General features: G+C 40.4%; 2 long non-coding RNA genes across 2 annotated transcripts; one reads left to right on the top strand and one right to left on the bottom strand.

The window, feature by feature from the left end:
• Nucleotides 1–37507: 37507 nt before the first annotated feature.
• On the bottom strand, nucleotides 37508–45983 carry LOC142177571 (uncharacterized). The gene is made up of 3 exons (XR_012706113.1): nucleotides 38991–45983; nucleotides 38820–38887; nucleotides 37508–37744 (listed from the first exon to the last, which is right to left on the bottom strand). It is a non-coding gene; the product is annotated as an uncharacterized LOC142177571 (long non-coding RNA).
• A 5528-nt stretch (nucleotides 45984–51511) lies between these two features.
• Nucleotides 51512–53252, top strand: LOC107801973 (uncharacterized). The gene is made up of 3 exons (XR_001651737.2): nucleotides 51512–51650; nucleotides 51977–52065; nucleotides 52978–53252. It is a non-coding gene; the product is annotated as an uncharacterized LOC107801973 (long non-coding RNA).
• Nucleotides 53253–72089: the final 18837 nt, after the last annotated feature.

Genomic DNA, 72089 nt, shown 5'->3' with positions numbered 1-72089 from the left:
CCGATTTGATGGTTTGAGCCGGGTGAGGCTAGGATCTTAGGTACAAACTAGGTCCAGGACACATTAGATAAGGTGAAATTGATTCAGGAGCGGCTTCTCACGGTGCAGTCTAGGCAGAAGAGCTACGCAGATAGGAAGGTCCGTGATGTGTCTTTTATTGTTGGGGAGAAGGTTTTGCTGAAGGTATCACCCATGAAGGGTGTTATGAGGTTTGGGAAGAGGGGCAAGTTGAGCCCCCGGTTCATTGGTCCTTTAGAGGTGCTTCAGAGAATAGGGGAGGTGGCTTATAAGCTTGCCTTGCCACCCATCTTGTCGAGTGTGCATCCAGTGTTTCATGTTTCCATGTTCTGGAAGTATATTGAAGATCCGTCCCATGTTTTGGATTTCAGCACGGTTCAATTGAAGGGTGATATGACTTTGGTAGGTTCGAAGGTTGAGGTCAAAGGATATAGCTTCAGTGAAGGTGTAATGGAGAGGTCAGCCTATGGAGGAGGCCACCTGGGAGACCAAGCGGGAGATGCGGAGCAGATATCCATGCCTATTTGAGACTCCAGGTATGTTTCTAGACCCGTTCGAGGACGAACGAATGTTTAAGAGGGGAAGGATGTAACGACCTGGCCGGTCGTTTCGAGAGTTATAGCCCTGTTTTCCCCATTTCTACTTCTTTTGTGTTATTCAGCTATATTATGTTATATCGGGTTAGTTGGTTTCGGACCGGAGCGGTTTCACAGTGAATTGAGACACTTAGTCTCTTAAGTAGAAACTTAAGTTGGAAAAGTCAACCGGATGTTTACCTATGTGTAAATGATCTTGGATTTGAATTCTGATGGTTCCCTTAGCTCCGTTAGGTGATTTTGGACTTAGGGGTGCGTCCGGAATGTGATTTGGAGGTCCGTGGTAGAATTAGGCTTGAATTGGCGAAATTGAAAATTTGGCAATTTTGGTTGGCAGTGAAAAATTTGATATCGGGGTCAGAATGGAATTCCAGAAGTTAAAGTAGGTTTGTAGTGTCATTTTTGACGTGTGTGCAAAATTTGAGATCATTCGGGCATGGTTTGGTTGGTTTCGGCATGGGTTGCCGAATTTGGAAATTTAGAAGTTCTTAGGCTTGAATCCGAGGGTAATTTGACGATTGGATGTTGTTTTGAGTGATTCGAAGGTTCGACTAAGTTTGTATGTTGATATATGACTTGTTGGTATTTTTGGTTGAGGTCCCGAGGGCCTCGGGGTGATTCCGGGTGGTTAACAGATTTGTCGAAGTTAGAATTTGTAGCTGGTGCTGCAGCTACTGCTATTTTCGCACCTGCGGAAAAAAGCCTCGTAGGTGCGCGTAGGGAGTGCGCAGGTGCGGGCAACGCTGGGCTAGGCAAGATGCGCAGGTGCGAGTTGGAGGTCGCATCTGCGAGCCCGCAGGTGCGAAACCTGGGGCGCAGATGCGGAAAAGGGCAATGCTGGGCAGGCTTCGCAGAAGCAGAGGAAACACGTAGGTGCCACGGTTTTGCTGCAAATGCGGAGCCTGGGCGCATAAGTGAGTTGCGCAGGTATGACTCCTTGGACCGCAGGTGCGGTAGCGTGGGTGTGAGAAAATGGCCGCAGGTGCGAGAAGCCTGTGCAGAGGGTACATATTGCACACTTCGCGAATTTTGGTGCATTCTTCACCATTTCTATTCGGTTTTTAGAGCTTTTGGGAGAGATTTGAAGAGGGTATCAAGAGGATTTCATTGAGGTAAGTTACTTTAGCCCTAATACTTATATATATGGTGATTTTCCATTTTTTAATCATTGTTATTAGTGAAAATGAGGGGTTAGGGCTTGGAATATTTGAAGAGTAATTTAAGGATTTGAAGGATCAAATGATGTCGGATTTTGATGAATTTGGTATGGTTAGACTCGTGAGTGAATGAGCTTTCTAGTTTGGTGAATTTTATTGGATTTCGAGACGTGGGCCCGGGGGCCGGGTTTGAGCCAATTTCGGGTTTTGGTCTAATTTTGTAGCTTTTCTTGTGGAATTCATTCCATTAGCGTATATTGATGGTATTGTACTGATTGTGAATAGATTTGGAGCATTTGGAGGCCGATTCCAGAGGCAAGAGCATTGCGAGGTATAAATTTGACCGGTTTGAGGTAAGTAACGATTGTAAATCTAGTCCTGAGGGTATGAAACCCCGGATTTTGTATCATTATACTATTTTAGTGACGCACATGCTAGGTGACGGGCGTGTGGGCGGGCACTTTTGGGAATTGCAACTTGGTCCGTCCCGTAGCAACTGTAAAGTTAAAACTATATGATACTTATATGTTATAGAAAGAATTTCTGTAAATTGGGCTGAATGCCATGTTTGGGCCTTGCGCCAATGCTGTTTGGACCTTAGGGGTTGTTTCTTACCATCCTCTTATTGTTTTTGATTAAAATCTATACTCAGTCATGTTTATACTTGTTTACCACATAATTCAGTTTTATGACTCTATTTTGATGCCTATAAATGTTTTGGGCCGAATGGCCTGTTTTACTGAAATGCCCGAGTGGCTTGAGAGGTTTATGACTGAGTGAGGCCGAGGGCCTGATTTGTGAGGATGAGTATGGATCGGGGCTGCCCGCCTACATCATACTTTATTATTATAGCACGTGAGTTGTCCATGCAACACGTGAGTTGTTCCTGCAGATTATAGCGCTTGGGCTGAAGGAGCCCCTCCGGAGTCTGTACACCCCCCCAGTGAGCGCAGGTACCTACTGAGTGCGAGTGCCGAGTGCTGAGTGACTGGGAGGCATGAGTGATTGTGAGGCATATCCGAGTGGTAAGAGTGATTGTGAGGTATTTTCGAGTGGCACGAGTGACTGTGAGGTTTGTTCGAGGGGCTGTATATGAGTGATGTTTTGCCCAAGGGGCTGTTTATGATTTCATCATTTTTCTCACCTTTGCATTTTTCCTCTGTCTGAAAACTATTGAAAAATATCTTTAAATGATTTTTACTGGAACTGGGTTAAACGAGATGTTTTGATTCAAATCCTGATTTTAAAAGCATGTGGTGTTTTACTGAGATTTTCTGATATAAATGTTATATGCTTTATTGCTCGTCACTACTACTCAGTCTTTATTTATTGTTGTTACTTGTTGAGTTGGCGTACTCACGTTACTCCCTGCACCTTGTGTGAAGATTCAGGGGTGGACATGGTAGCGGTTATTGAGTGTTCTGGTTGCAGATCTTCTTGGAGATACAAGGTAGCTGTTTGGCGATCGCAGCCCCTGCTCTTCTCCCTCTTATCTTCCTCTAGTTATATTTAGCTATTTTCCAGGCTGAGTTAGCCTTGATATTGTTAGTCGGATTGTAGTAGATGCTCATGACTAGTGACACCCCGATGTCGGGTTTTTCTTTCCGCACTTTTTTTTATTTGAACTCCTTTACGAAGGTTTTTATGTTAAATAACATTGAAATTATCTTTTAAATGAAAACATCGGTTTGCTTTGGAAATGAGTTGGCTTGCCTAGTTCCACGATAGGCGTCATCACGACAGGGGTTAGTTTGGGTCGTGAAAAATACCATGGAAGAACTCAAAAGACATTTCTATGCTAGTAGCTCTCTTACGGAAAATTGAGCAGCACTTCTCCTATATTTACTCATTTCCCCGAATTCAAAAAGCACCAAACAACAACATCAACAATATCAACAACCAATCCTATCCATTCAGCCCCTCAACAATGTAAGAACAATTCCACAATTAAAATAATAGTATAAGGAGCGACAAACTCGATTTATGATTAAACAACTAAAGTTTTGAACCCCTTCTTCCTTACAGAATTTATTAACAACACTAACCACAACACATTCAATTATACCAACTATTTGTCAGCTACAATACAACTTTGAAATGACCCCATAACACTCCCACAAGTTCAGCAACTCAAACTAATGTTTAGATTACTAAAACATATTTCCGATTTTTTTTGGCTTTAATTCGAGCAACCCAACCCACAGTACATAATTAACCCTCTTCTCATGTAAACCATCTATGAATTCAATTTAAAAGTTTTTTTACGACACCCCAAAAAAGATGCAATAACAACTTGCTAATCCTTTCAAAACATACAAGTTCTAGTCCCTAAAACCGAGCTACAACTCGTAGAATATTAAACAAGGGAAGCAAAAGCATAATTCACCTTGAACTGATCACAACCAGTAGAAACCTAGGTCCTCTTCACCTAAAAACAACCTCTAACGTAGCTACAAGAAAGAGGAAGAGAAACTGGCAAGCAGTCCGGGTTTCCTTGCCACTAGAATCACTTGTAAACATGAAAATTGCTTAGGGTTTGATGGAACTTTTAGAAGAGGATTTGCAGGGGGTTTTCTCCTACATTTTGATCTGGATATTAAAAGAGAAGAGTTGCCACCTAACGATTTAAGGTGCGTTAGGGCACGTATTTGCAAATAACTCTATTTTAACTAGTCTGTGTCACCAAAGATCGGGTAAGATCTCAAATTACCTCAAAAGAGGAGGAGTTAGGCACTCTTCGAGGTCCACAACTGTGGTTCCCGGATGAATTTTGTACTATGTCGATTATCGAATTGCAATTAACCTATGTGATCATATCAATTAAAGAAGATCAGAGAGTCTAAATAACTAATTAAATTATAGGATGAAACAAGTGATAAAGGAAATTGCAACATATGAAAGAAGTAGCTTATCCACTAATAAGCGATTGGTACAATCTTTTGAGAATTACAAGATACATCCTAGTTCAATATAAGTTCAAATAAACAAGTATACAAGTAGTAACCATGTATGCGGGGGGGGGGGGGGAGGGATCCTAAATTCTTTAGCCTAAAGGATCACCCCATGCAACATAAATTATACTTCGCAACTCCCTTAAGTATAAGGGTTGCTCATATTATTCAGCAGGCATTGACTATCATCTCGTACTACCCAATTACTATCTTGAAGTTGTTTACCTAAAGCGTTCTAATTAAATTCTAAGTCACGTCCTATACGTGCTTACCCGCCCTATGCCTATGGTCTAGGAGGCTTTTGGACCTACTATGTTGGTGGTTCTAAACTTTTCTTAGGCTTCTCAAAATGATCAAACTAAGCGTGCACAATCAAAACAAATTGGACTTCACATAAGTAACACAAAAGACTCAAGTTCACCTCCTCATGTAGACTCAGGTGTACGCAATTAATTAGGCGGACATTTGTTACTTATATTGTCTATGTTCAAGATTAGGTAAGCGGGCATCTATAAATAGGAAGAGTTAGGATTGAAACATGTTAAATAGTTCAGGCCTATCAGCATGGTATCTATACGAGTGGATATAATTAAGCATTTCAACAGTTAATGTAAGGTCCTATAGGCAGGATTTCTAGATGACCAAATTTAACGATGAAGCTGTTTTAAAACATAATTCAGTTGAATGATCCTGTAGCCATTGTTTCTAGGTAGATAATAACATCCTATAGATATGATTTCTAGGTGGATAATAATTCAGTTGAATGATTACTTGTTTGTTCCTATAAGCATGCTTTCTAAGAGGGCCACGTAACAGAAGAAAGATATCAATAGGGGCAGTTTTGACTACTTTGATTGAAATCCTATAGAGATGATATATATGTAATTAAAGTAATTGACAAAAATATACCAAAGTGAACATCTTCAGTTATCGCGTTGACATCCTATAGACATGACCTCATATAGGCATAATATCTAGGTGCAACAAGTCCAATTCAGATCCTATAGGCATGCTTTCTAACATTGCAAGTTAAGACATTATATTAACCCTAAGTCATGTTTTCTAAGTGAATAGCATGTTGCATAGATAATTTCCAAAGACTGAGGCATAGCAAACAAACAAGAGAGTTAGAATCCTATAGGCATATTTTCTACATGTTCAATCGTTTGTTATTACAAATATCCCAGCCCCCATTCTTAGTAATACCCAATTGTTTGTTATTACAAGTTATTACAGGTTCAAATGAAATGATACAAACTCGAATATGACAAGTTACAGAGTAAAACAACTATATGCCCAATAGAACAATTACATGACCAATACAAAAATAACCAATGATGTTTCTGGGCCTTCAACAGCCTTACTCTTCACACAACCAGCAGACCCAAATCCCATGATCACAAGGACAATAGAGTATGCATGAATCCAATGCTTAGGTCCAGCAACACATATGGCCCAACACCAAGACCAAACGAATGACTTACTTCCCCAATTAGATACCAAACTTAACCATACAAGTGACAAACTATACACTAAATTAATTAAACAGCCTTTGAAGTCCACACACTTGGTTCTTCAGGCTGTAACTAACAACGGTTCTAACCAAAGGCATATGGACAGGATCACATGAAGTTTTCGCAAGCATACAAGTAATACATAAGGTGGGCTCGTGTTATATTTAAGAAATAAGTTCAGAATGACAGGATTGAACATCGTAAGCTAGCAAACCACTCCAAATAGAGTTTCAGAGTAAAACATGATCCGGAATCAGCCTAAAAGATTTCAGATATAAGAGCTTTAACATGAAAGCCTAGCAAAATCATAGAAAGGAACAAGTGGAATAGCAGTCTTCACATGGAAGTTTCTAACATGAGAGCCTAGTGAAAAATATGATCACAAATAGCATAACAAACAGGTTGGTGTACTTGATCTGTAACATTTCACTTACACTCTTTTTGGATCATTGTTATCCATCGTTTTATAATGTATCGTATTATATTGTACTGTATTGTATTGTATTTTTTTAAGGATACAACATTTGAATAGATTTTATTGTTTGCTGTTGTTAAATAATATTTTTGTTATTTGGTTTGATTGTATCGTATTGTACTGTAACTGATAAGTTTACTAAAATACCCTCAGTTATTTTATATATTAAAGCAATATTCCCTAAATTAAATAATACTCACTAAAAATAGCTAACTGGTGAGAAAGATAGGGTTCGAGAAATGTTCTTCCATTTTGTTAACTATGAACAAGATGAAGAGCGAAATGCCTGATACTTCATGTTTAACATCGTGTACTTAACACGGGTTACTTACTAGGAGTACTAAAATAGTTAGAGACATGACCAACAAAATGGAGTCATAATATAAAGATAGTTATTTATTTTTAAAATGGTATCACACGGACAAGAAAATTTATGTGCCAATTACGAAGGCTTGCTCCAGTTTGACATATAGCTGAGCATAAAAAATTTAATAAATAAAAAGTGATCAACAGTTCGGAGACAGGAACAACAAAAACAAATTTTTGCATATGAAAGTAGATACATAATGTGAGCCATAAATAGATAAAATAGTTTGAGAACTAACATGTGGTAGATATTTGCAAATCACTAACGGTATTTTAATGGCTTCTAAGGTTAAGAACGAACCATAACTTGGAGTGATAACGACAGATACGTTTTTGGATGGAGTAAGTATAAAATAGGATAAAAGGCAAATATAATTATGGAGAAATAAGTAAGGGTATGATTGGAAAGAAAATATGAAACAATCCGACCACACCGATTTGGTTGTTTCAAAAAATGAGGCTTTTCAATATTCCGGAACAATGAGTTTAACAATACAATACAATCAATTTTAAATAAACAATCAAAACAAACATTATTTTGGGATAACAATACAATACAATACAATGGATAACAATCATCCAAACAAGCTGTTAGCCGAGCATGAGAAATTTTAACATGCTGAGTATCAGTCATAACACAAAGGTTTAAACAATACCAGAACTCATAGCAAGGAAAAATATATCAAATCTAGATTAACAGGACAGGCAGGCATCATGACTTATACCAGCTGACTACATATAGAAGAAGAGGCTAGATATTGAATTTTCACCTTAGAAGTTTTAGGCAATACTAAATAACACATTACTAAACAAGGCAGGGAACACACATTAGAGTTCACAACTAGCAGGGAATCATGTTTGGCTAACAATATGATCCGGAATTAACTGTAGGAAAGTAGTACGTTGCACATAGATGATTCAATTAGAACACATTCTGGGCGTAAATTAGTTTACGATAACAAACTAGAACAAGGCACGAACATAGACTCATAGCAAGCAGCAAGTATAAAAGCTTAGAGACACTCAAACACACTAGGCTAAACAAGCTTCTCCACATAAGTCAGAAATCATTCATGTTGAACACATGTAAAAGGCATACATCAGAGTTAGAACTTAGGCAAGTTCAGATGCTAGAAAAGTACAGAGCCACAAAATTACTTTAGAGCAAATAGGGCTGCATATAGAGATGACACAATCGCATATTGATTCAAAAAAGCTTAAGTGACATAGATATACAGAGCATGGACACACACAAAAGAGAATTAAATTATGAGGGTCAAAGGTACTTACCAGTTACAAATTAGCATACAAGTAAATGAGAAGAACAATTTCCAGCAGTACATCAATCTTCAATACCAAAAGAGAACAGCAAGACCTCAAACCTAGTGCGTCGGAGTTCACAAGGGCTTCCGATGAGCCCCGAGCAGTGCTCACACTATGAAGGTTGATAAAGCAAATTTCGGTGGCCTTGAATTTCAGCCGGCCAAGAACTAGTAGTTTAAGAACAATAGAGTGACTAAGTGAGGAAGTAAGAGTGATTAGAGGTCGTGATAGGGAAATTGGGGAAGGGGTTTATATAGATTTTGATTAAGCAAACAAAACCAAAGAAAACAATCATTTAAACACAAATAAGTCAAGAAAAGATCTCATGTAATCAGAACTTGTAAAGGAGATGGAAAATCTTAAACCCTAGTTGGGTCCAACCATCTGTAAATCGAACCAAAGGTGCAAACCATTCATTGTTGAGCATATATGGATGGAGTATTGTCCAAATCGCAAAGATTCAGGTCATCACAGTCCGATCTTAGAGGTAGTACTTGCCAAAATTAGGCAAGTACCCAAGTAATACCATAAATGGGCGACCAATAATGAGAGGATACAAATAAGGTAAGTAGATCAGAGATTGATTCCATTTCTACGTTGAAATTAGAGAGAAATTAGGAGGCGGCTACTCGGGTTTATAGAAGAGGGGGAGGAGGGGGGAGTTGAGATAGTTTAGGGGCGGTTGGGTGGAGGAAATGGATAAGCGTTTCAGGGTAAGGGGATAAGGAGATTGTTAGGTTTATTATGGGCCGTTGATCATTTATGATCAACGACCAAGATCAAAGGGGAATGGGGTGGGTTATTTGGACGGGTCCTGACCGGGTTAGAGAGAAATGGTCATTTGTCTTGGGCTCAGGTTCATTGGGCTAGTGGTTTTGACCAGTTTGGTCCGAAAATTGGCCTTTACTTGGGCCAGATTTTAAAATGCAAAAGATTAATTAAAAATAAGTTTTTATAATGACTAATAAATAATAAAAATGTTATTTATGAAATAAAATTCTTAAAAAACAATTATAAAAATATAGAATGCTATTTTGACATAAATAATATAGTAAACGCAATTATTTGTAGAATATAGACTATTATTGCAAATAATGTGAATAATAAGTAAAATGTAAATATAATTATATACAATGAAGTAAATAATTATAGAGTACGCATATGGGTATAAAAAATTAATTTAAAATACTCAAAATAATTTAAAGGAGTAATTAATAAATATTTAACAAATAAAAATGAAAGAAATCAATTTGTAAAGCTTTAAAATTTTTTAAAGCTCTATAAATTGGGTGGTAATTCAAAATATTATTTTGAAAGTATATGGAATACTTTAAAAAATATGAGCACAAAATTGAGTATCAACAAACATGATTAACTTACTTTATATACTTTTAAAGAGGATCTCATTTTCGAGCTTACATCAATTGACTTACGACGTACTTTTACGTACGTAAACATGGGTGATGGTAGGCTATAATCTCATGTTTTAGTCGCTTATCGCACTCTAATTCACTGCACTTTAATTGAGTTGGAGCTTTAATCCCTAATGTTTTGCACTAATTGTGTGTTTTATGCCTTGTATGAGTGATTTCGATCTATGTAGATATTATGGAATGAATTCAAGCTATTCTGGAGCTTTGAAGTCTGAGTAAAAACCCAAGGATTAAGTTGGGATCGTGTTCGGGGATCAACGGATGATAGCGCACTTTAAGAACGAAACGAAGAATCGAACATGCATATTGCGCAGTGTCTAGTAAATACATAACGTTTTGCTCAGAAATCCGTTTGGGCTCCAAAATATATCGTTGGAAAGCTATTTAAAATGGCTTCAACTTTCATGTTTTACATTGTCCCAAATTCCCAACTAGTGCGGCACATCAGTGTAAAAATCTACAAAAAATGTCAAACTTCAAGGACTGTGTTTCTGGGGCCTGTCAGGAAAAAGCACTAATGCTACGCACGGTGCGGCGCATGAAACGAAATAAGTTTGCAATTTTTCCTAGTTCGGCTAGAAAATGGTGATTTCATTTGGGCTCGACCCTACTTGGTATAAATAAATAAAAACATGGTATTTTCTGGACTTTTGACACATCTAAGACCTAAGGAGGCTAGAGAGAAGGTGGAGAAGCCAAAGAAGAAGGAATTCATCATTCAATCCTCATTCAAGATAAGAGTTTGGATCGTTTAATGCGTTTCTTTATATTTGTGATGAAATACTCCATATCTATGGAATAGTTCTCTTTAGGGATTGATGGATTTGGTGTTTTGATTATTGTTTGGGGATATTAACTCTAGTTTTTATGTATTGAATTATTTTGGGTGATTTAATTATTGCATCTATATTCACATGTTGATGTAATCGAGAGAGGCATAACTTGTGATGTTTTCGCATTATCTTGTTGGTTGAATTTATTGATTCTTCTTAGTAATCGAAAGAGGCTAGTTGAATTATTGTTTAGATCTAGTTAGGAGGATAATCGAAAGAGGTTCTCCTAAAAATTAGTCCACTTCAAATTCGTGCATATCTTCACCGAGCATAAATTGGTTCATATTATGAGGCTGAGACTTAATCGAGAGAGGAGTTTCTACTAAATGTTTGAACTAATAATTGAGTGAATTTGAGAGACTCACTTGAACATTAGAAGTGAATTAACAAGAGTTAAATCCCAGACATTTATCTTGCACCTATCCCATCAACCCCTATTTTCTCCCTTTGATATCTTCTTGCTTACTCTTGTTGCGATTGTCATTAGCCAATAGTTTAAGACTTTTAGTAAATTTTAGTTTTAAATCACACAACTCTAAATTGTTGAACATCTTGGATAGCAATTAAAACTAGAAGCTACGAAAATACTGTTTAAATCCAATCTCCATGGATACGATATTTTCTATACTATATTTGACTAGCGAGCATAATTTAGGTGTGTGTTTTGAGCTCGTCAAATTTTGGTGTCGTTGCAAGGGATTGGCAGTCAATATTGTTTGAAATAGTTTGTATTGCTAATTCAGGAATTAGGTTTTAGTTTTTTTTCTTTGCTTTTTCCTTTTCTATTTTATTTTCTTTATTAGTTAACTTCTTTTCAAGATTTGTTTTGTAGTTCCTAATAAGTTGGAGAAGATACTGCATATATTGAACTCTAAATGCTGTGAAGATGGAGTGCAACCAGCCTAAGAAAAAAGTTGAATAGTTAGCAGCTGAATATTATCAGCGGTCTGCTATGTGTTTTAAATGCGGTAGAAATCATCTATGGGTTGACTATCAAGTAGGTATGTATTCCTCCTATGGTTCGTATTTTGGACAGTCTCACTCTGTTTCTAGTCCGTATAAGTATGAGGATTCATATGGGCATAATCTTGACTCTGGTTGGGATGAATACCCTTATTATAATTGGAATGGAAGCGAAGTGAGACAACCACCTCAAGGGGAGAATGGTAGTTTGGAAGAGCTTGTGTATAGGTTTATAAATAAGCCGGTAGAGAGATTTACATAAGATGATGAAGCCATGAACAACCTAACAATGCAAGAAAGTCAAATAATTATACTTTCAGAATGCTCATTGCATTGTGATGGTGAATATATGGAGGAGATACCCTGTGAGAATGAGCCTACCCAAGAGGATGAGCATCCACACAGAGATCTTTTAACTGTTCAAGATGACTCTGATTCAACTGAGATAATTGAAAATAAGGCTGTGGTTGAGTGTGAAGCAACGGAAGAATAGTTCAAACCCCCATCCACCTTTCCATATTTGCAACAGTTGGTAGAAGAGAATGAGAAACAAATAGTCTTGGACATACTAGAGGAATATTCACTTGACCTTTCTTCTTGGTTTTCTTATTCTAACCTTGATCATGTGGATTTTATTTTTGGGAATTTACAGGAATGTATGGATTGATCCTATGAAAGAATGCAAAAACAAGTTAAGGATCATCATGAATGAGCAATTTACTGCTCAAGATGAGGACAACAAAGAAAGAAAAGAGCAGGTCTTGCAGGTATCCTCAGAAGAATTGGGTTTAATGGGCTCCATAAAGAATCCCAAGGAGCGAAAACGAGGAATGAACTCATAATTAGGGGCGGAGTTCATAAGTTCTCGAAAAAGAAGAAAATTCAGGAAAGTTCCCTTTAACTTATGCTTTTTAATTGTGTGTCATGGGGACATGCCACAACTTAAAGTGTGGGTTAGGGTGATAATTATATGTTGTATGTTGTATGTATGTTAGTTTTAGTTTTTGTAAAATTAAAAAAAAAACATAAAATTTCTAAATTTTTTGACTTTTCATGATGATGGATATAATTCGACAAGTTTTCGAGGGATTTAAGTCAAAAGAAAAAGACAAAAAGATTTTCTTTTGTTAGGTAGTGTAATAATTTCCCTTTTGTTTTTCTTTGTGCCGCGGTTCTTTTCTAAAGGTTTTGTTTGAACCGGGTGTAGTTAGTTTTTGTTTTTAGAAGTAGGAAACCTTGTGCTATGATATGAATTAGAAGCAATGTCTCTTGACTTTATCATGCAGTGAGAATAGTGAGTGCTTTAGTTGTGATGCTTAGGTTCAGTTTTTGACTCTTGCATAATCACCTTAAATTGTATAAGTTTAACTTTGCTTAACTGCTTTGACTAGAGAGTCTTGATAATCCAATCTTGAGTGAGTTATGTGCCATGTGTGTGTGAGGTTTTTGTGTGATTCTGTGCATTGCATTTGATGTCTAGAACTTGCCCCGTGTATTTGCAAAGCAAAATAGTAGTTTTATTCAGTCGTGGACGTTATATAGGCATTTCTTTGTTGAGCCAATTATATGCTTTTACCCACCTAATTGTTATGTATCGTAGTTAACCCCATTGAGCTTGTAATCCTGATTTTTTTGGCAACCACATTACAAGCCTTACCCATTTATTTGAATTGACTATCTTTTTGAATCATTTACATCTCGTGAGCACTTGAATTTGTTATGAATTTGTAAAAGTTAAAGTGTGAGGTGGTTGGTTTGGCTTTTGAGTGGAACTATTGAAATAGGAGAAAGGTGCACTGTTTTGAAAAAATAAGAGCCACTTGAATTGAAAAAGAAAAAGAAAAAATAGTGGTATTGTTGTGCAAATATTCTTTGATAGTGGTAACTCTTGATGTAATTGTGCTTAAAGAAGTTGGGAGTTAATATACATGGATGAAAAGGTGGATTCTTGGTTTGACATAAGTGTGGGGTTTTGAATATTAAAAATGTATGTATTAAAGTGCTTAGAGAGGTGTAGTCACTCTTATATCTAAATGTATCCTACCCGTCCCGCAGCCTACATTACAATCAATTAAAGTCCTACTTGATCCTTGACTGAATGAGCTCAATTAGTAGAGTAGTACACTACGGGCAAGCCTATGGTTCATCTTTTGTGTCATATGAATGTTATTTATGAAAGTGAGTGAATTCTTTCTATCTTGAGTTCCTAGTTGTTCTTAATGTCTATTGTGTGTGGAACTACTCTCTATTGTTATGTGAGGGCACTTAATTCATGTAGGAAAGGTAATGCTTGACCTCTATGTTAGAGTGAGTAAGTTTTAAATAGTGCATGATACTTGTGAGTCAAATATTGAGGTGAAGATGTTACACTATTGTGCTTAGTCTATTTTAAATATTCTGGGTATAATGAGTTAGGAGAGTTGTTTAAAAAGGTTGTGTCTATATGAAGTGTAGTTTGATTGCTCGAGGACGAGAAATGGTTTAAGTGTGGGGTATTGATGGTAGGCTATAATCTCATTTTTTGTCGCTTATCGCACTCTAATTTACTGTACTTTAATTGAGTTGGAGCTTTAATCGCTAGTGTTTTGCACTAATTGTGTGTTTTATGCCTTGTAGGAGTGATTTCGATCTATGTAGATGTTATGGAATCAATTCAAGCTATTCTGGAGCTTTGAAGTCTGAGTAAAAGCCCAAGGATTAAGTTGGGATCGTGTTCGGGGATCAACGGATGATAGCGCACTTTAAGAACGAAACGAAGAATCGAGCAGGCATATTGCGTAGTGTCCTGTAAAATGCACATAAGCTTTTGCTCAGAAATCCATTTGGGCTCCACAATATATCGCTGGAAAGATATTTAAAAGGGCTACAACTTTCATGTTTTACATTTTCCCAAATTCCCAACTAGTGCAGCGCACAGTGCGACGCACAATGAGACGCATCAGTGTAAAAATCTGCAGAAAATGTCAAACTTCAGATACTGGGTTTTTGGGGTCTGTCAGGAAAAAGCACTAATGTTACGCACAATGCGACGCATGAAAGACCATAAGTTTGCAATTTTTTATATTTCGACTAGAAAAGGATGATTTCGTTTGGGCCCGACCCTACTTGGTACAAATACATGGAAACATCGTATTTTCTGGACTTTTGACACATCTAAGACCTAAGGAGGCTAGAGAGAAGGTGGAGAAGCCAAAGCACAAGGAATTCATCATTCAATCCTCTCTCAAGACAAGAGTTTGGATCGTTTTATGCTTTTCTTTATCTTTGTGATGAATTACTCCATATCTATAGAGTAGTTCTCTTTAGGGATTGATGGATTTTGTGTTTTGATTATTTTTTGTGTATATTAACTTTAGTTTTTATGTATTGAATTATTTTAGTTAATTTAATTATTGCATCTATATTCACATATTCATGTAATCGAGAGAGGCATAACTTGTAATGTTTTTGCATCATCTTGTTCGTTGAATTCATTGATTGTTTTTAGTAATCAAAAGAGACTAGTTGAATTATTGTTTAGACCTAGTTAGGAGGATAATCGAAAGAGGTTCTCCTAAAGACCAGTCCACTACGAATTCGTGCATATTTTCACAGAGCATAAATTGGTTCATATTGTGAGGTTGAGACTTAATCGAGAGAGGAGTTTCTACTAAACGTTTGAACTAATAATTGAGTGAATTCGAGAGACTCACTTGAACATTAGAAGTTAATTAACGAGAGTTAAATCCCAGACAATTATCTTGCACCTATCCAATCAACCCCTATTTTCTCCCTTTGATATCTTCTTGCTTACTCTTGTTGCGATTGTCATTAGCCAATAGTTTAGACTTTTAGTAAATTTTAGTTTTAAATAACAAAACTCTAAATTGTTGATCATCTTGGATAACAATTAAAACTAGAAGCTACGAAAACACTGTTTAAATCCAATCCCCATGGATACAATATTTTCTATACTATATTCGACTAGCGAGCATAATTTAGGTGTGTGTTTTGAGCTCGTCGATGTGGTGTAACAAATAAAGTCCCAAATTTACATCAATTCTCGAATAGCACTTATATGAAGGCTTCTATAGAGTCTAAAATATCTATGCATGATGAAGTTTCAACATATGCATCAGTCGATACTCTCCAAATGTCCAATAATCCACTAAGAAGTCCCACGCATATGTAAAATTTATGAATGCACATAAGTCTATGATATGCATGAATGTTTCTACATGTGTCTAGGACTTCAATGCTTGCTCACGGCTCAACCATAACCAATATCCAACACATCCCATGTGCTCCAACATAATGTAACATGTCCCATATGCTCCAACACGATTTAGCACGCCTTACGTAATCCAACATGATATGCATATCACTGTGCTCATAGATATAACATGAGTAATCACCTGACTCCAGAGGGACACATCCATATCTAAGTGGCGCACGACAGGAACCGTGTACCATAACAATATGAATATCATAATAACCGCACAACAAAAAACTCGTGCTATAACAATATCAATATCACAATAATTTCATAGCAAAAACCTCATTCCATAACAATACCAATGCACTCATAAAGTCCCAATATGCCATAAGTATACCAATCTGTATCAATATCTCCATCTCTAAGGATGTATAGATATGTTCAAGTAATAATCAACAATATGCACAAGGACACACTAAATAAGGATGTGGATGTGTGTTTATTTTAATAATGTATGACTATGACTAAATCAAGTACATCGGCAATCTAAAAATTATCCCATTATGCTCAAATAAGCATCAAAAGCCTAGACATGATCTCTAGCCAATAAGAAAGCTCAGGTAATCATACAAAGAATTAAAACATATCACACGTAGATCATGTATCAAAACAAGGCATAACGAAGTCTAAAATCTACACCGAGCATGATATAACCTCGGTGACCACATATACGCTCGTCACCTCCCATATACATCACCCCCAAACACATAGCATGTGGCATATAATTTTATTTTAGGAAAATATTCCATCAAGTTGAGAAAGATACATGTCACGAAAATAATCTTCCATCGTAGGATGTGTGACAACATCTAGTCCCTAAGACTAGGTCAGCGTAACATACATTGAGAAATAATGAAAATAATAATAGAACTTCAAATTTAAAACCAACCAGCTATCACAATAATAAATCTCAAAAGCACAACTGGCAATAACTCCCAAAATATGGTGACACTGAGTCATAAGCTCTACACGAGTCTACAAAATATCTATAATACGTCACTATCTAAATAAAGAGTATACAATAGAAAACAAGTACATATGGTGACTCCAAGGCCTGCGAATGCCGTCAGGTATACTTTGAAGTCTCCGGTCTGGAAGCTCAACTCACTTGAGCCTAGCCTGGTATGCGGTACCTGGATCTGCACAAAAAGATGTGCAGAATCCTTGTATTAGTACACCACAACGGTACCTACTAAGTACCAAGCCCATCCTCGGTATAGTAGTGACGAGGTCGGGTGAAGACATCTACTAGGATAAAATAAATAAATTGAACAAGTATAATACAGTCTAAGAATGAACACGAAAAAATATGGCAATAAAGAAATACAACAAGATAGACTACAACTAAATCTAAAGCACTAATTGCAACCAGGAAGGAACACGTCATAAGAACATGAAGGAAACAATGTGGACAAATACAATAGAAGTAAATGCGAGATAACAATAAGAATCACAACCAAGGTACCGCCTCGTATTCTCATTTCACAATCAAAATCACAATCTTTCCTTATCTCACCACGGGAGCCTTATATTTAGTTTTGAAAAATCATTTTTTACGAAATAGCTACCCGTGTTTTAGCCCACCTTATCACACCGTGTGGCTTCAAGTAGTTCCCCCACATGCAACACGCGTATCAAGCCTACCTTATCTCACATCACGCGTATTAACCACTATCCTTATACCACCGCATGCGTATCAATACCACAACATATCACAACTCGCACCTTAAGTGCCCAAATACCACAACTTACCAAAAGAATCAACAATAACAATGTTTCCACAACAAATAGCGCATGGCTCAACCACAATGTGTACAAGATTCTCAACAATAGCAATTGAAAGTAAATAGCTCAAAAAGAATGGTACTTCAACAATTTACAACTTTGCCTCAATGTGATCACGTCTTTAACAACTTCAACACCAAAACTCAACAAATAGATATTCCCAAAAATAACAACTTCAAGTAAAGTAACTCAACAGTCAATAATTAACAAGGCAATAAGGAAACAGTAACTTCAACTAAGCATGTAAGGGCAGATAACAAGTAAGAGATGGGACAAGTATTAACAATGTCAAATAAAGCATGTAAGGATGAATTAACGATGATAGATATGACATGTTATGACAATTCGATTAAGGCATGAAAAGAATCTACTTAGATTAAACCGATCAATTACCACATATAGCTCGTGTACCTACTCGTCACCTTGCGCACATGGCTTTCATGTACCATAGATGACACAAAACAACTCCAATCCTAAGGGGTAATTTTCCCACACAAAGTTAGGCAAGATACTTACCTCAAACACGCTAACTCAAAAGATGAAGAATGGCAACAAACCTTTCATCTGCCCCCTTTTCTTCCAGTTGTTCCGCTTATGCGGACCAATAGCCGCATCTGTGTCTCCGTACTTACTGAAATTCCATCGCAAGTGCAATTTGCACTTATGCCAGGACCTTCTACTTAAGCGGTTCCGCTTCTGTGGACCATGGCTCGATTCTGCGAGCTCGCTTCTATGAGCCCGCTTCTGCGAAGGAAGGACTGCACCTGCGGTCCTAGCCCACCTAGCCCAAAGTCCCTTATGCGTCTCTCGGGCAGCATCTGCGGTGCCGCACCTGCGGCCCAAAATGCGCAGGTGCGATTGCACCAGATCTTCAGCTGGGCAGATTTCCTGCCAAGTCTCAAATGGTTCCGGATTCATTCTGAATCATATCCAGGCCCCCCCGGACCCCCTCCAAGCACACCATCAAGTTCCAAAACATAAAACAAACCTACCCGAGGCTTAAAATCACATAAACAACATTGATTCTAAGAATCACAACCCAATTCAAACCTATTGAAATCATGAACATTCAACTTCCAAACTTCTCAACCTTCCAAACCTTCAACTTTATAACTTTCTCCAATTCAAGCCAAACCGACATACTGACCTCCAAATCAATATCCGAACGCGCGCCTAAGTCTAAAATCACCATACAAAGCTATCAGAACTATCAAAACTCCATTCCTGAGTCGTCTACACAAAAGTCAAACTCCGGTTAACTCTTTCAACTTAAGCTTCCAACTTTGTGACTAAGTGTCCCAATTCACTCCGAAACTCACCCGAAACCAAACCAACCACCCCGACAAGTCACATGACCATAATATAATATAGAGGAGGCAATAAATAGGGGAACATGGCTATAATACTGTAAATGACTGCCAGATCATTACATCCTCCCCCTCTCAAGCAAACATTTGTCCTCGAACGAGTATAGAGACATGCCTGAAGTGATAAAAAGATGAGGATAAAGGCTATGCATATCATGATCGGTCTCACAAGTTTCCTCCTTGACTGGTTGACCTCTCCACTGAACCTTTACTGAAGCAATGCTCTTTGACCTCATGTTTTGTACCTGCTTGTCCAAGATGGCTACTAGCTCCTCAACATAAGACAAATCCTTGTCTAATTGGACTGAACTTGAATCTAGAACATGGGACATATCATCGTGATACTTTCAGAGCATACAAACATAGAACACCAGATGAACTACAGATAGACTAGGTAGTCATGTAAGGTTGTAGGCCACCTCTCCCACTCTCTAGACTCAACTTTCCTTTCTTCCCGAACCTCATCACACCCTTCATAGGTGAAACCCGGAGCAATACTCTCTCTCAAACCATGAATGCAACATCACTAACCTTCCGATCTGCATAACACTTCTGTCTGGATTGGGTTGTATGAAGCCAGTCCAACATCAACTTGACCTTTTCCAAGGCATCTCGAACCAAATTCGTGCCTAATAACTTAGCCTTTCCCAGATCAAACCAACCAACTGGAGAACAATATCGTCTCCCATATAGGGCCTTATAAGGATCCATCTGAATACTCGATTGGTAGCTATTGTTTTAGGAAACCTCTACAAGTGGAAAAAATGGATCCTAAGAACCCCCGTAATCCATAACACAGGCACGAAGCATATCCTCCATTATCTGAATGGTATGCTCGGACTGTCTGTCCGTATGGGGGGATGTTATACTCAACACAACCCATGTGCCTCACTCACGCTGTATGGAAATCAAGAAGTGTGATATAAATTGTGTGCCGTTGTCAGAGATGATGGATATCGGCACGCCATGAAGTCAAACAATCTCGCGGATATAAACCTGAGCCAGCTGCTCTGATGAATAGGTAGTCACTACCGGAATGAAAGGAGCCGGCTTGGTCAACCTATCCACAATCACCGATACAGAGTCAAATTTCTTTTGAATTTGTGGGAGCCCAACAATGAAGTCCATGGTAACAGACTCCTATTTCCACTCGGGAATATCAAGTTTCCGAAGCAACCCCTCCTGGCCTCTGGTGCTCATACTTCACTTGCTGCCAATTTAGGCACCGAGCTAGATACTCCACTATATCTTTATTCATTATTCTCCACCAATAAAGCTGCCTCAAATCCTAATACATCTTAGCGTTATCCGGATGAATGAAGTACTGAAAATTGTGGCCCTCTAGAAGAATCAACTCACGTAGACCATCCACATTGGGCACACATAATTGGCCCTGCATCTATAACACACCATCATCTCCGATAGAAACCTCATTGGTATCGCCGTGCTGTACCGTGTACTTGAGGACAAGCAAATGGGGGTTGTCATACTGATGCTCTCTGATGCAATCATACAAAGAAGAACGAGAAAGCACGCAAGCAAGAACCTGATTGGACTCCGAAACATCCAATCTAAGAAACTGGTTGGCCAATGAGTGATCGTCTAAGGCTAGTGACATCTCTAGTGTTGGTAGATATGCTGAACTGCCCAAGCTCTCCGCCTTTCGACTCAAGATATCAGCCACTATATTGGTCATCCCGGGATGATATAGAATAGTGATATCATAGTCCTTAAGCAACTCTAACCACCTCCACTGCTGCAAATTAAGATCCATCTGTTTGAAAAGATGTTAGAGACTTCGGTGGTCTATATAGACCTCACAAGGGACACCGTACAAATAGTGCCGCCAAATCATCAAGGCATGAACAATAGATGCCAACTCCAAGTCGTGGACAAGATAATTCTTCTCATGAACCTTCATTTGCATAGACGTGTAGGCAATCACCCTACCGTCATGCATCAACACCGCACCAAGGCCAACACGTGATGCATCACATTACACAGTGTACGACCCCAAACCCGTATGCAATACTAATACTGGGGCTGAAGTCAAAGCAGTCTTTAGCTTTTGAAAGATCTACTCACCTTAAGGAAGGACAAAACCCTGCTAGGAACATAATCCAAATTACCCCTCCACTTCAAGAACCAGTCCATGCCCATGATAACGTCAACGTCTACCATACTGAGCAACAATAGATCAACTCTGGTCACAAAATCACCAATAACAACTAAACACGACCGATATACACAATCAACAACATTAGAATCTACCACAAGAGTGGTCACATAAACAGTAAAACTCGAAGAATCACAAGATATCCCCAAATACAGAGCAAAGTAGGATGATACATATGAGAAAGTGGATCCTGGATCAAATAAGACTGATTCATCTCTTAGACAAACCGAAACAATACCTGTAATAACTGCATCTTATGCAACCTCCTTCGTCCTACCCGTAAAAGCATAACATCTGGCCTGGCCTCCCCCTCAAGGGCGACCCCTACCCGCCTGAGCTCCACCTCTAGCTGGCTGTGGTGGTGGAGCGGCAACTAGAGCAGTAACTACGGCCTAAGAGGTTTGGGGACGTTGTGGAATAAGTGGAGCCTGAGTAGTCAGTGGGGGTGCACCCTTACTAATTCTGGGGCAATCCCTCACCATATGATGAGTGTCACCACACTCAAAACAAGCTCTCGGAGGACGTGGCTGCTGAAACTGGCTCGGGCCTGGTCGGCTGGACTGATTGCTGAAAGCATCCCGTGTAGGAGGTGCACTAGACAGTGGCGGTTCATAATGGGAAACCTGAGGCCTGGAAGTAACCGGAGTATCACTAGAAGTTAGAAGTGCAGAATGAACTAGACGACTCACTTAGCCTCTACCATGACGGGTTACAACTGGGGCACGGACACCACTATATCTGCAAGAATCTCGAGGCCTTTTGGCCTCAATGTCCTCTCTCTCACGACCCCGCATACCCTCCAATCTCTGTGCTATCTCTACCACCTACTGATATGGGGTATCTATCTCCAACTCTTGAGCCATGATGAATCTAAGCCCCTCGATAAATTGACAGACCAACTCTCTAACTGTAGAAACCAAGGGAGGTGCATGTCTGGAAAACTCACTAAATCTGACAGCATACTCTGACACTATCATGGTACCTAGCGCAACTGCTCAAACTCCGTGCTCCATGCATCCCCAAGGATCTAGGGAACAAACTCTCTTAAGAACATCTCTAAAAATTGAGCCCATGTGAGTGAAGCTGCATCGGCCGGGCTACCCTCCTCGTAAGCCCGCCACCACTGATAAGCTGCTCCAGACAGCTGGAATGTAGTAAAAGCAACCTCGCTCATCTCAACAATATCTATGGTGCGGATACTACGGTGGCACTTCTCTAGGAAACCTTGTGCATCCTCTATAGCTAGGCCGTTGAAAGCAGTAGGATGGTACTTCTTATACCTCTCAAGTCTAAGCTGCTTCTCCTGAAATGCTATTGCCCTAATCTTGGGCTGAACTGGAACAATCGGCTGCACTGGTATAACCTCTAGAACCTTGTCAACATGGATCCGCTACTCTGGGGTACGGGCCGCGAGAGTCTGAGCTCCTCCCCAGCCTGAGATGTGGTTGGTGCAAGTGGAATCAAACCTGCCTGAGCTAGAGTACCAAACATGCTCAAGAACTGTGTGAGGGTCTCCTGGAGTGCAGGGGTGGCAACAGGCCCCTCAGGTGCCTGCCCCCTACTGCAGCTACTGGTGGCTCCTTTGTCGCAGCTCAGGCAGGTGCTCTGGCTACACCAAGTGCCCCTCCTCGGGCTTTGCCACGGCCCCAGCCTCTCGCGGGCCAGCAGGGGGCGCGAGTGTCTTATCATGGATCCAGTGGTGCGTTTCATCACCATTTGTGAGAGAATAGAAAGACAAAAATTCAGAATTTTCGAAGTCAATAAATTCACACAATAAGCAATCAAATAAGTGAAGTTTCCTAACAGTTCAATAGTCGCAAGACTCTACTAAATGCGCTTATGACTCGTAACATCTATGAACCTAGAACCATGATACGAACTTGTCACGACCCCAATCTCCCACCGTATGATGTCATGATGGCACCTAGTCCCTAAGACTAGGTAATACTAACATACATGGAGAAATAATAGAAATAATAATAAAACTTCAAATTTAAAACCAACCAGCTATCATAAAAGCAACTCCACAATACAACTGACAATAACTCCCAAAATCTGGTGAGATTGAGTCATAATATCTACACGAGTATACGGAACATCTCTAATATGTCACCATCTAAATAAGGAGTATGCAATAGAAAAACAATGACAGAGGGTGACTCCGAGGCCTGCGAATGCCGGTATGTATACCTTGATGTCTCTGTTATGGAAGCTCAACTTATTGGTGCCTAACCTGGTATGAGGTACCTGGATTTGCACAAAAGGATGTGCAAAAGCGTAGTATGAGTACACCACAGCAGTACCCAGTAAGTACCAAGCCTAACCTCGCTAGAGTAGTGACGAGGTCAGGTCAAGACACCTACTAGGATAAGAAAAAGAAATTGAACAAGTATAATACAGTCTAAGAATGTAAATGAGGAAAATGAGGCAATAAAGAAATACAACCGAGGTACCGTCTCATAATCTCATTTCAAAATCACAATCACAATCTAACCTTATCTCACTGCGGGAGCCTTACATTTAGTTTTGAAAAATCATTTTTCCCATAACTACCCGCATTTTAGCCCACCTTATCACACCGCGTGGCTTCAAGTAGTTCCCCTACTAGTAATACACGTATCAAGCCCACCTTATATCACCGCATGTATATCAACCCCTCTCCTTATACCACCGCATGCGTATCAATATTACAACATATCACAACTCGCACCTCAAGTGCCCAAATAACACAACTTGTCAAAATAATCAACAATAACAATGTTTCCACAATAAATAGCCCATGGCTCAACCACAATGTGTACAAGAGTCTCAATAATAGCAACTGAAAGAAAATAGCTCAACAAGAATGGTATTCCAACAATTTATAGCTTTGCCTCAATGTGATCACGACTTTAACAACTTCAACACCAAAACTCAACAAATAGATATTCCTAGAAATAACAACTTCAAGTAAAGTAACTCAACAATCAATAATTAACAAGGCAATAAGGAAACAGTAACTTCAACTAAGCATGTAAGGGAAGATAACAAGTACGAGACGGGACAAGTATTAACAATGTCAAATAAAGCATGTAAGGATGGATTAACGATGATAGATATGACATGTTATGACAATCCGATTAAGGCATGAAAAGAATCTACTTAGCTTAAACTGGTCAGTTACCACATATAGCCCATGTACCCACTCTTCACCTTGCATATATGGCTTTCACGTACCACAAATGACACAAAACAACTCCAATCCTAAGGAGTAATTCCCCACACAAAGTTAGGCAAGATACTTACCTCAAAAATGCTAACTCAATCCACTAGTAAGCCTTTTCCGCGAATATCCGACTCGAATCTTGCCAAAATAACTTTATACCTTCAATACAAACCATAGAAAACTATTCCAGATAATAAAGTTACAATCTTTAAAGAAAATCAAAAAGTCAATTCAAAAGGTCAACCATGGGCCCGCATCTCGGAACTCGACCAACCATTCAAAATCCGAACACCTATTAAATAACGAGACCAATCATACTAAAATTATTCAATTTCGACCTCAAATCGACCTTCATATCCTCAAAATATAGTTTATGAATGTTTTCACAAATTTTCCTAATTTTTCCAACTCAAAACACTTATTAAATGGCAAAAATAATGATGGATTCATGTATAGTAATCAAATCTTATTCAAATCACTTAACCCGATCAACTCCTTTAAAATCTCTCTCAAAATCGCCCAAAACAAAAGTCTCTAACTCAAAAGATGAAGAATGGGAACAAACCCTCGATCTGCCCCTTTTCTGCCAAGTGGTTCCACTTCTGCGGACCAATAGCCGCATCTGGGTCACCGCACCTGTGGAAATTCTGTCGCAGGTGCGTTTTTTACTTATGCCACGACCTTCCATTTCTGCGGTCACAAACCGCTTCTGCGGACGATGGCTCTCTTTTGCGAGCCCGCTTTTGCGAAGAAAGGACCGCATCTACGGTCACAACGCACCTAGCCCAAAGTAGCTTTTGCGGCTCTCGGGCCGCTTCTGCAGTATCGCACCTGCGGCCCAAAATGCGCAGATGCGATTGCACCAGATGTTCCGCTGGGAAATTTCCTACCAAGTCTCAAGTGGTTTCGGATTTAATCTGAATCACAACCGGGGCATCCGGGATACCATCCAAGAACGCCATCCAGTTCTAAAACACATAACGAACCTACCTGAGGCCTAAAATCTCATAAACAACATCGATTCTACGAATCGAAACCCAATTCAAACCTATTGAAACCATGAACATCCAACTTCCAAAACTAATGCCGATTCATACCAAACCAACTCCGATTGACCTCAAATTTTGCACCAAAGTCATAAATGACACAACAGACCTATTTCAATTTTCGAAATAAAAATTTGACCCCGATATCAATAATATAAACTCTCAGTGAAATTTCTCAACCTTCCAAACCTTCAACTTTCTAACTTTCTCAAATTCAAGTGAAAATGACCTACGGACCTCCAAATCAATATCTGAACATGCTCCTAAGTCCTAAATCACCATACAATGCTATCAAAACCATCTAAACTCCATTATGAAGTCATCTACACAAAAGTCAAACTTCGGTCAACTCTTTCATCTTTAGCTTCCAATATAAAATATATGAGGCAATAAATAGGGAAGGGGGCTAAAATACTCAAAACAATCGGCTGGGTCATTACAATACCTTCTCAGGGCTAGTCCTTTGCCGCAAATCCCACCTTTTTGTATGTTCTTGACCTCCAATTACCCAAAACCTAGTTAAATATCATTCATGAAAGTCAAAAAATGCTTAAGGAAGCATTCTCAATCAATAAAGCTTTAATCTTTGAAAAAATTCTAAAAAGTCAACAAAATTCAACTTGGCCCTCGCAAAACTCGCAACCAAGACCAAGTGCCCATGAACCATTCATCTCTAAATCCAAATATATAATTTATTCTAAAATTCGACTTCAATTTCATATTCAAATCTCCAAAATTCACCATCTTAAGTTTCAAGCCAAAAACTGAATTTCTGCTATTCAAATCCTTGATTTAGGTGTAATAATCAATGGGGAGTCACAATATATAATCAAATATAATGTAAACATACTTATCCATGAATTTTGAGTGAATTCCTCTTTCAAAATCGTCTCAATCCAAGTTCCATAGCCCCAAAAATCGTGAAATGAGCTTATAAAAAAATAATACCCAATATAGAATATGAATCTGGTGGATAAAAGTGCATGTCTTATAGCTAAATATCCCAAATCTGGTCATTAAAAGTGCGCACAATAACCTGTTTGCTCCAGACATGTTTTTGCATTTTAAAATATGATCCGAGTGGTTCGAAACTCACCTGACCCCCCCCCCCCCAAGACCCCATCCAAACATTCAAACAAGTCCAAAAACACTATACAAACTTGTGAAATGTCTCAAAACACATACCGAATCACCACATCTAAGAATCAAAAGTCAAAGCACACATAGAAACTCTCTTAAGTCATAAAGTCCTCATTCATTCAAAAGAGCGTCTGAGTCACACTTAGACATCTCAAATTATTTTCAGATTTTGCATACAAGTTCAATTCAACTATATAGATCTATTCAAATCTCAGAACACCAATCAGAGTCCGATAACTTTAAAGTTAACTCTTGATCAAACTTATGAACTCATAAGTTCTTCATATTTCCAACTTTCGACAAATGATGTTGCATTCTTCTAGAAACATCCAAAGCCCAATCCGAACATACGTACAAGTACAAAATCATCATAACAATATACCAGAAACATCAAAAAAAATATTCATCATCATAACAATATACCAGAAACATCAAAAACAATATTCTGAGCCCGTTTATCAAAAAGTTAATCTTTGGTCAACTTTTTCAACTTAAAGCTTCTATTTAGGAACTAAGTATTCTAAATCACACCCAAACCTCTAGGTAACAAAATAACTTACACCCGCAAGTCATAAAAATATCCAATGGACCTACAAAAAATCTCAAATTACAGAACGATATGCTGAAACTTTACATTCTCCCCTACTTACACACATGTTCGATCTTATGTCACCTTCACCCATATAAATCCATTAACACATCCTGACTGAAGATTCCTCTTTCAACCTTATCTTGTAAGCCTTTAAATCCAACTTTAATATCTGAAACATCCTCAAATATTAAATTGTTATATATATTCACTGTATCAATCCCAACAATCTGTATCGAGTCATAAATTTACTTCTATGATGTAATTACATGATATATCTAATAACTCATATACCCATACAAATATCTTCTGATCCCAATAACTGCTCATTTCAAAACCGGTATCAGTAAAATACCTCATATTAAATAGATCTTTGTTGCAAGCCTTCACAACACCACAAATAATAAAAGAAACCTGTATAAATTCATGACCACCCATAATATCAATAAGTCATGGCTCTCTCTCATTTAGTAAGAACTATTGTCTGTTCTAGGCTTCCTAAAAGCATTCTTCTTCCAAATATACCTTATCCAAATCCGACCGTGCTAATTCTAGGCCTGTTAGCTTCATCAACCAATAAGTCATACCAAGTTCCACATAAAACCTTAACTATCATGGTATGTGTATCATACAAGCAATAACCCCAAATATAAAAAATCCATGGAAAAATAACTTATCGCCCAACGACTCCCTCTGATGGTGGTGTTCATTCTCAACAAAACTATGAGTATCTATATAACTTACTCCATCGGTGTGTTATGCAACAATTAAGCAAACTCAATGGAACTCAACTTGTTTACCAAGTCATCGATCATAACTGCCATACTCACATAGTGAGCTATCATTCTATCGAATCTGATGGTAGAAAGGATCCCATATAAATATAAACCTTTCTGGATGACAAATCCATATGACACCTTACGTTGTATAAGCCAATCTGACCCGCCGTAGAATGCACATCCTTAACAGTCCTACCAGTACATACCCAAATTGATTAAATATTTTTCTAAAGTAGGTAATAAGCCTTCCATAAGATAATAAGGACCCAATTTTTCTCTATGTTCCTCCATCAGTGCCATTCACTTGTGACCTGCTATAAATTTGTGGAACCCAATGCATCGAATATTCAAATCTTTGAGTCTCTAAAGTCTTTAGTTAACTTGTTCATCATCCCAATACACAAAAATAATACCAACAACCTCTTGAACCGTACTCCTTAAATATAATTTTACTATACTTAGGAAGACCACAGCACATCAAATACCATGAACCATGAGCTCCGTCAAGAAGAAATCTTCGCAAGTCAACCATCCAAGATACATACCACTAACTATCTAACCATTAACACACTTCTATGAATTCTAGTGACTCCTACCTGCCCATTCAAATACAACTATGAATTCGCACTGCGAGCACCAAGAAATGTGCAATTCCATCAATCCTTCTATGTTAGGCAATTAAATTCAAACCTCAACGACTAAATATCACACTATTCCCATATGGATTAATCGAATTGTCTATAGACCCCATCATCAAGCAACCTCTACAACACATTCCCTTTCCTAGTGATTTTTAATCGGTAAGAATATACTTCTTAAGCAACTCAAATCATATGTGCTATCTCTGATCCCAATCCTTTTTCTCGAAGATGAACCATGACCTTTGCAAAACAATGCAAACTTCAGGTGACTCACCACATTAATCATGTGTACAAGAATCTTATTATCAACTCTATGTCAGAATTAGTATAGTCCTTGAGCTCTTAGAACCCACTTACACAATAATCAAACCATTGAAACTGAGTCTCTCCTAGTCCACCAAGTCGGGCAAACTGCCAAACCCAAAATTCCTACAACAAATGTGTCTGTAATGCCCTATTATATCAAATAAAATGATCATTTATATTACCATGTTAATCCAAGCCATTGCTATACCGACCCAACTTCTTCAGATTACTCTTGATCCGTTTTCAAAATTATAACAACACAAATAGTGGAAGACTTTAATCTAGAAGATTGAAAGAGGGGTTGATTCTTGAAAGAAAAGAATGTAACCTTTAGTATTTAAAACTTGAAACCTTGTTTAGTTGGATTCCAAACACGAGATCCATTCCTAAATTGTACAATTATTGGAAGATCCTTTTTGCAGTATTTATTCCACATGTAGTTGGACCACAATAATTTTGATGTCCTAAATCTCCACCACAGCATGGCAAAGAAAGATTTAGAAATATCAAACAAGGATCTGAAACCTATTCCCCCCTCCTCCTTTGGAAGGCATAGATTCTGCCATTTTGTCCAGTGCCTACTCCTGCCCTCTTCCTTTGTACTCCAAAAGAACCTAGCAAATAACTTATGCAAGTGTTCAATGATATTTTTAGGAGGATCAAGAATAGATAGGATGTGTGTAGGTAAGCTCTAGAGAACACCGGAGATGAGAGTGGATTTGCCTCCAAAAGACAGCAGCTTTCCTTTCCAGGAATGAATTTTTGTTTTATTTTCTGAATTAAGTCATTATAGTATTCTTTTCTTCTCCTTGTGTAGAATATTGGAGATCCTAGGTAGGTTAAGGGGAACTTACCTTTTTGGAAACCAGTGATTAAAGCTACATTCTGAAACAGTTGGTCTACCACATTGTTGTGCATGTAGTATGAACTCTTATCTTTGTTGATCAGTTAACCTGAGGTATGCTCATATTGTGTGAGAACTTCAACAATTTTATACAATGAGTATGCGTCAGGAGAGGCAAAGATGATTGTATCATCAGCATATGCCAAATGATTCAATGGTTCAGTCCATTTTGGCATTCCATAGCCAATGAATTTCTTGTCTTCGAACAGTTTGTTCATTGATCTTGACAGTACCTCAGAAGATGATCTCCCTGCTTAACCCCTCTTGTTGACTTGAAAATCCAGTAGATTGGCCATTCACTAGAACTGAGTACCAATTGTTTGCCAGTAAGTTCCAAATCACAGTTATGTAGTGTTCAGAAAATTCCATATTTCTTAGAGTATGAAGAAGATACTTCCATGATACCCTGTCGTAGGCCTTTTCCATGTCAAGTTTAATGACGAAATTAGCAGGTTTTCCTCTTAGCCTTATATCTGTAACTATTTCCTGTGTAAGCAAAATATTTTCAAATTTTCTTCTTCCTTTCAGAAATCCAGTTTGGTTTGAAGAAATGAGTGAAGGGAGGATGTTTTCCAAAATGTCATGCAGTACTCTGGAGATAACCTTGTTGATAAAGTTGCTCAAACTTATTTGTCTTTGTCACGACCCAAAATCTCACCCGTCGTGATGGCGCCTATCTCAATACTAGGCAAGCCGAAAATCTCAATAAACCACAATTTCTCTTAAGTTTGAAAATATAATATTTTAATAAAATCTACAAATCTTACAATTACTGATACAACCACTCCCAAAACCTGGGGTCACTGAGTACATGAGCATCTAATCTGAATACAAGTCTAGAAATACGGTCTATAATAGTCTGAGACCAAATACAATAAACAAGGAGATAGGGAAGAAGAGAAAAGGTCTGCGAAACACAGCAGCTACCTCTGAATCTCCAAAAACAAAGTCAACTGTGTGAGAGAATCAACACTAGCTATGACCGGGAACACCTGGATCTGCACACGAAGTGAAGGGTGTAGTATGAGTACAACCAACTCAGTAAGTAACAATAATAAATAAAGAACTGAAAATAGTGATGAGCTACACAGCTACAGTTCATATTCAGTAGTTCCAGCAAGGAATAGACATGCTTTCAAATCTGGCAGTTTAATGTCAAATCAATTTTTATACAGTTCATGCTCATGTAATCCATATATAAAATCTTTAAGAGATTTCACAACAATGACAGATAGCAACTAGGTGCAACAACAAATGGAAATCAAGTAAAACCTCTCAAGACAACAATCACTCACTGAGCTCCCAGCCCTCATCACTCGTTGGGCTCCCAGCCCTCATCACTCACACTCAATGGGCACCCGCGCTCACTGGGGGTGTACAGACTCTGAAGGGGCTCCTACAGCCCAAGCACTATAATCTGTACGGACAACTCACGTGCTGCACAGACAACTCACGTGTCATAATATAAATATCTGGATCCGCACGACCAACTCACATGCTGCACGACCAACTCACGTGCTATAGTATAATATAAGGATCCGCACGGCCAACTCACGTGATGCACGGTCAACTCACGTGCTATAGTATAATATAAGGATCTTCACAGCCAACTCACGTGCTGCATGGATAACTCACGTGCTATAGTATCAATATCTCACAATCAGGCCTCGGCTTCACTCGGTCATAAATCTCTCCGGTCTCTCAGGCTCTCAATAATCATGAAATCAGCCCAAACAACAATGATATGATGTATCAATAATAATAACAGAGACTGAGATAAAATGTGCAAGTAAAAACTGAGACTGAGTACATATAGCATTTAGCAGGCAATTCAACAAGTACGCGACCTCTGTGGGTCCCAACAGTACTATCACATAGCCTAAGCATGATTTCTAACATGATTTACAGTCAAATTTTATCAACACATAGAGAGCATATAGCTAACAACAAATTATTCAACTTTACAGTTTCCCGGGACGGACCAAGTCATAATCCCCTCGGTGCACGCCCACACGCCCGTCACCTCCCATGTGCGTCACCTCCAAAATAATCACATGATACAACAATCAGGGATTTCATACCCTCAGGACCAGATTTAAAACTGTTACTTACCTCAACCCGTGTAATTCTTTATTTCGCTATGCCCTTTCCACGAGAATTGGTCTCCGAAAGCCTCGTATCTAGCCATAATTAATTCGATTTAGTCAATACCAATTATTGTAATTAATTCCACAAGGAAATACTAATTTTTCCAATAAAATCCAAAATTAACTCAAAAATCGCCCGCGAGGCCCATGTCTCGAAACCCGACAAAAGTTACAAAATATGAATGCCCATCCAACCATGAGTCGAATCATACAAATTTCACTAAATTCCAACATCAACTCGACCCTCAAATCTTCAATTAAAGTCTTTGGAGATTTCTACCATTTTCAACCCAATCTTTACCCATTTGAACTCAACAATCTTTCCATAAATCTTATTGATATGTATAAATAATACTATTACACCCAAGAATAATACTCTTAATCACCCATATTTATCCAAACTCGAAATTGAAGACTAGGGGTTAGAACCTTACCTCTTGGGTGAAGATCTTGTGATATTTCCTTGTTGGATTTCAAAGATGGAACAAGATCTTTATGAACAAAGCACTTGAGCTTCTTCCTCTCTAGAACACTCTCCCTTCTCTCTAAAAATGTCAGATTTTTGCTCCAAAATAAGTCCCAAAGCCTATTTATCAAAATGGGATCGGGTTATAAAAATAGATAAATTAACCCTCCGAAAGCAGGTCTGTGTTCGCATAATGGACCGCAGAATGGGTATGCGGGCCGCAAAGTTGATCGCAAAATCGGTGCCCAGAACTGGGCTCTTCTGGTCCATTCTGCGACCAGTTTGCGGTCGCAGAAGCAGTTTTGCGATCGCATAACTATTTTGTGATCGCATAATTGGTCGCATAATTGCATTTTTCCAGCCTTTGGTAATTTGGTCATAACTTTGTGTAGGAATGTCCAAACGATGAACGGTTTGAAGTGTTAGAAACTAGACTCAAAGATCTTTCATGTGATAGGTAATACACCATATAAAACATCGAATCATGAGAGTTATGCTCATTTGAAGTTGGATCTTGTGCGAACTCACTTGAACTTTAGTCTTTTATGAAATTTCCAACTTCTACATTCGATGCCGAAACCTATCGAATCAAGTCCGATTGACCTCAAAATTTGGACACAAGTCATAAATGACATAACAAACCTATTTCAATTTGTGGAATCGGATTCCGACCCCGATACCAAAAAGTCAACCCCTCCCCCCTCCCCTCCCCCCGGGTGAAACTTTCCAAAAATTCAACTTTCGCCATTTCAAGCCTAATTCTACTACGGACCTCCAAATAATTTTCCGGACACGCTCCTAAGTCCATAATCACCATACAGAATTATTGGAATTATCAAAACTCTATTCCGGGGTCGTTTACACAAAAGTCAATATCCGATCTACTATTTCAACCTAAGCTTCCAACATGAAATTCATTCTTCCAAGCTAACTCCGAAATACCTTAAAACCAAAATCGATAATTCACACAATTCATAATACATCATACGAAGTTATGCAAGACCTCAAATAGTTGAAAGGAGCGTAAATGCTCAAAACGACCGGTCGGGTCGTTACAATCTCCCCTACTTAAATATACGTTCGTCCTCGAACGTGCCAAGAGTTGTTCCTAAGCCTTTAAATCACTATCCTATCTAACGACGCATGTACCCGGGGGTGATCCCATGTCACCCTATTCCACATAGGTCTGACAACACAATACGACTGAAAATCCTTAATTTAACCTTAGCCCAAAAACCTTGGAATTCAATTCCCAACCTTCAGAATTTCTTTTCAAGACACGAATCTTACATTTACACACTGTATGAGTCTGAACAAGCTACATTGAACTATAACTATAATCACGGATATAATCACCCATCATATTACACAACTCGTCCGCTCGTAGCATCATTCCTGATCACAGTAACTACTTCAGACCAAGCAAGTACTAGTATAAAACCCTACATTCAACAGAACCTCATTTCAAAACCTTCGTACACTGCCAAAGATGAAAGAAACAATCAAAAACTCATAATCACTCATCAGATCAACTAGTCATGGAGATCTCTCGCCCTAACCAGAACCACAATCCTCTCCTAAGCTGACTTTCAATATTATTCTCCCGAATATACCATAATCAAGCTTGATAGTACCCATTCTAGGTCCAACGACTTTATTTTATTAAACGCAACTATCCCACAAACACGCCACATCAATATAACTTAACCCACCACTGCGCACTCCGTGTACCCAAATATGGGAGATGTCTCAAGGAAGAGAACCGTATTGCAAGTTTCACAAGCACCACCACAACCGCAATATTACAACCAACTCCTCAAATTTCGTGAAGAGGATAACCGTAGGTGCATGTGCACAATTGTAGAGGAAGGAAATTAATAGATCAGATAAATTATTATAGAAATAGAATTCCCACACATGGCACGGACAACTCACGTGCCAATAATATGAATCGCCCGGCATGGTCACAGGCCTCCAGTCCCAGCATATCATACAGGAGCAATTAAACAAGTACACTTATATATGATAATGAAATAAGATTCTCATGCTCCTGGACTGGTAGAAATAGCACGCCATAGTGTAAGCACGTGCAAAGTCTGCTATCACACTTCAAATTGGAATTTTTTTTAATGCAGAATTAGTAACTATCCCGTTTATTTAGGGAATCATCTTCTTTGTAACCTCAAGTATAGCCCAGATAGTTCTCAACAAAGATACGAATACGGAAAACATTATAACTTTACGCTTAACAGACAACTCTAGGCATATTATAGCCTAAGCATTATTTCGAGTATGAATACTTGCTCTAATGCCCGCACACGGGCTCAAACCTCACATATATGCGCACTCATAGCGCATAGCTATCACAAATAATTAACGCAACTAGTGCCTCCACCAAGTTTTAAATAAAATAGTCACGCCAAATAGGTCACAACCCCGAAACAATATACTTCTGAGAACTCCCAGTCTCCAAATTCATCGAACACATGAATCACCGTAACTGATCTTAACTCCAGCACTCGAATGACTAACACATTTTCCATGCACGATTATTCCACGAGGAATACTTTTAATTCTTCCGTGCCACATAGCATTAATTTGAATATCATCAGTCTATCAACCAGGTGAGTATCACAATACTAACAAAACATTTGTAAGTCAAAACACAATGCGCTTTTTGAAATGCGCACCCTTCTCAGGAATTACCGAGCAGTTATAACATTCATCGAAATATCTTAAACTGACCATGCTGTCCAGCGTCCATTACCTTCTCTTCAAGACTGAACTGTCACCTTGTACAAGTAAATCTCAATCCCACACAATACACCGTGTCTACCATGCCATCCTGTGAAGAGTACAAGAACCTCATAATCACTCTAAGTCACAAGCAGAATACATACCCGGTCAATCAGAAACCTTCCACTTGATCTCCACCCGGAGAAAATCCCAATACGCCACATATTCCTCTCACCATCAGGAAATATACTCCTCAAACCGTGGTAAAAACCATTGAGAACTCTTCGAAACCCATTTGCACAAACCAAGCGATTAGAACCGAATTCTTCTAACTCCGCCAAGCCACACAGGTTGCCAAATTCGAGAGTATTGCCACAAAACACCTATAAAGCCCCACCTCATCTTAAGAACTAAAAGAGCCGAGCATACCATTACCATACTGATCCAGCATGTTACCCGTTTGTCCTATTTTCTCCAAGTTTCTTCTGGATTATCCTCAAGTTACCATTTCTCCTTGTCAGAACATTACTACTTTACCTAAAGCTCGCTACAAGACATCCTAACATAAAACTACACCGCCCTAAGGCCTATAAGCCATTGTATTCTTCTTAAGCACCTTCATAGATACCCCAACCGTAATACTCATTCTGAAAATAACTTATGCGAATTTAAAATTGTTCCTCTTTCCTTTCTTATACTGAAATGTAGAATCCATAGTCAAATAGAATTACCGCACATCCCGATACCATCCAATGTAAGTAACTGATTTTAGTGATATACATATTCGAAAAAAAAACAATTTCAATTTCCACATATATATTTTGAATCCATTAAAACCCTCTCGATAGTCATCCACTCTGCTCACATCTAATTTACTCCGTCCCAAACGGGCCGAAAGACATGTACTCCTTTAGCACAATCAACACTCAAATAAGTAACCTTGCCTTATTACCACCTATCAAATTCATACTCCGTTCACACTAAATCATTTATAAATAACAATTCACTCATCCCATGATGTTCATATACTCATAAAGTGCAATATAACCCGTATCCAGAAATCTCCTTACTCGAGTCATTCTCGAAATCCACCTCTGCAAGTCATCACTGATTCCCAAGTATACTTCAGACCAAAACAAATAATTTGACACATAACCATGAATTGAATTGTTAATAGCAGGGCCCCCCCCCCCCCACTTGGCACAAAGCCATAGATTAAAATATTTGATAACTCACAATACCCATATTTTATTACTTTCTTAATACCGCAGTCAGTTCAACAAAAATTCTTCTCAAGCTCAAGACACACCAACCAAAAAATACCCCAATCATCCGCTAATCTCGCATTCATTCTCTTAACACTCAAGTCAACTTTCTCAACCAGGTTCAAATTCAAGTCTCAACACATACGCCCCGCTGGCAGAAAAGAAAATCTCTATTCACATCATAAGGAACACACCTACATAGATTACTGCGTAGGAGATAACCCACCTGCTTAGTCTCAAATTGGCATCTTGTTATACCTTTTCGCAGCTACAATTACTATGAAATCACTTAATCTTTCTAAATCCAAACTCATTAACCAGACACGAGAATTTAATTTGCCCCAACATTTAACAACGTGAAAGATCTCTCAAAACATTCACACTCGAGATTGTACATCACATCAAAACAAAAATAAAGCACCCAATGGCCTTCCTTTACATTTCAAGGAAACACATCTCGTCACATTCAAATCGTCTTAACACATCCCGTAGTTACATCATACTCATCACAAAGCCATTCCATCGCTCATCGAGCCACAAATTTCACTCGTAGGGATATTACCGGACATATGAGTCCAAATGTACAGGTTACAACTGAAGCTACCGAGCCTAAGCTGCAGTCTAAACCTGGCCTTAAGTCCTCCAGACTGGTCCATCACCAAAACACAGAACACACATCTTGAACCTCGTTCATAGAATCATAAGCCGGCAATTCACAACTGATACCGAGCGCTCATGTGCGCATACGAATGCATGGAAGGAATTCAAAGAGTTATGTTTCAAGCTGAATTAATTCCGCATGATAGAATACAAGAAAGTGAAATTTTCCTAAGGGTTCGGCAGCCTCTCAAAGATAAGTACAGACGTCTTCGTACCGATCCGCAAGACTCTACTAAACTTGCTCATGACTCGTGAGACCTATGTCACCTAAAGCTCTAATACCAACTTGTCACGACCCAAAATCTCACCCGTCGTGATGGTGCCTATCTCAATACTAGGCAAGCCGAAAATCTCAATAAACCACAATTTCTCTTAAGTTTGAAAATATAATATTTCAATAAAATCCACAAATCTTACAATTACGGATACAACAACTCCCAAAACCTGGTGTCACTGAGTACATAAGTATCTAATCTGAATACAAGTCTGGAAAATACGATCTATAATAGTCTGAGACCAAATACAATAAACAAGGAGATAGGGAAGAAGAGACAAGGTCTGTAAAACACGACAGCTACCTCTGAATCTCCAAAAAAAAGTCAACTGTGTGAGAGAATCAACACCCGCTATGACTGGGAACACCTGGATCTGCACACGAAGTACAGGGTGTAGTATGAGTACAACCAACTCAATAAGTAACAATAATAAATAAAGAATTGAAGATAGTGACGAGCTACACAACTACAGTTCATATTCAGTAGTTCCAGCAAGGAATAGACATGCTTTCAAATCTGGCAGTTTAATGTCAAATCAATTTTTATACAGTTCATGTTCATGTAATCCATATATAAAATCTTTAAGAGATTTCACAACAATGATAGATAGCAACTAGGTGCAACAACAAACGGAAATCAAGTACAACCTCTCAGGACAACAATCACTCACTAGGCTCCCAGCCCTCATCACTCGTTGGGCTCCCAGCCCTCATCACTAACACTCAATGGGTACCCGCGCTCACTAGGGGTGTACAGACTCCGGAGGGGCTCCTACAGCCCAAGCGCTATAATCTGCACGGACAACTCACGTGCCATAATATAAATATCTAGATCCGCATAGCCAACTCACGTGCTGCATGGCCAACTCACGTGCTGCACGGCCAACTCATGTGCTACACGGCCAACTCACGTGCTATAGTATAATATAAGAATCTTCAGGGCCAACTCACGTGCTGCAGGGACAACTCACGTGCTATAGTATCAATATCTCACAATCAGGCCCTCGGCCTCACTCAGTCATAAATCTCTCTAGTCTCTCAGGCTTTCAATAATCATGAAATCAGCTTAAACAACAATGATATGATGTATCAATAATAATAACAGAGACTAAGATAAAATGTGCAAGTAAAAACTGAGACTGAGTACATATAGAATTTAGCAGGCAATTCAACAAGTACGCGACCTCTATGGGTCCCAACAGTACTATCACATAGCCTAAGCATGATTTCTAACATGATTTACAGTCAGATTTTATCAACACATAGAGAGCATATAGCTAACAATAAATTATTAAACTTTACAGTTTCCCGGGATGGACCAAGTCACAATTCCCTTGGTGTACGCCCACACGCCCGTCACCTAGCATGTGCGTCACCTCCAAAATAATCATATGATACAACAATCTAGGGTTTCATACACTCGGGACTAGATTTAAAACTGTTACTTACCTCAACCCGTGTAATTCTTTATTCCCTTATGCCCTTGCCACGAGAATTGGTCTCCGAAAGCCTCTTATCTAGCCACAATTAATTTGATTCAGTCAATACCAATTATTGTAATTAATTCCATAAGGAAATACTAAATTTTCCAATAAAATCCAAAATTAACTCAAAAATTACCCGCAGGGCCCACGTCTCGGAACCCGACAAAAGTTACAAAATATGAACGCCCATCCAACCACGAGTCGAATCATATGAATTTCACTAAATTCCAACATCAACTCGACCCTCAAATCTTTACCCATTTGAACTCAACATTCTTTCCATAAACCTTATTGATATGTATAAATAATACTATTATACCCAAGAATCATACTCTTAATCACCCATCTTTATCCAAACTCGAAATTGAAGACTAGGGGTTAGAACCTTACCTCTTGGGTGAAAATCTTGTGATATTTCCTTGTTGGATTTCAAGGCTTGAACAAGATCTTTATGAACAAAGCACTTGAGCTTCTTCCTGTCTCTAGAACACTCTCCCTTCTCTCTAAAAATGTCAGATTTTTGCTCCAAAATGAGTCCTAAATCCTATTTATCAAAATGGGATCGGGTTATAAAAATAAAACAATTGACCCTCCGAAAGCAGGTCTGCGGTCGCATAATGGACCGCAAAGTTGATCGCAAAATTGGTTCCCAGAACTGGGCTCTTCTGGTCCATTCTGCGACCAGTTTGCGATCGTAGAAGCAGTTTTGCGATCGCATAAATATTTTGCGATCGCATAATTGGTCGCATAATTGTATTTTTCCAGCCTTTGGTAATTTGGTCATAGCTTTGAGTAGGAATGTCCAAATGACAAACGGCTTGAAGCGTTAGAAACTAGACTCAAAGATCTTTCATTTGATAGGTAATAAATCATATAAAACTTCGAATCATGAGAGTTATGCTCATTTGAAGTTGGGTTTTGTACGAACTCACTTGAACTTTAGTCTTTTATAAAATTTCCAACTTCTACATTCGATACCGAAACCTACCGAATCAAGTCCGATTGACCTCATATTTTGTATACAAGTCATAAATGACATAACAAACCTATTCTAATTTCCGGAATCAGATTCCAACCCCTGTACCAAAAAGTCAACCCCCCGATCAAACTTTCCAAAAATTCAACTTTCGCCATTTCAAGCCTAATTCTACTACGAACCTCTAAATAATTTTTTGGACACGCTCCTAAGTCCATAATCACCATACGGAATTATTGGAATCATCAAAACTCTATTCCGGGGTCGTTTACACAAAAGTCAACATCCGATCAACTATTTCAACTTAAGCTTCCAACATGAAATTCATTCTTCCAAGCTAACTCCGAAATACCTTAAAACTAAAACCGATAATTCACACAAGTCATAATACCTCATACAAAGTTATGCAAGACCTCAAATAGTGGAAAAGAGCATAAATGCTCAAAACAACCGGTCGGGTCGTTACAGTCTTAGATCAGAAAATGCTTGGGATGTGGTTTCTTTGGTAATAACATTAGGTTAGTGTGAGTGATTGATTTTGGTAGTGATGCGCCTACATAGAACTGTTCTATCATCCTGAAGATGTCCTCCCCTACAATGTCCCAACAGCTTTGATAAAACAAACCAGTAAAACCATCAAGCCCACTGGCACTATCTCCACCTAATGAAAAGGCAGCTCTCTTAACCTCTTCAATTGTTGGAAATCTGCACAGTTCCATATTTTGCTCTTGAGTAACCATATGTGGTACATTGTTAAGTAATTCAAAGATTGTAGGATCTCCATCATGTGTGAATTGTTTGTGAAAATGATCAACTGCAGCCTCAGAAATAAGTGCTTGAGATTCCAACCACACACCATCTCCATTTTGAATTCTTCTGAGCTGAAGTTTATGTCTCTTTCCATTCACATGATTGTGGAAGAATCTTTTGTTCCTATCACCTTCAGCAAACCAATGCATGCCTGCTTTTTGCTTCATGAATTGCTCCTCGATGCTAAGATATTTCTTCAATTCAGCTTATGCCTTTTGGAGCACAGCTCTATTCTCAATTGTCGGATTCTCTTCAAAAAGCATCTCCTTGACCCTGACAATATCTTCCCTAATGGCAAGCTGTTTGAAAATAACACCAAATATCAGCTTACTCCAATGGGAAAGTGCAGTTTTAACTCTCTTCAACTTTTGTTTGAACATTAGAAAGGGATCACCAACAAAGTTTGCTAATCCAATTCTGCCTTACCACCTCAGTGAAGGAGTGATGAGTAGTCCAGAAGTTGAGAAACTTGAATGTTTTAGTAGACTTCATAGCTTCTTCTGTACAACTCATGAGCAAAGGAGCATGGTCAGAACCTGTTCTTATAAGGTGCTCTACCTCTATGTTTGGGAATAGAGTCTGAAAAGGTTGATTAGCTAGTATCCTATCCAGCCTTTTGAATATACATTCAACATCTGATCTTTCATTCCACAAAGTGAAGGGACTTCCTTTGTAGCCAGTGTCAAACAAACCAGAAGAATTAATACAAAAGGCAAAGTCTTCAATTTCTGGTAGATATACTAGTAATCCTCCTATTTTTTCCTCCTCGTGAAGAACAACATTGAAGTCCCCTCCAACCACCCAGGGCAATTCCATGTTAGCAGCAAGGTAATACAGATTATTGCACAGTTCCAATCTGTCTAGTGATGAACACTTTGCATATACAAAGGTCATAATGATGTGCTGTCCAACATATTGATGATATATCTTAATAGTTAGTTGCTGGTCAGTGTCACTCAGTAGTTCCCACTCTACCATAGCATCCAAAAATAGCCACATCTTCCCATTAATATTTGAGTTAACAGTGTCCATCCCTGCCTTCTCCTATACTTGTGAATTAACCCCTGATTTTGAAAAGGCTCCATAAGTGCTATAATGAAAAAACTATGTTCCTTTTGCATGTTGATGACTCTTTGAAAGGCCTGCCGAGTCTTAACAGACCTAATGTTCCATATTAATGTTTTAACCATCATTTAGTTGTTGATGTTGCCCTCTAGGGCAAGATCCTGGTTGGTAGAAGTGGCTCCTTAGCATGTGTTTGCTTCTTGCCTTTCTTTCCATGTCTGGGTGAGATTCTAGGTGATAAATCTCCTTCCCTTGAAACAACTTTGAAGTTCCCAGTAGTGGTTTCATCTTCTCCTTTATCTTCCAGCTGATGTTTGTCGACCAAAGCTGTATGAATTTCAAGTGGCAGTTCCTCGTGTGTGATAAGATCATGTAAAATCTGATTGGGAGAGATCAGTAGAACATTGAGATGGATCTGGATTGGAGAGCCAGTAGGTGAAGCATAAGCAATGGGATTAGTGGTAATTGCTGGATATTCCCTTTGTACAATTGCAAGCTCCACATGGTCAAGTCCCCTATTGTAGTTATGCTCATCAAGAATTTGTAAGGCTGATCTTGCTGTTTGATCTTCTACAGCATCAGTACTCTCCTCATTAGGCAAAACTTCCAACAGATTACAAGCAATAGTTGGTAAAAACTGTTGTGTGGTGCATTATTCATAGATATCATAATGGCTAAATTGTTTGTGGATCTAGAGTTATGTTGGCTCTCCGATCTTCAATTGTGAGGCATGTATTTACTTGTTGGTTGAACTCAGATTGTTGCACTTCATCGCTATAGAGTTCTGTAGCACCTCTAGTAGAGTTAGGTGAATCCCCAAAAGTCTGCGAAGGTACTTTCTGACATGGGTGATTGAGGGTAACATTTAGGACTGGCTTTTGTGTTCCAAAGCTCCTTTGAACCCAGGAAGCTGTGGTTTCCTTTGTAGCTGGCCCTTTTAATTCAGTACCACTGGCAGTGGGTTCCCTAGTATTCACTAAATGTTAACGATTAGAGCTGTGATTTTCCACACTGCCAATACTCTAGTTATGTTGGTGCTTGTAGGATTCAATTGATGGAAGCTTCTTCTGTTGAGCTGTAATAGCAACCTGTGCATTAGTGGCTGCAACTTCCACCACATGTGATATAGTTTCAATAGATATACATGTTCTAGTGGGAGAAGTGTGTGTTATGTTGTCCATCATAGATGTAGTCTGTGCAACAGCAGTCACATGCAAAAACTGAGAAGATGTAAAACCTGCTGACTCCCCCAATTGATCAAGTTCAGGGGTTTCCTGCTCACCCTGCTTTCCTTTCTCTCTTTCAACCACATGAATAATGTAATTTGGTAGTGGATTGTGCACACCCTCAGAAGAATATGGATGATCATTGTGGGATCTGGGATTTGTATTTGAAATCTGGTGTAGGTTGTTGGGTTGCTTTTCACTTGTTTGAACACTTGGCTGTTTTAATTTCTGTTGTTTGCTTCTGTTGTTGATGCCTCTGAAATTCTTCTTCTTTTGAGACTGACATTGCTCCTTGGGAATATTATCCTTTGTTTGCTGATTTGGTGTGGCATTGATGTTTGTTCTTGCCTATTGTACTGCACTTTGGTCTTTCTCCACAAGTGTTGGCTGTGAAAGCTGATTTTTATGTTACCCTTGTATTATCTGCTCCTGTTGTTGTTGTGTGCCATTTGATCTTTCATGCCTGTTGGTCTTCTGATTTGATATTTGCTGTTGTTCCTCAGTTTGGTGTTGTACCCCCATATCTTGTTTTGGACTCTGATCATTTTGGAGTATAATGAGTTGAATTTGTTGTTGTTGTGATCCATTATTAGTAGTATCACTGAGAGTAGTTTTGTTGTTATTGTTGTTTGATGATTTTGCAGCAGTTTTCTTCTTTTCTTCCTCATCTTTTTTCCTTGTGGAACAGTAGTAGTCTTCATGTCCTAAATGTCTGTAGTGAAAGCAGTAAAGTGGGACATCTTCATAAATAACTTCCAACCATTGGTCATCCCCATTGACATTTTGATCCTCATCAAAGCCAAGCCAAACATGGTGAGGCTTTGTTTGGGTTAAGTCCACTTGCATCCTTACTTTGGCAACACTTCCCCTGGTCTTTTGGATGGAAGCAAAGTCAAGGTGCAGAATCTTCCTAACTGGTGATAATAAAACAGATAAAATCTATCTGTAGTAGAAATGTCATGGAAACTCTGGAATGACAATCCAAACAGGGACAATGGGAGTATCCTCATTTGGATTAAAGGTAGGTGTCCAAGCCTGTAATTCCATTCTCTGACCTTGAATGTACATGAACGTTTTGGTCCAGACAGTGGTGTGATCATACTCATTATCAAGGTCGATGTAAACTGTCTTAGCATTAGAATGAGGTATCTTAACTCCTCATCTGAGTTCTGTCTGGACAATGAAACTTCTCCTAATCTGCTCCATTCTAGGCATTGTATTTAGAAACTTGCCTACAATTGTGTACAGGCACCTGCTGGCAAGTGTGATCATGTATATCCTTTCTAGTAAAAAATGTTGGTTGACCCTATTTGGTAGTTATTCTAGGAGTTGTGAACTCCATTGGTTCAATCTGCATAGCCTGCCTTGCTCGCAATTTGGTAGCTAGAGATTGTGTGATAGTAGGAGGTGATGGAGTAGGATAGGAAGGTATTTTACTTGGTTGAGTATTATTGTCACTTAGTAATATAGGTGTAGGTGTCTTAATGTGCTGAGGCTGGTTGTTTTGTCTACTGGAACTGTTTTGCTACTTCGGTTTGTTAGATGGAGCTGTAGCATTTGGGTATGTGTGTGCAGGGGCTAAAGCAGGAGATTGATTGAGTATCTGTGCTTGAGAGGGAGTTTCTTTGGGAGACGAGTTACAAGTGAGATTGTTGAGATGGTGGTAGGTACCTTATTTTTTATAGTGAGAAACATGATTTTTATCAAAGTTGGTTGATATTTTAGGGAAGGTCGAAGGTGTTGGTCTGTGTGTTGGCTGGGGCAGTGTGGGATCATTTTCATTATTGGTTAACACATCAGATGTTGGCAAATTTAGTGATGGCTGTGTTGGGCGTGGTTGATCAGTAGTAGTTGGTTTGACATGCTTCTCCCTGTCAGCAAGAGAATGCTCAAGTGATCGTTGGGCAGTTGAAGGAGTATCAACATCACAGTCATCTAACATCACAGCAGCAGTGGCAGCATTTGGTCGAGCATCAAGGTCCTCACTATGCAATTGAGATTGGGCAATCCGGTGACTTCCACCAATAAGTTCTTTTCCATCCAATTCAATCACAACTTGATCATCAGAATTAGCATAGGCAACATGTGTTGTTGTAGGTATCTGCCTTTGAGCACCCTTCTTTGTTGAATGTTCTTGCAATTTCTCATGACGACTAATCTCAACATGACTTTGTGAAGCACATCCATTCATATATTCATTAAAATTGACATCAGAACTAACCCTGGTATTTCGTCAAACAGGTGGTATGTCTGATTCTGTGTATACTGTGTTCTGCCATTTTGGATCAAGTTTCTCATCGTGGTTGTTGTTTGAGGGGTTGGGATCAGTATCCAGATCAAATGGAGTAGATTGGCATTGGTTTTGACCAGTTTGGATATCCGTAACCCCTCGCGCGACCAGCATCTGTTTGTCGACATTGTTCTCATGTGCAGAATCGCATTCTCCTGTTGTGATGTTGTTTGAGACATTGTTGGTTGATAGTAAATGGTGTGCTGAGCAATCTCCATGGCTTTGAATCAGTCGATTTGGCCCAGAAATATTGCAGTGTATGTCAGCTAAGTCCTGGCGATTTCTTGGTGAAGACGTATTTCCACCATTGTTGATTTCTTCAGCATATGGGGAAGAAACGATACGGGCGCCTACTTGGGTTGTGTTCGCAGTGTATAGACGCAATTGTTGGTACTGGTCCGGTGGCTTTTCACCACCGGACGATGGATCGATGAACATTTTTGACGGGTCAGCTACTGTTCTTGTTTGTCGCCTAAGTAGAGAGCGTTTCTGTATTAGGGTTCATTGGGTAGCAAGGACTATTAAGGTGGGGTTTGAGTTTATGGACGGTGGAGAAATTTTGCTATTAATAAGAGGGAGTTTAAGGTGCCTCCGGTTGAAAGGAGAGCTGCCTCCGGTTTCATCATAAGGGTATCTATGTTATTTTAGTAAAATGGAGCTATGCTATTGGCTACAAGTATTGATTATTGTAGCTCCCACAAAATATTTGAATTTATTGACCATTTTGCTCATCAACTGATATATTATTTTATTTAGATCCTACGCGTGCCTTCAGTTGCCAAGTTATGTAAGCTACTATACTGGGCCCATAATAATGTTGGAGTCTACTAATAAGTTTGTCTTTGGACTGTTGCTAATTTATTGTATTTATCAATATTTTGGGCTTTCTAATCTTGCCCCTGGATTTTTAAATTTGAGATGAAAACCTTTTTCAACCACAATTCGGCCCACTTTAATGTACATAAATTCTTCTAATCAAATTAATTGAATTTTTTGTGAATTACGTAGTTTATGTGAAAAGCTAAACAAGTGTGCCACTAAGGGGAATCCAGTATTTCAAGAGAAAAGGTTTACTATTGTGAAAAGGTGGATCTAAAATTTATATTTGACTTGTTTAACTTTAGTCTCTTACCATGCAACGCCCCGACCGATCGTTTTGTATATTTGAGCTCTAATTTTCCTTTGATGATTCCCACATGTATATTTATGATTTTATGACTTTCGAGGTTAGTTAATTTCATTCCGGAAAGGTTTTGAGTTGATTTGGACTTTTTGGTTCTGGACTTAGAATCCTAAATTAGATATGTTGATCAAAGTTTGACTTTGTGAAAACAACTCCGGGACGGTATTTTGATGGCTCCGATAGGTTCGTATCATGATTTTGGACTTGGGCGTATGCCCAAAATCGAATCCGGAGGTCCCTAGGTTGATTTGTCTTGTTTTTCCGAAAATTGACAATTTGAGGTTTAGAAGTCTTCAAAAGTTTCACTGTATACCTTTTGGCTACCGGGTTCGAAATTTGATTTTGGGACTTGAATAGGTCTATTGTGCTATTTGGAACTTGTCTGCAAAATTTGTCATCATTTGGAGTTGGTTTGATAGGATTCGGACACTTGGTTGCAATTCTAGAGGTTCTTGCGTTTTCATTTGAAATTCATGCGTTTTGATGTCCGATTCTAGTTCTAGATGTTATTTTTGTGTTTTGATCGCGCGAGCGAGTTCTTATGATATTTTAATACTTGTGTGGAAATTTGATTTGGAGCCTCGAGGGCTCGGGTGACTTTCAGACGTGTTTCAGAATGATTTTGAACTGAAACAGGTTGCTGGTGTGTTGGTGTATCTGATGTCGTAATTGCGAATACCAGCATCGCAATTGCGATCTTAGTAGGGGGTCTCAAGTGTCGCAATTGCGAAGTAGTACCTGGGATGGGTAGGTTTGCATTTGTGACACATTTGTCGCATTTCGCATTTGCGACTTCCCACATTGACTGTCAGTGACGCAATAAGAAAATGTAAAATATTTCTTCCCATCTTAGAATCCCATTGAATTTGACTGATCAGTTGTGCATACTTACTATGTCCAGAATTGTGCAGGATGTTTTAACAGGCTCAATGTCACGGGCCCAAATCCTTACATTGGGTAGCGGCACCTGCTCGCCCGTGCAGCGCCCGCAGTTCCCCTCACTGCAGGCCAACCCGTTTCCTGTCCCAGGATTCCCAAGCACGATCCTGTGCCTGTTGGTGGGGGTCGCCCGTAGGCTCGCCCCAACTTGTGCCGCCCGTAAGATATCTAGGCCCTTGGCCCTAGACATGTCATGGCGCTTTATCTTAGGATCGCTATCCATGCGCCCCCTGGGGGATTGGCTTAGGACATGTCTTGTCCCTCGCCCAAGACTGAGCATCGCTCCCGCGTGCATAGCCTAATCCTCAATCTTGACACTCGCCTAGTGCATCTGTGACTAGCTCGTGCGTCGCCCGAGTAAGGCAACCTTTAGCCCTTGGCCATTGTCATGCACGTCTTTCGTGCCCATGCCCATACATTTCCCTCGCGACACGCTTCCATCCCGAATAGTGCAGTGTTGCCCCACAACTGCACCTTTAGGCCAACGGACCCTTGCTTGCATGGTTGAACCCAAGCCATGCTCACAAGTCGACACATGATGCCCCTATGACAGGTGCGTTAAGTATCCAATTGGTACGGAGGTCTCATTCCAACATTCGGCAGCCCGCGGGGCTGGCCGTCCCACACATCGAGCCTCCAGCACCACTTTGATGCCCAACACTAGCCCGAAGGCGTCGCGCCGCCCATAGAGTTCCCCTAACTCGTATGGGTACCTTTGACACTCCTTTGAGTCATCTAGGCAGGCCCTTGAGGTTGCCCCCAAGGTAGCTCGTTCTATACGGCTCGGTGGCAGCACGTATGGGGGAGGTAGGTCGGAGCTTTCATCACCTATACCCCCCTTATATATGCTTAAAATTAAAAAGCCCAAGTTACCCGAGTAGACAGTTCTACGTCAGACCATCAGAAGGACCTTTTTTCACCAGTTCTTAGCCAAAATCACAACTCCAAAGTGCGAGTTGTGACATCCTCCCACACTCATAATGTCATTGTCCCCGATGACACATCATGGCTTAAGACATCCCGGAGTCTGCCTCCTCAGGTATGCCTATTTCAGCTCCCTTTGTCCTGTGGGTTGGACTTCCTCGAAGTCCTTTCTCAAAAGGAGTCGTGCCCCATGCACTTCTCCCCCAAGTATCTTCCAAGGGTGCCTCTGCACTTCACCTCTATTCGGTGTTCACTTGGAAAGTGCCTCCGCACTTGCACCCTCTGGTGTCTAACTTTGTGATTGACCCACACTAGTCAATCACACCATGACCCTCACGGCCTTCATGTCCGTCTGAAGCTTTCCTTCACAGGTTAGCACATCAATGTGCTCTTTTGACGTCGCTCCCGTAGCCTTAAGGTCCCTTTGGCATGGCTCCCGTAGCCTTTCGCTCCCGTAGCATTAAGACGCCCTCTTGGCATAGCTCACGTAGCATTCCGCTCCCGTAGCTTTTAGTTGCCCTCACTACCTTGAAGATGTGTTCGCTTCCAGACTCACAACTTCGCCCATATGCCTCTTGCATAGGCAGGATCCTCCCACACTCAATGTGGAGGATACATCTTAGCACTGTCGTCCCACTTGGCATTCGGCCAGCTCTTGGGACGACCTTTGGTGACTACTACATTCCCAAAGTCATAGCATCGCCGCATTCCCGAACAAAGCTCTTTGTTTTCCAACTGTTACTTCCTCAGCAAGTAGCCAATGCTCCCGGTAGTACTTCAATACTCGCCCTATAGACAGGCACCCTCTTGGCCCTGCTAGCACGGCTTCCCGGTTTGGTGTGCCTCGCACCTGGACACTCACGGTCCCCGATCATTCGACGTACTTCTTTCCAGAATGACACCTTCTAACTTGGAAATCCGCCCAGTTTCGAAGTTTCACTATACCCTCGAATCCGTTTCCTCACCTTGGCAATGCCCTCAGGCAGCTCACAAGTCTGTCCTGAAGGAAAGACACTCAACTTGATGCGTTGCACGCATCCTTGGCAAGATCTCCGCTATAATCATGCCCAAGTTTATAGTCCATGGCTCCCACTCTTCGCAATATGGTTGCACGACCTGGCAAACATGGCTTTCTCTTGGCCATCCGGCTCATCGGCATATCACCTCATTCAGTAGCACCTTAGACTCACGAAAGACAATGGAATCACCCATTTCTTTCGTCGACCATCAGTATCGGATTCTCGATCTTTGGTGGCATATGAACATCAATCTCTGCTTTGACGTGATCTCTGCACTGACATCCAAAATGCACTCGCCATATCCACCCTTTGCCTTGACATTGTGCCATGGCATAGTATGGCCTTAATCAGCTCTGATACCAAGTGTCACGGGCCCAAATCCTTACATTGGGTAGCGGCACCTGCTCGCTCGTGCGGCGCCCGCAGTTCCCCTCGCTGCAGGCCAGCATGTTTCCTGTCCCACGATTCCCAAACACGATCCTGTGCCTGTTGGTGGGGCTCGCCCGTAGGCTCGCCCCAACTTGTGCCGCCCGTAAGATGTCTAGGCCCTTGGCCCTAGACATGTCGTGGCGCTTCATCTTAGGATCACTATCCATACGCGCCCTGGGGGATTGGCTTAGGACATGTCTTGTCCCTCGCCCAAGACTGAGCATCGCTCCCGCGTGCACAGCCCAGTCCTCAAGCTTGACACTCGCCGAGTGCATCCGCGACTAGCTCGTGCCTCGCCCGAGTAAGGCAACCTTTAGCCCTTGGCCATTGTCAAGCGCGTCTTTCGTGCCATGCCCATACATTGCCCTCGCGACACGCTTCCATCCCGAATAGTGCAGTGTCGCCCCACAACTGCACCTTTAGGCCAACGGACCCTTGCTTGCATGGTTGAACCTAAGCCATGCTCACAAGTCTACACATGATGCCCCTATGACGGGTGCGTCAAGTATCCAATCGGCACGGAGGTCTCGTTCCAACATTCGGTAGCCCGCGCGGCTGGCCGTCCCACACATCGAGCCTCCAGCACCACTTTGATGCCCAACGCTAGCCCGAAGGCATCGCGCCGCCCATAGAGTTTCCCTAACTCGTATGGGTACCTTTGACACTCCTTTGAGTCATCTAGGCAGGCCTTTGAGGTTGCCCCAAGGTAGCTCGTTCTATACGACTCGGTGGCAGCACGTATGGGGGAGGCAGGTCGGAGCTTTCATCACCTATACCCCCTTATATATGCTTAAAATTGAAAAGCCCAAGTTGCCCGAGTAGACAGTTCTACGTCAGACCATCAGAAGGACCTTTTCTCACCAGTTCTTAGCCGAAATCACCACTCCAAAGTGCGAGTTGTGACATCAATCTATTATCCAAGTCGGAGATAGTTCAACGAAAAACAAATTATAAATGTCAATTCTACGAAACAGAAAAAGGCACAAAGTGGATGCAAATAGTTTAAATCTGCAATCGGATATATTAGATCCGCTTATGAACAGAAAGGGAAAGCAAATGGTACAGTTTCACCATATGGTAGCAGAGAATACCTTCGTAATGTTAGGACCAAAAATATATGGCTCAGAATCAAACTCTTGCAAGCGCGCAACCTCTATAGCATTCTCTATATAGCACGTTCACTGGAAGTTGGTTCAAGCCTCCTACATTCGGAGCCCGTTTGGATTGACTTATTTTAAGTATTTTTAAGTCAAAATAGTTTTTAAGCTATTTTGTAGTATTTGAATAAAATAAAAAAGTGCTTTTAAACACTTGTTTTTAAGCTAAAATAACAAAAATAAGCCAAAAATCAAAAGCTAAAATTCCTAACTTATGGTTTTTCACTTAAAAGTCACTTAAAACAAGCACATCATAACAGACTCTAGATCTGATGCGAGATTGATTCCTTATATCCTGACGATTTCACTTATATAATCTTCTTTAGTTACCATATAATGTATGCGTTGATAGTGCATTCTTGGGGAGACACATGATGTGTGTTTATGGATTAATTTGTCTTTTAAAATGGAATTCCGTTTAGAGGGTTAATTTTCAATTATAGTTTGTAAAATTTAATATTTAAGTTCAGGACATGATATTTAAATAAAAATAAGTAGTGTATTTTCGTCAGAGGTTTTTATACATGACATTATCCTATTAAAGTACATGTGCTAAATATGTATTCGCTCATTTTAAAGGTGGGCACCTTAGACTTTTTAGCCGCACATGCAAGAAATCAAGATATTTTTGCTTGCTTAGTTTTTCCGGTCAATTTTTTCATCTCACTTCAATTTATTTTCTCAACCTTATAAAACTTGTGGGTGGAAGATGGCAGCTCTTTTATTTGTTTTGGCTCAGTTTGGAAGCTTCATACCGATTAGAAACTATGCAAATTGGGTAAGTTTTTCTACATCTAATACATCTACATAGTTCAGAGTAACTAATTTTGATTTTGTCAATAGCTAAAAAGACAGAACATGCCATAATTTTCCACTGTGTTATAGTTTCATATCTAAGATTTAGATACAGGATAACTTCGACATTTTTCTTAGTGTTCTGTGAAATTTGAAACTGATTGGATGATATACGAGTTTCTCGCTAAGTTTATGAATAAATTATATTTTCCAGGTTGTAAAGGGGTGGTAGAAAAATATTGTCATAATTTGTTGTGACCTGAAAATTGAGTATGGTATAGGTCATAACTCATTTCTGTTTCTGTCCAGGTTGCTACAGCTGTTCTTCAAAACTATAAGGACAATACAAGATTGCATCTAATATATGCTAATTTTCCACATGAGGACATTCTTTTGAGGTAATTTAACGTAATTTTATCTTCCATGCCATTTGATTGGAGAATATTGCTGATTGTTAAGTAAGAACAAGATATAAAATGATAAAAGGTAATGTTACAGAAAAAGTTGAACTTCTATCAAACATCTTTATGAGCTGAGTTGTATAGAATATGAAGAATTATTTGTCTTAAGAAGTTACTATATTTAGCACATGATCATAAAAAGATTTCCAAGAAAACCTATATTAGTCTTCTTTGAATGTAGCGCAGTCGCTTAACATATAAATTGCAAGAGTTATAACTCAAATATGTTTGCAAATAATAGAAAAATAACAGTCCAATTCTAGGAACAAGACGTATCGGTTGAATTCAAAGTTCAGATATCATTTGTCTGCAAGGATTGAGACTCAAGCCCAAAACTATCAGCAGACAATCCCATAATTATTAGTCCACTTGAGATATTTCAAGTGCAAAAATCAACTGTGTTGGCCAGTCCAACATTGCATATCATTCTCCAATTTACATGATCATGCATTTCATAGACTGCAGTAGCTAATTATCTTTTGCCCACCATATTTGTGGTTTATACCATACTAATGTTTGATTGTTCCGCACTAACTTATAATTATTTGGAATAGCGGTAGTAAGTTACTATCTAAAACAATATGAAACAGATGTTGTTATTTGTGAAATTGAGGAATTATGCTTATTAGATAAAAGTTGCATATGCATTTGTTTTTTTTGCAATAAAAATATTTGGCATACATGTCCAAACAGGAAGTGGTATGCGTATAAATGAATAATGTTCTCTTTGTTTGGCCAACAAGATGAGGTGGTTTCATTTGTTCTTAATGTTCTTTTTAGATTTTAATATCTGTCTTTTTTCTCTTTTGCTTAAATGAGCTTAACAAAAGCATGGTTATGTTGTTTCAGTTTCTTCACAGTTTAGTATCTTCCTCCACAGGGAGATATTCCAAAAAGATGGCTTATAACCTCGAAGGACATTCAAAAGGGATGTTTTTCCCAGTGAAGTATGTCCGTAGGCCTTTTTGTGGAAGCAAGTTGAATAATGAGAGTAAGATAAACATTGGACTATGTTGCAAATACATGTGTCATAATTTTTTGGATTCTTAATTGGATGTATTTAGTAAGACGTGTTGATACGTTATCAATATAAATATTTGATCAGATTAATATTAAGAAACAAAGATGAAATTGTTTTCCCAATAAACCTTTTTATGCAGTTTTATGCAATCTATATTGGTACAAACAGCGAAGTCGGGCTTACGCCGGTACATAGCACGGGCACCGGCCATCTAGATAATAGATAAATGGAAGAATCTAGAAACTAAAAAGAAATAGATAAATGGAAGAAAGGGAGAGTATGAATTAGCGGAGAAAAATTAGGCACCACAGGCATAAAGTTAATAACATAGTTGTGTACGGTCAAAATCGAGTCTGCCCTTCATATGACTAATTGAGATTGGAACATGATGGTCCAAGGTCCATCATTGTAATATCGAGCCATGATACGAAGTTAGGTTGTCGAGCTCAACCCCCAGAGACCGATCAATATCGAGATCGAGTCAAGATCGAGCTTGAGACCCAGAGACCGACCAATATCGAGACCGGCCAAGATCGAGATCGAATTAAGGTCGAGTTCGAGACCCAGAGACCGGTCAAGGTTGAGATCGGCCAAGATCGAGATCGAGCCAAGAAACAAAAAAGCCGTTATAGCCGCATTTGGGAAGAGAATCTCGACAGAAATCACGGCTTGAATCAAGAAAAAACTAATTAATTAATCTATCATGGGATCCCCACCATCTATTTTTAATTATATCCAAAATGGAATTCTCCCACTATATTAAGAGTGATTATCATTTGTAATGGGACATTGATTCATTCAGACATTATTCTTTCTGAGATACATAGCAAAGAGAGCAAATATTATCCTTTTTGGCTTTTGATATATAGTCATATTATTTTTTTTATCTATTGTTCTTCACTCAATTTGGAAGTGATAAAACTTGAAGGCTTAGACCAACTAGTTCATTCGGTTTGTATTCATTTCTTTTATGACTAATTTTGATATTCATTTACATATCTTTCGTGATTTGTATCAATTTATATCACGTATCCTTAGAACTATGTATAAATTCAACTCTATCCATTTTTCGGGTAAACAGTTTGGCGCCCACCGTGGGGCTAAGGACAATAGTGGTTATTTGGTACGAATCTCTGCAAAACACACTATTTTACACTTGCTCTTGGAAGTATCTTTGATTTTAGGTTAAAAATGATGAACCCTCAATTAATGGCCCTACCTATCGACAACGAAGCTGGCCATCAAGATGAGAATAACAACCTGACGCCCGGGGATGAAAGGCCACTCGTTGACCCCGTTGGAACTCGGGCCGTAGATCCAATTGACGTTAATTCACATGTGGCCATTGAGGCGAACCAACAATCCAACCCCCGCAAATAGCATTCATGGTGGAACTCGATCTGCAGTTCGAAAAACCTAAAATGTTGGATAAGACGGGATCAGCTTGCGCATGATTTTTGAAATGTTGCAAGCTCAACAGGTAGCGATAGCTCAGCTGCAGAGCCAAACCCAGGCACCGAGCAGGCCCGAGCCCGGTCCACCTTAAGAAATCACCCACAAAACGGGTCCAGCTATAGCAAGGTCAAATTAACAAGAATTGGGGACTAACCCCAAAATTATGAAGATGCTCGAGGAACTGACAAAACGGACAGAGTCAGGAGAAAAGTGGATTGAAGCAAACGACAAAAAAGTAGAGACTTATAACTCCAGGGTTGATCAGATCCCGGGGGCACCACCAATGTTGAAGGGTTTGGATTCCAAAAAGTTTGTACAAAAGCCCTTCCCCCCGAGCGCAGCTCCCAAACCGATCCCAAGAAGTTCCACATGCCCGAAATTCCTAAATATAATGGAACGACCGACCCCAATGAACATGTCACCTCTTACACATGTGCCATTAAAGGGAACGATCTAGAGGATGACGAGATCGAATCCGTATTATTAAAGAAATTCGGAAAAACCCTGTCAAAGGGAGCAATGATACGATATCATAATTTACCGCCTAACTCTATCGATTCTTTTGCCATTCTTGCAGATTCTTTTGTAAACGCACACGCCGGAGCCATAAAGGTCGAGACCAGGAAGTTGGACCTTTTCAAGGTAAGGCAAAAAGATAAAGAGATGCTAAGAGAGTTCGAATCTCATTTCCAAATAGAACGAATGGATCTACCACCGGTCATGAATGATCGGGCCGTTCAAGATTTCACCCAAGGACTGAACGAACGAAGCTCAATGGTTTCACGACAGTTGAAGCAGAACTTTATTGAGTACCCGACTGTTACCTAGGCCGATGTACACAATTAATATCAATCGAAGATTAGAGTCGAAGACGACCAGTTGGGTTCTGGGTCCATTATTAAAAAGGACATCGACCGAGAACCGAGGTCGAACAGGGACCAATACCGGCCATATAACAGAGATCACAAGGGTAGCGAACCAGGATGCAGCTCCGTACGAGGCGAAAGGAGAAATGACTGAGGCCAAGGGTCTCGAGGGCTGATGAACAAGAATGGTTTCGATAGGCATACCGAACCTAAGGAAGCACCGCGGTTATCAGAGTATAACTTCAACATTGATGCATCTGCCATCATGTCGGCTATCGGACGCATCAAAGACACTAAATGGCCTCAACCTCTGCAATCCGATCCAGCCTAGAGAAATCCCAATCAAATATGCTAGTATCATGGCACCCATGGCCATAGAATGAAATATTGCAGGCAGTTGAGAGAGGAGGTAGCCCGGTTATTCAATGAAGGGCACCTTCGAGAGTTTTAAGTGACCGGGCCAAAAACCATTTCAAAAACAGAGAATTCAATAGACAAAATAAACAAGAAGAGCTACAACACATTATCCACATGATCATCGGAGGGATCGATGTCCCCCAGGGACCAGTACTTAAACGCACTAAGATGTCGATTATAGGAGAGAAGTGATCTCGAACTCAGGATTACATACCTAAAGGAACTTTGTCCTTTAATGACAAAGATGCAGAAGGATCGTGCAGCCCCATAACGATGCACCGGTAATATCTATACTTATGAATAAAACTCAAGTTATGAGTGTGTTAATTGATCCAGGTAGTTCGGCTGACATCATTCTACCGAGGGTCGTAGAGCAACTCGGTCTACAGGACCAGGTCGTGCCCGCAACCCTGGTACTAAACAGATTCAATATGGCATGTGAAACTACTAAGGGCGAGATAATTCTGCCAGTAAACATGGTCGGGACCATCCAAGAAACGAAGTTCCACATGATCGAGGGCGACATGAGGTATAACGCCCTGTTCGGGAGGCTGTGGATCCACAACATGAGAGCAGTACCCTCTACCCTTCACCAGGTTCTACAATTCCCAACACTGGATGGAATCAGAGCAGTCTACGGGGAGCAACCAGCCGCAAAAGAAATGTTTTCTGTCGATGAAGCGATTTCGATATCGTCACTTTCACTGACAAAGGGATCAAATTCGAAGGAAAAATGGGATACCAAATAGCAATCACAAACGTCAGCCTAGACCCAACTAGAGAAGCAGAAGATTGACGAAGATGATGATTATGGGATCTCTCGATCTTTAGTGGTCCCCGATGATTCCGACGCTACCAAATCAACGGTCGAAGAGCTGGAGCAAATCATGCTAATCGGACATCTGCCAGAACGAAAGGTATACCTGGGCACGGGGTTAAATCCCGAGCTCAGGAAAAAGCATATTCAATTTCTTATAGCTAACATGAGCTATTTCGCTTGGTCCCATCTTCACATGACAGGGATCCCACCGGAAATCACCACTCATTTAGACTAAGCTTGGATCCGAAATTCCATCCGGTAAAGCAAAAAAGAAGGCCCCAGTCCGAGGTCAAAACATGCCTTCATCAAGGATGAGGTAACCAAACTTCTTAAAATAGGATCCATTCGAGAAGTAAAATACCATGAATGGCTAGCAAACGTGGTGGTAGTCCCTAAGAAGGGAAACAAACTTAGAATGTGTATAGATTATAAAGACTTGAATAAAGCATGCCCCAAGGATTATTTTCCTTTGCCTAATATCGATCGTATGATCGATGCCACGGCCGGCCACGAGACTCTCAGTTTTCTCGATGCCTACTCCGGGTACAACCAGATACAGATGAACCCGGAGGACCAGGAAAAGACATCGTTTATCACTAAGTATGGTACCTACTGTTATAACGTAATGCCATTCGGTATAAAAAATGTTGGTGAAACTTATCAACCCCTAGTAAACCAAATGTTGGAAAAACAAATAGGAAAATCAATGGAAGTTTATATTGATGACATGTTAGTTAAGTCCCTGCAAGCAGAGGACCATTTAAAGCATTAGCAGGAAACTTTCGATATACTGAGGGAGTACAATATGAAGATCAACCCCGAAAAATATGCATTCGGGGTTGGCTTGGGCAAGTTTCTTGGTTTCATGGTGTCCGATCGGGGAATCGAGATCAACCCCGATAAAATCAAAGCCATCGAGGATATAACGATAGTGGATAATGTAAAGGCCATGCAGAGGCTAACGGGACGGCTAGCCGCCCTAGGACGATTCATTTCGAGATCCTCAGATAGGATCCACCAATGTTTCTCACTACTTAAGAAGAAGAGCAACTTTGCATGGACTCGGAATGCCAGCAGGCCTTGGAGGAACTAAAGCGGTATTTATCGAGCCCGCCGCTGCTTCATACCCCGAAAGTGGACAAACATCTTTACCTGTACTTAGCTGTCTCGGAGATAGCTATAAGTGGAGTCCTGGTTCGAGAGGAACAAGGTACGCAATTCCCTATTTATTATGTCAGTCGGACCTTAGGCGAGGCCGAAACTAGATATCCACACTTAGAAAAATTAGCGCTTGCTTTAATAAGCGCCTCTAGGAAACTAAAATCATATTTTCAATGTAATCCGATATGTGTTGTAACGACTTACCATCTTCGAAATATTTTACACAAACCCGAGCTTTCGGGTCGATTGGCCAAATGGGATATAGAAATAAGTGGGTACGATATTGAGTTTCGACCCCAAACCACCATCAAAACTCAAATCTTGGCAGACTTCATGGCTGACTTTACGCTGGCCTTCGTACCCGAGATTGAAAAAGAACTACTCATAAAATCGGGTACCTCTTCGGCAGTCTGGACCCTCTTTACGGACGGTACTTCGAACGCGAAGGGGTCCGGACTAGGCATCGTACTAAAATCACCCATAGGTAATATAGTTAGATAGTCTATCAGAACTACAAAATTGACTAACAATGAGACCGAGTATGAGGCCATGATTGCAGGTCTCAGACTAGCTAGAAGCTTGGGAGCGGAAGTCGTAGTGGCTAAGTGTGATTCCATCCTCGTGGTAAACCAAGTTAACGAAACTTTTGAAATTCGAGAAGATCGAATATAGAGGTACTTAGATAAACTATAGGTGACGCTACATCGATTTAAGGAATGAACCTTGCAACATGTACCCCAAGAACAGAACAACGAGGCTGACGCTCTTGCAAACTTAGGTTCATCGGTCGAAGATGACGAACTCAACTCGGGGACTGTCATACAACTCATGAGATCAGTAATCGAAGAAGGTCACACCAAGATAAACTCCACAAGTTTAACCTGGGATTGGAGAAACAAATACATAGAGTACTTAAAGAACGGGAAGCTTCCATCAGATCCAAAGGAATCGAGAGCTCTACGCACAAAGGCAACACGGTTCACCTTGTCCGAAGACGGAACGCTGTTTAGAAGGACGTTCGATGGACCATTGGCAATATGTTTGGGATCGGGAGATACCGACTACATACTACGGTAAATTCATGAGGGCACTTGTGGAAATCATTCCGGTGCCAATTCGCAGGTCCACAAAGTAATCAGAGCAGGGTATTATTGGACCGATATGAGCAAGGATGCAAGGGAGTTTGTTCGAAAATGTGACAAATGCCAAAGGTATGCGCCCATGATTCATCAACCCGGGGAACTACTCCCCTCGGTCCTATCCCTATGGCCCTTCATGAAATGGGGAATAGACATCGTTGGCCCCCTCCCATCGGCCCCAGGTAAGGCTCAGTTTATTTTTTTTATGACTGATTATTTCTCTAAATAGGTTGAAGCACAAGATTTCGAGAAAGTCAGAGAAAAGGAAGTCATAGACTTCATTTGGGACCACATCATATGTCAATTCGGGATGCCATCCGAGATTGTATGTGATAATGAAAAACAATTCATCGGCAGCAAAGTAACTAAATATCTTGAGGATCACAAGATCAAAAGGATCCTATCAACACCTTATCATCACAGCGGGAACGGACAAGGTGAATCGACCAACAAAACCATTATCCAAAATCTTAAGAACAGATTGACCGACGCCAAAGGAAAATGGAGAGAAATACTACTCGAGGTCCTATGGGCATACCGCACAACATCAAAATACAGTACCAGAGCAAAACCATTTTCGTTGGTTTATGGTGCTGAAGCTCTGATCCCGGTCGAGGTCGGAGAACCTAGCATCAGGTTTCGATATGCAACAGAGGAGTTGAATAACTAGACCATGAATACGAGCTAAGAATTGTTGGACGAAAGACGAGAAGCCGCTCTCGTCCGATTGGCCGCCCAAAAATAGCGGATCGAAAGGTACTACAATCGAAGAACCAATCTTCGACATTTTAACATCAGGGACTTGGTGCTAAGAAAAGTCACCCTCAATACCCGAAATTCGAATGAAGGGAAACTGGGTCTGAACTGGGAAGGACCATATTAGGTTCTCGAAATCATTGGAAAAGGATCCTACAAGCTCGGCATGATAAATGGCAAACAACTACCGAGCAATTGGAACGTATCGCACCTTAAACGATACTACTGCTAAGGTACGATCGCTCCCATTCTCATTTATATTTCAAAACTAACCCTTGCAGGTGTTCGACCAGAAGCAGTGATGGATTCTTCAACATGAAGCCTTTAGGTCTGAAAGAACGCATTGCACTCTTTTATCCTTAGACCGGTTTAGTCCCAAATGGGTTTTCCGGCGAGGTTTTTAATGAGGCAACCATTGATCGTGCTAACTTAGAACAATTCAACAGTATCCAAGGCTTCTTTACAATCAACTTTCAATACTGGGGGGCATTGCCCTCGAATATCAAGTTTAATGCAATGAAATTATTTCATGGCAGCAGGGTCTCAATAGGAAAAATTTGTAAGGGCCAAATAGTCAAATGAACCATGCCCGCATAGTTTGCTCGAGCCCTGGCACAAAACATGTACGCATGTATAATGATTTATAGAGAGAGAAATTTCTTCTTTATCGATATCTCATATCTCAGAAAAGTTTTTCTAGTTTACTTCGAGTTTGAGCAAGCACTCACTCGACCATAAAGTCTAAGGGCTATACTAATTCATTTCCAATCAAATTGTTTAAACCTTGGATCTTAGAAAATAACTTCATAATTTTATAAGGCAGAAATGACGAAAGTTTTATATATATGTATCAAAAATCATTTACAAGGGCACCATGGCCCGATCAAGTTTCTCTACAAAAGACCAAAATGACCTTAAAAGAAACACAAAAAATACTAAAGGACTTAGTCCTCTCCGGGAGCAGCATCTTCGCCCTCGAGGTCTCCTTCGCTTTTAGATCCGCTCATACTCCCGGTATTATCATCATTAGGAAAGGCCAACACTCTGGCTTCGGCTTCAAGCTCCTTAGAATTCTCGATCTCGGCTGTAAGATTGAAGCCACGAGCATGGATCTCCTCGAGAGTCTCCCTCCGAGACTGGCATTTAGCATGCTCGGCAACCCAGTTTACTCGAGCCTGAGTAGCCTCGGCAACCTCCTTTGCTCGAACCTGAGCAGCTTCAGCATCAGACCGGTAGACGGCCACCATTGCATCAGCATTAGCCGTAGCTATTTCAATCTCCGATTTGACCGCTGCAAGTTCTGTGGCCAGTCTCTCTCGATCAGAAGTTGTTAAGCCCAACCGAGACTGGAACTCCTCGATTTTCTTGGCTTGTACCAAGGCCTTCTCTTTCAAGCTTCGGAGTTGGGTCTCAGCCGAGGCCAGTTGAGCTCGGGCAGCCTCCTTTTCTGAGGTAAGGTAGTCCATGTTCTTTTTCCACTCCTCAGCCTCCGCTTTTACTGTGTCCACTTCAACACGAAGCTATCTGATCACATCGAGCTTTTGCTAGACCTGTGGGACCGAACTGTTAGCCATCACGCTCGAGTCAATGTCATTAACTTCAAAGATTCTTTTTACTTGCTCGGACAAATCTGCTTGTTCTTTCTGAGCTACTTCTAGCTCAGCCCGAAGTCCTTTTGCTTCTCCTTATCTCTGCTCACTGAGAAGCTTGAAGGCATCTCTCTCCTCAGTAAGCCTTTAGATTTCGGCTTCATACTGGCTCAGCTCCCCTCGGGATCGGAGAAACACCTCGTGATGAAGCACAGAGGCCTACAAATATAATAATAAGGAATTATACAAGGAAAGAAAAATACAAGTATGAAAATATGAGTATTAACAAAGAGAAAATGAACTTACCTGATTCAAGGCCTGTTGAGCTTCTTGAAAAGACAAGAAACTCCCACCTTGCCCGAGCTCTTCTTCGGAGCCTCCAAATCACTTAGACCGGTGGCATCTTCTACCCCAACAAAATAACCATGGAAAGGATCTTCCTCTCCATGGGCTCCCTCCCCGTGACAAGTCTCCACGGCCTGAGCATCATGTATCATCGACTGGGAAAATGAAGGAAACGAGGGGGAATCCCCGATCTCTATTTCCCCAAGTAGGTTTTTTGGGGCGCCGCCTCCGTCTTGATAAGCCTCGGAGCCGATTTCTGCATCGGCATCCACCGCCTCTTCAACAGTCCCTTCGCCCCGAGGTAAAGCATTTTCGATTCTCCTCGGCCCGGGAACTTGGGTCGGAGTCTCCTCCTCGACATCATTGAGCCTGGACGGAGCAGTATCAGCCCCCACCGGTCCCGAAGTTTTCTGAATATCGTTGCTAGCTCGTGCACGGGCCACCAGCCCAGAACCACCTTCTTCTTCTTCCTCTTCTTCATCATCCCTTAATCTTTGGACTAACTCTATAGTCAGTGGGATTGTGTTCCCCTTGGGTTTACGGCCGCTCTCTTCTTGGGTTTTTGATCCTCGAAGTTCGAGGCCTTTTTTCTCTTAATCACCATCGCCAGTTTCGAGACAGGCGGTAAAGCTTCTTCATCACCGGACAAGGGTCTCAAAGTAGCATCCTTTCCCAGACCTACAAAAAGAAAAAGTAAATAAACTCATACTTGAGAAAAAAATGCTTGAACGATAGGCAAATTGGTAAGCCAAGAAGAAGGCTTACCATGAGTACGAGCCTCCCACTAGCCCTTTGACAAATCGCGCCACGCGCGCTCGATGTATGTTGATGTCGAAACCAGGCTCCTGACCCAGTTCTCAAGATGGGGAACCGCACCCGGTATCCAAGTGACAACTGCGTCAAGAAAAACACTGATAAGAAAAGATGAAGAAGTAAAAACAACAAAAACTAAAAACGGGATCATACTTACTATTCATATTCCATTTCTCAGGAAATGGCATACTTTCAGCCGGGATTAGGTCCGAGGTCTTCACCTGAACAAACCGGCCCATCCAGCCCCAATCTTTGTCTTCATCTATACTCGAGGTGAACGCCTTGGTGGCCCGACGTTGAAGCTTTATCAGCCCACCTCGGTAGAGTCGAGGGCTATATAATCTTACGAGGTGGTCAAGGGTGAAGGGAAGTCCGTCGATTTTGCTCACAAAGAAACGGAGCAGTATCACGATCCTCTAGAAAGAAGGGTGAATATGGACGAGGGTCACTTGGTATTTCTTGCAAAATATCGACGATGACCGGATCGAGGGGACCTAACGTGAAAGGATAAGTGTAAACACTCAGGTACCCTTCCACGTGGGTAGTGATCGCTTCCTCTAGTGCCGGTATCACAACCTTTTTATTTTCCCAATTGCAATCTTTCTTCACCCGATCAAGAAGTCTTTTGGGTATTGAGCATATATATCTCAATACCGGCTCGCATCGACCAGCAACCAATGAGGGCTTCTCGACCTTAAAGTCGGAATCAATAGCACACCGCGAATAAGTTCTTCAAGGCGTGACTCCACCACTGGTTTCTCGCCGGCCGGCCGAGATGAGGAAGCAGCCTCTTTCTGTGGAGCAGTTTTAGATGTTTTTTCCATTTAGTTTATGTGAACAAAGGAGAATGGAGATTGAAGTATTTGGTATTTTAAGAAGAACAAGCGAAGAAATTTGAAAACCTGGAAATAGGGAGCTTTGGAGAAGGCAAAAAACTATGAAGATAGGAATGAAAAAGATTTGAAAGTAAAAGTTTGGAATGAAGAAGAAAAGGAGCTATTTATTGGTTTCACAACGACGGTTCAAAACTGTAGTGGCCGACCATTGTCTGACGCACATTTAATGCCTTGGTAACTAGACCGACGGAATGTTTGTCGCATACGTCACAATCGGTCTCGTCGCTGACATCACCATCCACCAAGTCGAAGTTCAAAAATTCATATCGTTTCTCGTCATCTTCTTTTCGAGAAATGAGGGGACTATCTGTATACGGTCAAAACCGAGTCTGCCCTTCGTATGACTAATCGAGATTGGAACATGATGGTCCAAGGTCCATCATTGTAATATCGAGCCATGATACGAAGTTAGATTGTCGAGCTCGAACTCCAGAGACCTATCAATATTGAGATCGATTCAAGATCGAGCTCGAGACCCAGAGACCGATCAATACCAAGACCGGCCAAGATCGAGATCTAATCAAGGTCGAGCTCGAGACCCAGAGACCGTTCAAGGTTGAGATCGGCCAAGATCAAGATCGAGCCAAGAAAAAAAAGCCGTTATAGCCGCATTTGGGGAGAGAATCTCTGCAGAAATCACGGCTTGAATCAAGGAAAAAGTAATTAATTAATCTATCATGGGATCCCCACTATCTATTTTTAATTATATCCAAAATGGGATTCCCCCACTATATTAAGAGTGGTTATCATTTGTAATGGGACATTGATTCATTCAGACATTATTCTTTCTAAGATACATAGAAAGAGAGCAAATATTATCCTTTTTGGCTTTTGATATATAGTCATATTGTTTTTTCTATCAATTGCTCTTCACTCAATTTGGAGGTGATAAAATTTGAAGGCTTAGACCAACTAGTTCATTCGGTTTGTATTCATTTTTTTTATGACTAATTTTGATATTCATTTACATATCTTTCGCGATTTGTATCAATTTATATCACGTGTCCTTAGAACTATGTATAAATTCAACTCTATCCATTTTTCGGGTCAACAATAGTGCTGACAACATTACAAAGCGAAGAACACTAAAAGTGTGTTTGCTCAACTACTCAAGGATTACATGCACCAAATCCCCTAAGCATTCACAATTATCAAAATAAAAATATTGCTTTTTTACCTTCAGAGGGTCACAGTACTAAGTAGAAAATACTGACATAAAACTTCCACAGAACCAACTGGCCAAAATCGTGATGTATTTCCTTCAGTAAGCAAAGTGTCCAATTGCAATGGTGTGAAACGATTTGAACAACTTCCACATTTACATTACCACTTATTGTACTTTTTATTTTATTTTTGTAAGTACACTCTGTGCACCTATTAATAGGAGTAGCAAGAGTCCTAGTTCTTCATACAGAGGTTGTTTACCCTAAAAAATGGATAACAATTAAACTTATATATGGTTTTAAGGATGCGCGGATTAATTCAATACAAATGATAAATTACGTTAGATTAAACAGATAAAGGATGTAATAAATTGTCAAACCAATTAATGGGAATGATCCCGGACTCAGTAACAACTTTAATGAAATGTCTTCGATCCCGGTCTCACGATAATGAAGAACTGGTGAACAAAAGTAAGAACTTTGAATAATAGAGAAAATAAGAGTATATTGCCTTGATATGCATGTTACAATGATGCCTAATGAATAGTTAGACTCTCCTTTATATAGTATGGGAGTTTTACCCTAAGTACAATTCTAAAAGAGGTAAAAATCATCCGTTTTACTAATCACTGATTTTCTGCCGATACGTACCGAGATTCACGCCGTAATATCCGTCTGGGCACAGATATCACAGATCTTTGTTCACCGTGCTCGATTATCTGGTAAACTTTCCGAATTTTTGGGGTTCGAATCGTTCCTGGGGGGACGTGGCCCCGATTCTTCCGAGGGCAGGTGTATTGCCCGGACCCCGACTCGAGAGGCTCCTTGCCCCGATTCTGATTCCTTACAGTCACATCTCTGCTCTGTTTACCTCATCGGGAATAGAGGCGTCCAAAGGGCTCGGTTTCACCCATATACAGATAGTCCCCTCATTTCTCGAAGAGTAAGTTTACGGAAACCACGAGATACGACATACGCACTTCGATTCCTTCTTCAATACGCCATGACAGAAACGACAAAGAATCTGAAACGTCCCGTCATTCACATCATTATGACTTCAAACATGCGTCAGCCATCGGCATGTCATCCCTGAATGCGATACGGCGCGAAACCTCTATAAATACTTTCCTCCTTCGTTCATTTTTTACCTTTTGACTAAGCTTCTACCTTCAAGTTTTCAGGATATCACTACCCTTCTTCACACTCTAATATTTTCACCTCCGTTCTTTAAAACTTCTCAGTAAGTTGCAAGTTTGTACTTACTTTCTACCCAAATCAGCAGACTTGACCTTTCATCTTTCATCCTCTCTTCATAGTTTTCAAGCTTTTTCCAGATAACAATAGCTAAAACTTCCAAATTTGTTCCCCAAAAAGTTGCTTCTTCTTCTTTACAAACGACCGCTAAACTCCATGAGACTACTCCCAATGTGGTCGTCCTCTAGAGGTCTGCTCTTGGCGCAGCTACCGATGAACCGACTGCCAAGCCTCCCTTGAAAATGTTCGTTCCTGAGGGTTGTTCGGTTGTCGATGACTTTAAGGTTGAGAAGTCCTTGTCGGTTCAGGGCCGGTGTGAGAGAGTATCAAGATATATATGCTCCATTACTGAAGACGTCCTCCCCGCGATCCGAGATGACTGCAATTGGGCGGGTAAGGACGTAGTAGTCCCCGGGCCTGCGGACGCCATAACTACCCACGTGGAGGGTTATCGAAGTGCTTACACTTATCCCTTCACATTGGGCCCAGTGGACCCGGTTATCTTAGATTTCTGCAAGTGGTACGAAGTATGCCTCGGTCAAATCCACCCGTCAATGTGGAGGATCGTGATCCTCCTTCGTTATTTCGTAAACAAGACCGAGTCCCGTCAGTTCACCATCAATCACCTTCTCCCTCTATGCAGTCCCCGAATCTTTCGAGGGGGACTAATAAAGCTCAAACGCCGGGCCAGCAAAGTCCCATTCTCGAGCATCAATGAGGATCGGAATCGGGGATGGCAGGGACGTTTTGTTCAGGTGAAGACCGAAGACTTGGTTCCCCTCGAACTCATGTCGTTCCCCGAGAAGTGGAACGCATCTCGTAAGTATAGTTTCCCCTTGAATGTAATTTTACCTTCATCTTCTCTTTTCTTACTGGTATTTGTGGTGGTGCACCTGTCGCTCGAGTCCCAAACGCGATCCCTTGGCTCAAGGAGTGGATCGAGGGCATTTGTTCACCGATGCCTTATTCCGAGCGCTCATGGCGCAAATGCTCGAGGGGCCGTTGGGAGGGCCGTTCTCATGGTAGGACCCTTCCTCGAATAGGTAACATCTTTCTCTCTCATTCGCATCATACTTACCCTCTTTTCTTCACTTTTCCTTTTGCAGGTTTGCCTAAGACCATTGAGCTTAGGCCTTTAGTAGGGGACGAGGATCCATCCATTGACCCCTCCGCTTTGGGGCAGCTAGGGGCTGCAGCAGGAGAAAAGAAGAAAAGGAAGGCTCCGGGCTCCCCGAGCTCAGAGAAGAAGAAGCCAAAGAAAGGGTTGGCCCGTAAGCCAAAGGAAAGTTCTAGCTCTCGAGCGCTCGACTCAGATTCGCTTTATCGGCTCAGGGATGAGCCCGAAGAAGATGATTTTTTCGTGGCCCACGGGCCGACATCCCTCGAGAAGCGAGTATCCATTGAAGAGGAGATCTATAAGGCTGATCCTCTCAGGCCCGGGGGGTCGATGAGGAGACCGAGGCCGATACTTCCCGGTATGCCGGCCATGCCTCGAAGAAAGCACCTGGTATAATAGAGATTTTAGGGTCGCCTTCCTATACCGATTCCATGCTCGAGGAGGCTCGAGTGGGAAAGGAGAGGTATAACAAAGGGACTCAAGGTGCGAACGATCCCCTTCGTTCCTTTTTTGACGGTGTGGACTCGTCCAATTTGGAGGATTTTTCTGGGCTCGGCAACTTGGAGGTGCCGAGAAAGGGCTCGTCTTCAGAAGTTGGCATGCTGCATTTGAGCCCGAAGTTAGTCAACTAATTCCCTACACCAAGCATAGATCCCGGCCGCAAGAGATCAATAGTCATCACTATCCCGGAGGATGCCCGGGTTCTTTCCGCTCCTGTAGGAGTAGGGAGCCACCTTTGATGCTTGGTGACTGAAGAAGACCAGGAGAAAATGAATGAGGTGGACGTACCATGCCTATTCAACGAGGCGCAAGATGCACTGAATCGGGTAAGGTATCATTACGATCATTCGACCTTTGACTTAATCCTTGATATTTCTCACGTCTTCTTTCTTTTACCCTTTCGCATGCCTCGGTGCTCCATCAAGAAAGCTTTCTTCAGTACTGGGCCGAGGTTAACTAGCTCGAGGCCGAGATCAAGGAGCTTGCTGAGAAAAGAGACACATATAAGCTTCTCAGCGAGCAACACGAAGGGGTCGTCAAGAATCTCCAGGCCGAGCTGGATGCGGCTCAAAAGGAGCATGCCGACTTGGTTGAAAAGTTAAAGGTTTTCGAAGTTAACAATACGGACTTAGCCATGGAGACTACTAACCAAACCTCGCAGGTTAAATAGAAGATTAACCGGATCGACAAACTCCGAGCTGAAATGAACTAGGTCTAAGCCATAGCCGATGCTTGGAAGGGCAAAATGGACCGGCTGGCTTCGGAGAAGGAGACCGCCAAGGCACAACTAGAATCAGTAGAAGTTCAACTCCGAGTGACAAAAAACAGGGACAATAAGCGAGCCCAGCTGAATGAGGAACTCCGAGCCCAACTGAACTTGGCCCTAGAGAGCGGGATGCCCTCGGCAGTAAATGTGAAGCTGTAAAGGCTCAGATGCGCACAACCTCCGCCAATGCTGAAGAGATGGTGGCCCAGTATAGGGCTGATGTCGAGGCATCCGAGGCTCATATGAAAACCATTATTGAGTACATGAAGCGGCTGTCTTAAAGGGAGACCCTCGAATAGATCCATGCCCGAGGCTTCGACCTATCTGCCCAAAATACTCATATATTAAAATTATAGAAACCAATTGTTTGATTAATTAAAATAATAAAAGTGGGATAATTATATTTATTTAAGACTAAATTATTATCATATAATTAATATTAATAACTAGTATTACTACTATTATGATATATTTTTTATATTTCCAGAAAAAAGATAATTTAAATGCTTATTCTAAAAATACTTTTTTTGCGTTGGCATTGATCAATAAACGTAAAAGAAATTAATTAGAAAAAGGGAGGGCCAAAATTGGTCTTCAACCACAGGCACACCATGCAGGCAAACATTCTCTATAAGATAACTCTGAGCCAACTGTTCAGAAGTGTAGGAATTCAAAACCAGAATGAAATGTGTAGACTTTGTCAGTCTGTCCACAATGATCCACACAACATCAAATCTCCTCAAGGTCTGTGAAAAACCAACCAAAAAATCTATAGTGATACGCTCCTTCTTCCACTATGGAATATCTAGCCTCTGAACCAAACAACGCGGTCTTTGATGCTCTTACTTAACCTACTAACAGTTCAAACACCGTGAAACAAGCTGAACAATGTCCTTCTTCATCCTTCTCCACCACTAATGCTGCTTAAAATCACGGCACATCTTCGTAACACCTCGGTGAATGGAATACCGTGAACTACGAGCCTCCTCAAGAATTAACTCTCTCAAGCCCTCCACATTAAGAATACAGATCTAACTCGGAAGCCTCAAGACCCCCATCATCACCAATAGTCACCTCCTTAGCATCATCGTGTTACACCATGTCCTTAAGGACAAGCAAGTGGGGATCATTACATTGTCGAGCCTTGATGCGCTCAAATAAAGAAGAATGTGATACAATACAAGCAAGGACTCTGCTAGGCTCCGAAATACCCAATATCAAGTTCTAGTTGGCCAAAGTCTAAACATTCATAGCCAAAGGCCTCTTCCCAGTTGGAATGAAAGCAAGACTCCCCATGCTCTTCGCCTTCCTACTCAAGGCGTCGGCCACTACATTGGCCTTCCCTAGATGATAAAGAATGGTAATATCATAGTCCTTCAATAGCGCCAACCACCTCTGTTTCCTCAAGTTTAAATCCTATTGCTTAAATAGATGTTAAATACTCCGGTAATCCGTATACACTTCACAAGACATGCCATATAAGTAATGCCTTCAAATCTTAAGTGTGTGTACAATAGCTGCTAACTCCAAGTCATGCGCTGGGTAGTTCTTCTCACGGGGACTCAACTAACGCGAAGCATAGGCAATAACCCTACAATCCTGCAATAACATACACCCAATGTCAACCTGTGAAGCATCACAATATTTCATTACCCGATCCCGAAGGCAAAACCAGAACTGGAGCAATATCAAGGCAATCTTGAGCTTTTGAAAGCTCTCCTCACACTCGTCAGACCACCAGAATGGGGCACCCTTCTGATTTAACTTAGTCAATAGGGTTGCGATAGATTAACACCCTTCTATAAAGCAACGATAATACCCAACCAACCCTAAGAAACCATGGATCTATGTAGTAGTAGAAGGTCTGGGCCAAATCTAAACTGCCTCAATCTTCTCTGAATCCACCTTCATCCCCTCAATAGAAACCACGTGACCCAAGAATTCCACTGAATCTAACAAAAACTCACACTTGAAGAACTTAGTATATAGCTTCTTCTACCTCAAAGTCAGTAGCACAATGCTTAAATGTTGCTCATGCTCATCCCTACTACCAGAATACACTAATATATCATCAATGAACAAAATAATGAAGGAATCCTGATGTCACACCCCGAACCTGGGGGCGAGACCGGCACCCAGTGCCTCACTTAACCTAGCGTACCAACTTGCGACTGAGGGACTCTGAACATACAATGTCATACTTTGGCCATGGGGCCACATTGCAAGACAATTTGTGAAGAAAAATATAAAAACAGAATGGAAACTAGCTTTGACTAAATATCAATATAAAGCTGGGCCGACAAGGCCATCATAACAAATACAGCTGACAAACCAACAAAATATACATACAAAGCCTACAAGCCCAACATGTTGCACTAACTGTCAGGATATGTACTGTGATCGGAACAGGGCCCCGACCTACCCATAACATATATACATATATACACAATATGTACACAAAACCCTAGATCTAGCAACTCCGAAGGACGTGGAACTTACCGATCAAGCTAAACTCGGGCAACACCTACTGAGAAGGTCTACCCGTCTGTTTATCTGAAGCTGCATGTATGAAATGCAGCGTCCCCAGAAAAGGGACGTTAGTATGAAATAATATACCGGGTATATAAGATAATAAAATAACTTAAAGCTTAAACTGAACTGATAATATAATAACTAAAAGTAACGGGGAGTCAAAGATGATCTGGAGATATACTTACCTGCTGATACTGACTCAACTCTCTCAATATAGTAAGTAAAATATATGTCAGGCCATATAAGGCTTGGTACGTGTAACTGCTCGGCCATAGTAGGCTCGCTCATAGGCGCTCGGCCATACTAGGCTAGGTATCTCGGCCATTCTGGGGTCGCTCATAGGCACTCTGCCATTGTAGGCTTGGTAAATAAATTACCATCTGATCAGAGATTGCCCAATAGGGGCCTGTCCATCGATTATAGCTCGATGGTAATGAAAATACTGTAATACTGTATATATAGGCTCTCTAATATATATATATATATATATATAGAGAGAGAGAGAGAGAGAGAGAGAGAGAGAGAGACCCTCTACTCTCTTGACTGAAAGAAGATAATACTTAACCAAATATAAAGTCCCGATAAGGGAAAATACTGTAACTTATGAGACTACGATAATGTACATAAGTTCAAGAATACGAAGTAGTTACCAAGGGAAAATACTGTAACTTATGAAACTCATGTAGTTACGGGTTCATGCCAAAATGAAGAAAGGTTTAGCCTTAACATACCTTATCACAATCTTTCAAATTACCAAGTTGAACTCGCCTCTTCGCACCTTAATCTAGAACAATGATAATAATACTATCATTAAGTTATGAAAGGTACAATTATTAAGTTACAAAAGGTACAACTATCGCACAACGAACAACAAGCTTATTTTGTATTAAAACGGGCAGCATCTCCCAAATAATCCTTACTTCGTCCAAATTCAAGATAACACCAACAACACAAGAACACAACAATAGCAACATATATAAATTATTTTCCAACCTTATATACACCACAAAATACTACAAAAAAGCCCAATACACCTCAATCTCTTCATACACAAAATGACCAATGTAGTAGTGTCAAATAGCCCGAAAATGTTACGACGAACCACCAGCCCACCACCCTGAATTTATGTGGTATTTATCCACACTCTTCCTCCTCCAAAACCCCATAAAAAGTAGTAAAACACGCAATGCAACAGCAACACAAAACAGTCCACAAAACAATCCGCTACAAGTGAATAACTCGAACTCACGGCTTCCTATCACCGTCCCGTGAGTTCTTACACTTATAGAAAGACTTTCCATACATCTCCAGAAGAATAAATGGATAAACTAGAGCATTAAACCTACCTTA

This window comes from Nicotiana tabacum, chromosome 23 (genome assembly GCF_000715075.1).
Source record: "Nicotiana tabacum cultivar K326 chromosome 23, ASM71507v2, whole genome shotgun sequence".
Classification (NCBI taxonomy): Eukaryota; Viridiplantae; Streptophyta; class Magnoliopsida; order Solanales; family Solanaceae; genus Nicotiana; species Nicotiana tabacum.
Note: the sequence above shows the minus strand (reverse complement) of the source record. Positions and strands in the feature narration are given on the sequence as shown.